At 46.0% G+C, this 72,089-nt stretch overlaps 1 long non-coding RNA gene across 1 annotated transcript; it reads right to left on the bottom strand.

Moving 5' to 3' along the window:
• Positions 1-16,096: 16,096 nt before the first annotated feature.
• Positions 16,097-44,390, bottom strand: LOC147749194 (uncharacterized). Its single transcript, XR_015299749.1, has 2 exons — positions 44,163-44,390; positions 16,097-16,476 (listed from the first exon to the last, which is right to left on the bottom strand). It is a non-coding gene; the product is annotated as an uncharacterized LOC147749194 (long non-coding RNA).
• Positions 44,391-72,089: the final 27,699 nt, after the last annotated feature.

The raw sequence follows: 72,089 nt of genomic DNA, 5'->3' as shown, positions 1-72,089 counted from the left end.
TTGAAAGTCGTCACGCAGATTGGTCTTTTGACTTCAGTGGATTCTTTTTGTCGGTCTTCTAAAAGAGCCTCTCCATTATTGCTCTTTGACCTTTTCATTGCTTTGTCAATGATTTTGATGGGGTACTGTCGTAGTTTCAACTTCTCTTTTAGATCTCCGGCTTGTGTTCTGAAATCTGATACATCAGTACAGTTTCGTCTGAGGCGCAAAAATTGGCCGTAGGGTAAATTTTCTCTAAGGTGACGAGGGTGAAAACTGTCAAACCGTAACAAGCAGTTCCTGGATGTCGGTTTAAAATGGGTGGTTGTTTTCAACCTTCCTCCCTCTGCGTGTATGTTTAGATCCAGAAAAACCAAAGTATGGTTAGAGACTGAGCTTGTGAATTTTAAAAAGGCATTTTGGTTGTTGAGCCATACCAGAAAGTCATTTACAGATTGTTGGTCACCTTCCCATATAACCAGAATGTCATCTATGTATCTTTTCCACGACTTGATGATCATAAGTGTTTCATAATGTTGTCATAATCAAACCGGCAGATAAGGGTGGTGCCATTGTTCTACAGACTGCAGAGGCATACGACATTGAGTGCATGAGATTGCTAGCAGACAGACGCAACTATACGATCCTGCAACAAGATCCAACAGAGAGCCTACGAATAAAAATTGATGGCATGATTGAAGAGGGATTGGCACATGATTGGCTCAGTAAAAAGGAAGGGGAATTTCTGGCACAACCAACACCCCGCATTCCCTACTTTTACTGCATCCCTAAAATCCATAAGAACGTAACGAACCCACCAGGGAGGCCGATAGTTTCAGGCATCGGATCCATATTAGAACCTCTGTCCAAATTCGCAGACGCGTTCCTGCGCCCCCTGGTACAGTCAACCAATACCTACTTGAAAGATACCAAGTCGGTTCTTCAACTTCTACAGGACATGACTTTTGATCCTGAGATGCAACTACTAATCAGCTTGGACGTGGAAAGCCTCTATATAAGCTTGCCTCACGATGAAACACTCATGATCATCGAAGAAGCCCTCTTTAGCACGCCGTGGAAATACCAAACACCGAGAGGCCTAGTATTGGAATGCATATCCCTGGCACTGCAAAAAAACTTTTTCCAACATAAAACCACCATCTACCAACAAAGCCATGGTACCAGCATGGGTAGTACATTTGCTCCTAGTCTGGCTCGACTTTATGTACACCACCTGGAGAGTAACAAAATACTCCACACCCAGAACCCTTACAGCGATAACATCAAGTCATGGAAAAGATACATAGATGACATTCTGGTTATATGGGAAGGTGACCAACAATCTGTAAATGACTTTCTGGTATGGCTCAACAACCAAAATGCCTTTTTTAAAATTCACAAGCTCAGTCTCTAACCATACTTTGGTTTTTCTGGATCTAAACATACACGCAGAGGGAGGAAGGTTGAAAACAACCACCCATTTTAAACCGACATCCAGGAACTGCTTGTTACGGTTTGACAGTTTTCACCCTCGTCACCTTAGAGAAAATTTACCCTACGGCCAATTTTTGCGCCTCAGACGAAACTGTACTGATGTATCAGATTTCAGAACACAAGCCGGAGATCTAAAAGAGAAGTTGAAACTACGACAGTACCCCATCAAAATCATTGACAAAGCAATGAAAAGAGGAAAGAACAATAATAGAGAGGCTCTTTTAGAAGACCGACAAAAAGAATCCACTGAAGTCAAAAGACCAATCTGCATGACGACTTTCAACACCATGTCAAATGAAGTCTCTAAGATTGTTAACAAGCACTGGAGCATACTGACATGCAGCAAACTTGATTTTGAAAAACCCATGTTCGCTCACCGAAGAGGACAGAACCTCAGGGATATGTTAGTACATACTAGACCCAAACCACCTTTGGTGATACAACCATCCATAGGAGTGCAAGGACATTTTCCCTGCGGGAACTGCAGCAGCTTCCACCTCACACAAAAAAGCACAAGACTTAATTTCCGGAACAGAACAACCTGGGAACAAAGGAGGATGACTAATTGTAACTCCAAAAATGTGATATACCTCATCACTTGCCCCTGTGGCTTGGAGTATGTGGGCATGACCACCAGGGCTGTAAAAATACGAATGAACGAGCACAAAAGCAATGTGCGCTGCAAAAAAAGTACAACAAAAATGGCCACGCATTACCTCACCGCAGAACACTGTGTGAATGACCTAAAGTGGACAGTCATCGAACAGTTACCTTCAGAGGCGGGCCTCTTTCAAAAGGAACAACGATGGGTATTCCGTCTTGGCACCCCATCACAGGCCTGAATGATGAGGTTCCGTGGGGACAACTCTCCCACTAGAAAACTGACTTATTGTTTCAGGAACAACAAGAAATTCCATAATAATTATCTAATGATGTCCCAAGATGATAAAACCACACTTCGGGATCCATACCAATCTATGTTATAACGGTCTAAGTTGTAAAAATCCGCTCGAACAGACTGCACATATGATAGACCAACGCCGGCACGCATGCGCGTAGGATCTTCGCGCATGCGCATAGATAAAGACATGTGAGTGTTAGCTGTTCAGCTACCAGCGCCCCATCAGGACATACGGAGACGTATGATCATGATCGGATATGCCATACAAGGGCATACAATTAACCTGACCACAACGGAACACCCTTATTTGGTCAAGTCGTTAGGGCATGTAATTAACCTGTCAATATCGGAATACCCATACTTGGTCATGTATGCATATCCGGCCGCTCAGACTAACAATCAGGAGCCGGGTATAAAATGTGATTACCGCTAGCTCTCCTCACACCAGCGGAGCAGCGTATAGGGTAGGACAGTGAATAGTATGTCCCGGACCTGTGAGTATGAAACAGAAAACTTTCATTTCTCCAAACCAACTAAGTAAGTAAGATTGTACTTTAATTCCTACACTATCTCTCACTTCAGATTGCATAAAAAGCAACACCCCAGACGTTCCTATTTGCTCATGAAGCAAGCAAGCAAGCTTCATAAGTAAGACCCAGACTTCCAGTTTATTCTAGTAATTTGTGTATTTTTTGTTGTATGTTTTGTAAGTATCTTCTTTTACAGGGCTTATTTAAGCGCATGGTACGGTTCCAGGTGACTGCACCTGCTTGAACTACCCGGTACATGGGTGACCATTTCTTTGTTTCTTTTTCCTACAGGTCATTGTACTTGTAGCATACAGCTGTAGGCACAGTATAGCCTCTTAGTATTTTCACTTTTGATATTTATCAATTTTATTACATTTTGATACATAATTTAAAAAAAAACGTGAGTAAGGTGGGGAAGTTGTGCCCCCGTCCTGAAGAAGGAGCTTTGCCTCCGAAACATGTCGACGCACACCAGAGGTTCTGTCCATTAACACGATATACGCAAAATGGAAGGGTGCTTCATCCAGAACCAGAGAGCCTCAGCCTAGCAGCCTGGCTCCTGAAGACTTGGAGGTCGCGCACCTGAAACTCTCAGAAAGCACACTGGGGGTGCTGCGGGAAGCAAGAAGGCCCACCACATGAAAGTGTTATGTAGCGAAATGGAAAAGGTTCACACAATGGTGCATCAGGGAAAAGCTCCAAAAGAAAACCCCCAGGGAATCAACATGGCTAAAATACTTAACACACTTGCTAAAGAGTAACCTCAGCTACACTTCGCTAAGAGTACATCTGGCAGCAATAGTAGACTATACTAGAGGAGAAACAGGGAAAACTTTCATTACATCCCAGGTGGTGAATAGATTTCTGGAAGGGACCAAACTTATCGCCCCTCCAAAAAAGGATGCCACTGCCGGCATGGAACCTCAATGTAGTTTTAACACAACTTATGAAGGCACCGTTCGAACCCATTCAGAAGGCTTCTCTACATATGCTCACCATAAAGACGGCTTTTCTGGTGGCAATCACCTCGCTACGAAGAGTGAGCGAGTTGCAAGCGCTAACAGTACAAGAAGCCTACATTCAAATTCACAATGACAGGGTGGTCCTGAGAACAGACCCACATTTCATGCCAAAGGTGGTGTCAAAGTTCCACATCAGCCAAACAATACAGATACCAAGTTTCTTCCATAGACCATCCACAAGCTCAGAAAGAGCACTGCACACGAGGCTGGAAAAGCAATGATGCATTACATTGAAAGGACCAAAGATTACAGGAAAACAAAACAATTCTTTGTGTCTTTCGCCAGCAGTTTCATGGGAAGACCAGTAACTAAGAACACCATTGTGCGATGGAACGCACAAACAATCCAATTCTGCAACAAGCAGGCAGGTCAAGAATTAAAAGGAGAAGCACAAGCTCACTCTACAAGACAGAAGGGAGCAACGATAGCGTTCCTCATAAACACGCCCATCCGAGACATCTGCATGGCAGCAACATGGGCTTCAGTGCACCCGTTCACTAAACCCTACTGCACAGATATACAGATGAACAGGGAGGCACAAGTAGGACAAAAAGTGCTTCAACATATATTCAACAACCAATGCTCATCTTCCACCCAGTGGCCGCAAAAATAGGAAACTGCTACAAAGTCTATGCACAGCATAGTAAATCCAGAAAGATTCACGCTGCAAAATTAATAGTTTCTTACCTGTCAGTGTAGTTTTGCAGCTTGAAGACTTTCTGGATTCACTAGGGAAAAGAACCACCTCTGCCAGAAAGATGAGGCAGGAGGGATGGATAAATGGAAAAAGGATAAATAATAATACAATCCAAACAAAAAGAAAGAAAAAAAAGATGGCGCCCAGAGGTGGGAACTTCCGGAAGAAGCGAGCCGACGTCACAGGAGGACACCAAATGGTGGAACGTCGACGCCCACCTGGGCCACGAAAAAAGAGAAAAAAGACTATGATTCTGGGCCCAACCACTGGACCTTTGAGTATTGCACAGCATAGTAAATCCAGAAAGTCTTCAAGCTGCAAAACTACACCGACAGCTAAGAAACTATTCAATACTTTCCAATAGCATAGTCCTGTGTGTACTTCACAAGAACCACCACCACTGAGGGGGATTGAGGGGAAATCAAAGGTGTTGCTGTAGTATTTTGAGTCAGTGGGGTGCAGGTGGTAAATGGAACTGTGATGACACTGACTGAAGGATATGCTCATGACAGAAATCAGTTGACCTGACTGTGCTCACCTGTTAATATATTTTTAATATAAACACTTTTATATTTATTCTACAGAATTTGTTTGGGTTCTTTGCAAAGAGCACCACTGGAAAGTTCCAAATAGTGACCAATGGATCTTTAACAAGTGCACTAATACAAGACGGAAATTTTCACCACATCAAACTTTAGAAGCTTTGTTGATTTTGATAGCAATTGCAGGTTCATATGCATGAGATGGACTGATAATATTTGTCACGTTTTTCTAAATCAATTCTAATAATTTGATAGACAATTCCTCCACTCAAATGTGTGATGCAGACACTTTTACTACTAATGTGCTTATAAACTTTCATTTAGATAGCAATATATCTAAAAGTGCAGATGCCAAGAGATGGACTGGTTATATTTGACATGTTTTTTAAAATCTGTTCTGATAATTTGATAGACTATAACAGCATTCAAACATCTGATGTAGACAAGTTTACTAATAATGTAGTCTACAATTGTTACATAAGTTCAACCATTCTGCAAGCTTCTTCTATCAATAAAATGTCATCTCACAGTCCACCTGCATCTCGTTAAGAACATTTCACAAGTTAATTCCACAAAAGTCTTGTACAATGTGTTTAGCAAATTGTTTTTCTAAATTCTAACATTCATAGTCTGGTGGAAAATCAACACAGGAGGACAGCTTTTATCTGGCGACTAATTCAATTTTGCACAATTGTTCCTTCTGGGTAATCTGAAAACAAACACATATCCAGGTACACATCATAAAATTTTTGCTGAATGCATCACTAATGAGTTTGTAACAGGCAGATTATAATCATTGACTCAGAAGCATATAAAAAATAAAATGTAGTCTGAAAGGCCCATAAGGCAACATTAAGAGAAGCCCTGTGCAAGCAATCAAATCAATCACTATAAATTAATCTGAGTGAATGTGACTAGTGTTCAATTAACATTCACTTTAAATTCTGCTAGTCTTACTTGAGTCTTCACAATCATTGCCTTAGTATTCAGATATTGCTCACTAAAAAGTTGTCACAATAAATGAGAAATTTTTCTTGAAATGGCACAGGAGCTGCAAATAAACCCTAACAGAATACCACTAAGCTTCAAATACTATTCTTCTAGAATACGACTAGTCTTCTTTTAGCAATCAATTGAAGTGTTCATTATGTATTTGAAGGGTAGTTGAATAGAACTAGTATTCCCTCATTTGCATATTTCGGCTTGTGGGCATACTACAGTCTTCATGCATACTAAATAAATACTATATTTTAATAGTAAATGAATACCGCTATAAACACTGGAATCGCATTAACTGAAGATCTTCTAAACTTGCCAAATATTCCACCCTATGATACACACTTTGCATTTTTCCACAAATAAATGTTTTGCTAGTTCAGAAGGATCAAAAATCACACATGGTGCTGCGCCGTGGCAAATGTTAACTACTCACCTGATTGTTTCACCCAAGTGTTATATTGGTACTAGAGAGGCAGAGCGTCTTGTGAGAACAGCATTAATGTGTGATGAAACAGCAAAATAGTATTGTCACAGAATGCACTACATTTGCTGCATCACTTTCACCGTGTTCCCTAATTTGGCCTTCCAAATGTCTCTCAATCAAGCAATCAATAAATCAGGTCCTGGATATGTCTTTGCGTCGAGGTGGGAGAAGGATTTCCCACCGGTGGTTGTTCTTCGGATGCGCGGGATGGTGGCGAGTGAGAGGTCGGTGGAGCATAGCTGGCGGTTGGGGATGTAATGTAGAAGGAGAGCCGTCTGTTGAGGTAGGCTGAGCCAGTCTTGTGGAGTGCTTTGTGTACGTGGGTGAGGAGCTTGAAGGATATCCTCTTGTTGACTGGGAGACAGTGCAGGTTTCTCAGGTGGGGGGGGGGGTGATGTGGTTGTGGCGTGGTACTTCGAGGATCAGTCGTGCCGAGGAGTTTTGGATGCGTTGTAGTCGTTTGATGAGCTTGGTCAGGGCTCCCACGTAGAGGACATTTCTGTAGTCGAGTCTGCTGCTGACGAGGGCCTGGGTGATGTCTTTCTTGTATCTGTCGGGATCCATCGGTATATCTTGCGGAGCATGCAGAGGGTGTTGAAGCAGGATGATGAGATGGCGTTTACTTGCTTGGTCATTGAGAGCGTTGAGTCGCGGATGATTCCCAGGTTGCGTGCGTGGTCGGTGGGTGTCGGGGCTTCCCCCAGTGCTGTCGGCCACCAGGAGTCGTCCCAGGCTGAAGGGTTGGAGCTGAGGATGAGGACGTCCGTCTTGTCCGAGTTCAGCTTCAGACGGCTGGTCTTCATCCAGTCGGTGACTGCCTTCATTCTTTCGTGGAGGTTGGCTTTGGGGGTGATGGGGTCCTTGGTGAGGGAGAGGATCAGCTGAGTGTCGTCGGAGTAGAAGATTATGTTGAGGTCATGCTGTCGGGCTACGTGTGCGAGCGGGGCCATGTAAATGTTGAACAGCGTCGGGCTGAGGGAGGATCCCTGGGGTACGCCGCAGATGATCTCGTAGGCTATGGAACGGACTGGGGGGAGGAGGACGCTCTGGGTTCTGCCAGAGAGGAAGGAGGTGGTCCAATCCAGAGCCTTGTCTCGGATCCCTGCGGCGTGGAGGCATGCACGTAGTATACGGTGGTAGACAGTGTCGAAGGCGGCAGAGAGTTCTAGGAGGATGAGTGCTGCGGTCCCGCCATTGTCCAGCAGGGTCCTGATGTCGGCGATGGCGGCGATGAGGGCAGGCTCAGTTCTGTGGTTGCTGAATATCAATATTGTGACGCACTAATATCATTGACAAAAAATCGAGAGACAAAATAGCAAAAGGTATGTGTATAGATTTTCTGTACCGAATTCCACATCTGTGTACCAAAAAAACATACACATATATCTTCATTTATGTGGAGTTAAGAATGGCAACTATATACGTCACTCTGTACATTTACCATTCAATATTTTGTCTACTGTTTTACTGTGCCACAATATTCTCCTTACCCTCTAGAACCCTCCTGAGAGAACATTTTGCCCCTCAGATTTTCTACCACAGGTTGTGCTATGTGATTTCTTTTGAGCTCTGCTCAAATTCTACTGTCTCTACTCAATCTGGATTGGATTTGAGAGTTTTCTTCTTCTCAATTAATAATTTGGATCACTATCTACTAATTCTACATCTTCTGAGAATGGATGACAAGGAAAAAAGGGGTTTATTTAGAGCCTGTGCCACCAGTTGGAAGAAAAGACTATATACAGATGATCCTCATAAGGATTGCATCTACTGCCTTTATCCAGACCATCAGGGAAAGGATTGTAAGGTAGGTCATACCTTTTCAAATAAAACTTTGAGGGATAGTGAGGGAAGTCTTTTACTATGGCTTTAAAAGCTAAAAGCCTGGAAAGGCATGTCTAGTGACAGTGATGTGAAAACTTCTACTTCTAGGAAATCTCAGAAAAAAAGCAGATCTCCTCAGGCTCATACCTCAAGGGAAAGACCTGAGAAGGCCCTTAAAAAGACAACCAAAGGTTCTTCTGGTCCCTCAAAATCTCCTCCAAGCAAGGAAAAGGAGAGCAAGGGTCATGCATCAGGGGTTAAAAATGCCAAGAGGACAAGCTCAGAGCCCTCAAAATCACCCCCTAAAGTCAAGCATTCAGCCAAGAAGCTGGCTTCTACAACTCCTGAGGGAATATTGGAAAAAACTAAATCGTCGACGAAGAAATTGTCGTCATCGGTGAAAAGTGAGGTAAAACTTGCTTATTCCCGTCAACGGTGGCACTGTCAGCGACAGTGTCGACGCCGAGATCAGGGACGACGACAATGACTATGGCTATGGCGATCTCGTCGACAAGAGAAAACCCCCAGAAAAAAGAGTATTTACCAGGAAAATGACAATTACCCCGGAACTTACCTCTCCAAGTAAGGTGACACCTCTGGTACCATCTCACCTTTTGGAGGAAGAGGAGTCAGGCGAGGAGGAGAATGGCGGTGGTCCTGTCGCAGTTGCATGGGAAGTGCCAGGGAGATTACTCGCAGGATGAATATGAGGACTATCAAGAACGTCCCCAGCAACATTATCGCCAGGAGTTTAAGAAGAGATGGTGAGCTTTCCATCTTCATTGCGAAAAGATTTGCAATTTATGCTGGAAGATTATAAGAAAAGACATCCTGTACCTCATACCTCTCAAGAGTTACAGGTGGATATGCCTCAACTACGACCTAGGCCAAGTACACCGGTGAGAAGGCGAGAGATTTTACCAGAGCCCTTGCCTAGATCTCCACTACCAAAGTCTCAACAAGAACCAGTGACCACGGATGATGATCAGGAGGAGGGACAGATACCAGACCCTAGCAGAGAGTGGGATGATTATCTCATTCCATCACCTTCTTCTCCTTCACTGAAGCCTGTCGACTCACCACCGGAAGACATCAGTGGGTTTCATAATTTAATGGAGAGAACTACAGATTTGCGCTCACCATATCATCTGACAAGGTAGAATCTTCTTGTACGACTTCAGTAAGCCATATCGTAAAGCAGTTTGGTCTCTCCCGATTGTCAATCATCTATGGGAGGAAGGCCTGAAGGTCATGGAGACACCGGCAACTGTGACTCCAGGACACGAAAGACTAGACAAAAAATATAAAGCGCATTCGGATGCTCCAGCTTGTCTTCTAAGACACCCCAAGCCGAATTCAGTTATAACCCAGGCGGCTCTGCAGAAGTCACAAAATCCATCAGCTCCTATTATGACACCTCCTGATAGAGAGGGTAGGCTTTTGGACAATGCGGGGAAGAGGTTTTCCTCCATGTCTGCCCTTCTGGTTAGAGCGGCGAATGCCCTGGCCATTCTGGGCAGGTACGATAGGCAGATGTGGTGTGACCTCTTGCCTTACAAAGACCGCATTCCAGAAGCTGATAGACAGGAGGCCAAGAAGATTCTCCAAGAAGGGGAAAGGACTTCGACTGGTCATTGATTGCATGATGGCCATCGTGACAACGGCCTTCAGATCGTTGGGTGGAGCAGCAGTCCTACGTCGACAAGGATAGCTAAGAGCAACAGCGTTTAGGCCTAAAGTCCAAAATAAAATCTTTGACCTTCCTTTCAAGGGAGAGGATTTATTCGGAAAACATGAAGACGAGGCACTGTAAAGTATCAAAAAGGATACTGAAACCGCAAAATCATTAGGAACACTGCAATATTGGAAAGTTTCTTTTTGAGGCTCTAAAGGTAGAGGCCAATCATCTTATAGAGGAAGGTACCAGCAAAGAAGATACTCTTCTTACTCGACCTCGTCTCAGCCCTACCGTCAGCAGTATACACAACGTCAGTCAGGAGGGTACACAAAATGTACTCATTAAGGTAGAAGAGGTTGTCAGGGGAAGGACAACACCCGACGACAATGACAACCTACAAGATCGTGCTACACTTATCCCTCTTATGTCACATGGTCCCCTGGGTAGAAAAATTGCTTAATATCTCGAAAATAGGCACCAAATAACAACAAACCAATAGATCCTCAACATTATACAATTCGGACACACTCTAGAACTTTTACAAACGCCCCCCTGTACACCGCCAAAGCATCAAGAGGTCAAGCACTTACATCAGACGCGTTCAGAAATTCGGACAATGCTCCAAAAGGGAGCAATAGAACCGGTACGAATTCCCAGAACGGAAGAGGATTTTATTACTGTTTTTTTCTAGTCAAGAAAAACATTCTCCAATGGTGTCCTATTCTAGACCTCAGATCCCTAAACACCTATCTCAAAAAACAATCGTTCAGGATGGTTTCCCTTCAAAACATTGTTCTGCTTTTAAACCCAGGAAATCATATGACCTCATTAGACCAACAGGATGCGTACTTTCACATCCCCATCCATCCTTCCCACAGGCACTACCTTCGGTTCGTGGTAGCCGGAGAACATTACCAATTCAAAGTACTGCCATTTGGCCTCAAATCAGCCCCAAGAATATTTACAAAATGCCTAGCTCCAATTCTGTTTACACAAGACTAAACCCTTTTGCAAGTCTTCTCAACTTTTTGTCACCTTCAGCGCACCAAGGAAGTCTTTCCCTTTGTGAAAACGTAGATTTGTAGATGGATTTCCAGTGCGATAGAATACTGTCAACAAGCAGCTGCAAAACCTTTGAATGCACGAGTTCGTGCCCATTCGACAAGAGCAGTGTCCACCTCCGCTGCTTTGTTTGTGGGAGTGCCGATGCAGGATATCTGCAGGGCAGCGACCTGGAGAAATACGTATACCTTCACCAGGCATTACTGCTTGGATACAGCCGCAGAGAGAGAGAGAGAGATGTGGCGGTGGGAGAAGCGGTGCTGAGAAACATTATTCAAAAACGGTGAGCCATCTTTTATATCCCTCCTTCCTTTTTTTATTGGTTACAAATGCACATTTTTTATTATTATGTTTGGTAAGAGTGGTTGCAATACTAATATGCAGAATTCTAAGTTCAATATGTATAAAAGATGATGTCTTAAGTAACTATACTGGATCTGCATAAAAAAAAAAAATTAAATGTGCTTTATACTACTGATCGCTATTGTGTTTGAGGCATGTGAATCTATGAAAGCTCCAATACTGGAGTAAGAAAAGAAGTTACTTACCTGTAACAGTAGTTCTCCAGTATTGGAAGCTTTCATAGATTCACATGCGAACCACCCTCCTCCCCTGAGAGGCTCACCTCTGATTTAGTACAGAAGGTATTTATTTATTTATTTATTTATTTATTCATGAAATTTGTAAAGTGCAACAAATGCCCTAGGGCGTCTCGGCGCTGTGAACGTGGCAGAAAAGGGGGGAAGGTTATTGATTGAACAGCAAGGTTTTGATTTTTCTCCTGAAAGCTAACAGAGTGGGGATGGACCTGATGTCCAGGTCGAGGGAGTTCCAGAGTTTGGCTGTGGAAACCGTAAAGCGACGATCCCCCCAGGAGGCCGTTTTAGTGCGTGGCACTGACATCAGGAGGGCGTTAGTTGATCGTAGAGATCGGTTGGGAACATAAAAAGCTAAGGAGTTAAGGAGGAATCGGGGTCCTTGCTTGCATGAGGCTCTGTAGACAATACAAAGCGCCTTGAATTTGATACGGTTTTTAACGGCTAGCCAATGGTAGCCTTTGATGACGTGGGCTATAGGTTTAAACTTGGGAGAACCTAATAGCATTGTTGCAGCCACGTTCTGCACGGACTGTAGTTTACGGATGACTTGTTGCTGGGCATTCATGAAGAGTCTGTTGCAGTAGTCCAAGGAGGACATTACAAATGCGGTGACCAGAGTTTTTCCTGAGTTGGAGGGGATGTAAGGGAGGATTTTTTTAATGGATTTTAATTTGTAAAAGGAGGATGAAACAATGGTGTTTGCCTGAGCGGCAAAGGTGAGTTTGTCGTCAAATAGTATACCTAGGTTTCTAACCTTGGTGACTGGGTTAGGCGGGAGACCTAGCTCAATGGGCCACCAGGAAGTGGACCAGGTCGGGCTGAGCTTGCCAAAGATCATAACTTCCGTCTTCTCGGAATTCAGTTTTAAACAGTTTATAGCCATCCAGTTGCTGATGGCGTTCATGCCTAGCTGGAAATTGGCCGCTACTTTCTGTCCATTGTTTTTTATGGCCAGGACCAACTGAGTATCGTCCGCATAGAATGTGAGGCTTTATGGCACAAGTATGTGAAAATCTGAGGGGCAAAAGGTTCTCTCAGGAGGGTTCTAGAGGGTGAGGAGCTCTGATTGGTTCAGGGAAAAGTTTGGTCTCTTTTACATAACAAAGGTTATGGGTTGCAAAAGGGAATAGGCCTAAGCCTCTTTTTAATTTCCTATACTACTAAGCATTGCTTTTTTATGTACCGGAGACTCCCGTCTTGATGACGGGGAATAATTCAGGCAAGTGAATCTATGACAGCTTCCAATACTGGTTACAGGTAAGTAACTTGTCTTCACTTTGTTTATATGAATTCATTATCTGCATCATGTGGGAATAGAGCCCCCAAGAGCTTGGCTGTCATCCCACTATGGATGCTTTGGGATTGCCACAGAAGAGCAAAATAGTTCTGCAAATCTAATTCATTTGCAAGGGGGGCCCAATGGGTAAGTGACATTATGTGTCCCCTAGAGTGTTAGACTGGTGTTTATCAGTTCGCGGTCATATAAATCTGTATGATTACAAAATACCTACTGACTGAGACTTCCAAGAGTGCTAGAATTCTGTGGAGTAGCTCCTGTGTGGAAGAGGTTGTGACACTGGAGAAGATACGTGGCAGCTACTGGAGTACAATATTGTATGGCAGCACATTTTTATGAACTGTCTTACCTCTTGTTGTATTTAAAGAGGCACAGTCTCTTCCCAGATAAATCCCCCTTTACCTTGGTTAAAGTTATTCACATTCTTTGCAAGCCAATATTTAAAACAAGGCAAAAGATACTTTATGAGCTCATGGTGCCTCCACGTTGCTTGCTTGACTGAGGATGGGCAATTACCTACTTGACCAATCTGACCTTGTACCTTTCAACCTTCAGGTTCCAGCCTAAATGCAATCTCTTTGGCTTTTGATTCTGACCACTGACTGATATCACTAACAACATTTATGGAGGATCCCTCACCATTTCCTTTCTGAGAAACATTCAGTGCTGAAACGCCATATCCCACCAGATGACATGCAGAGAACCATTAGAAATCATTTAATAGTAAAGCTTTACCAGCCATAGAGAAACATGAAGGTTCGACTTTTGTGATTTGGCGAAGAATGAGGACAGCAACTCAGGAGTACGGCTTACCAGGGGTGGCGGCCCGGCAAGCCTTCCTGGGCGGCCCGCGGACATTGCAGACACCTGTGTTTAAAATTAAATAGTTTTCGCAAATACAGCCGCAGCAGCGCGGACTCAGACTGTGCTCTGTGGGGGCCCAGGTGATTCCAGTGATTGTCAGAGGGGAGCTGCAGGGGCCTAAGAGGTAAAATTAAACAAAGCCTAATTAACATGTAAATGGTCTTTTAAAGACCTATGAAGTACTTGGTGTGGCTGTATGCGCGCGGCCGGGGAAGCTGTCTCAGCCCGGGCTGAGGGCTGACACACACACACACCAGTGAGAGGACAGAGAGGGAGGGAGGGAGACACAGAGGGAGGGAGAAGGGAGACACAGAGAGAGGGCAGGAGGGAGGGAAACAGAGAGTGGGAGACAGGGAGGGAGACACAGAGGGAGAAAGGGAAACAGAGTTTCCCAGCACGCCTTAGCAGTTAAACGTCCTATCACAAGCGGAAGCGTCCATCATCTGAAACTTCGTCACAGCTTCTCAAAAGGACGAGCTTGGAATGACACATGAGTCTCTACAATGCAGGTAAGATTCCACGCGCTGAATGTAGCGCGCGCCTCAGATTTTGAATGTACCAAACAGCGGTTATAAAAAAAAAGGTTGAACGGTGCAGAAAAGCTCACCTCAAAAGCGCTGTAATCGTACAATAGAGCAATTTCCTCAGTAATGTGCTGCATAACCAATAGAAAATAAAAATGAAATAAACTAATGACAGATTCAGTACTCAAACACCACTTCGGCTATAAAATGCCAAAAGTAGTGCAGCGTCGTGTGTAGACTCCAGGATCACCAAAAGAGTGCACCAACTGCGAAACGCTGGCAATCCTACACATGCAGACATTATGCAAGAAACGATCCGTGTGGTTCTCTGCTCCAATGCAGATGGGAACCAACATGCAGACACACCAAAGTGCCAAGAGACACCAATCAGGCACTTCGCCTCTAGAATAGAAATCCATAGATTGAAAAACCAGTACAGGTCTCATGTTTCTTAAAACGCTTTTCTTTAAACAGGCTGCTGTACACTAGCACATACAATTAAATTGATGTACTGACTTAGGTAGAAATACTTGACACTCGCCTGGTTAGAATTCCTGTCAGGAATCAAACATTGTCCTTCAATGCAACTACTGCACGGATATTGTTGTGACAATACTTATTCAATAAAAGTCACTATGGTCTTGGAAGTACTTTGAATCTCAGCTACTGTGAAAAATCACTTTAAAATTCCCAATCTATGCAGCCACTGCACACTTTATGTACTAACACCTTTATGACTGCAAATCCCAAATTGTGCCTTTATATTTTATTTTGTCACTTTTTTTTTTAAAGACACTCTAGTCTTAAACCATTGAAAGAATTGTGAAACAAGGCCATGAAGGACACCTAGACATTGTTATAACAAAACAGGTGGTGAAGAATTTCACTTTGTGTCTTAGTTCAGACGCTGTTTTGAAAAAGTAGTGAGGGGGCAGTGGTGCTGGAACAATTTTCAGAGTAGGGTTGCTGCCATCAATGTTACATCATTGAATTCATAGGAATTGTGAAAAATGTAAGTGTCACACACAAGAATAAGTATAGCAATGCATCATGCACATTCAGCAGGAGAGTGGTAAGGGTGTGGTATGTAGCCGGTGCTGAAGTTTACTGTCGCAAATCTATCACTTTAACCGAAAAACATTTTCCATTGAAATGGCCAAAATATTCGTAATAACATGCAGTTTCACTGATAAAATCACAGTGTACAAACGAGAAATGTCTCAAAATTGGGTTTCAGAAAATATTTATCATTTGTACATCACTAAGGGCCTGATTACGATGTTAGTCGAAAAACCTGTAGGTTTAAAGTAAGACCGCTGTATTATGATGACGGCAGTCAGAGTTTAAACTGGCTGGGGAATCTGACTCAAGGAGCCTGTTGGAAAGCCCTCATAATCTCTTAAGGATGGCGTTTCCGCCCTCGGGATTATGATGTTGGTTTCGGACAGCCAAGCGTTAATGAAAAGAGCCCCCTTCTACTAATAGGGAGTTCCTCTAGGCAGGGAAATAATACACAGTGTAAATTCCTAGGGCAACTCAGGATAAAAACAACACTTAATTATAACATTTCTATTATATGGAGAGACACAGGCAAAAAAAATATTTGAAAAATACAAAAATAGTTCTTTATTGAAAATGTTATATTTAATATATATTCAAAAAATGCAATCTTAAAACAGACCACAAGCACACCACATCCATGTCATCATTCATACGAAGCAGTCATAATGCATACATCACTGGCACTATAAACACCTGAAATGGTTGTGATTCAAAACATTATGTACATAGCCAGAAGTTGAACATTGCCATTATGATATTGATTTCAACACTTTTACTCGGTGAGCCTGAGATGCAGGCTTTTAGTTCCTAAATTCATATCTGTTTCACTGAGTGGCTGTAGCTCCAGATAATTTCCTACAAGCGTTTCGGCATGAAAATGCCTTCGTCAGGAAAAGTCACAGCAGATTCAGGCAATATCTGTAAATACAAAGAACATAAGTATGCTGTCCTTCCTGAAATCACATTGTACATGAAATATCTACACATATAATTATTGCTTTGTATTTGGTAGACCATCACCTCAGAGAAAAGCAAAAGGAAGAGCATATCACTTAAATAAATAGCCCCATGGTGCAGTGGTAAAGGAGCATGCAGAATTGAATGTGAAAATCACAGAGGTGTGATTGCATGCTACAAATACGAAAAGTGCCAAGAGAAGACCCACACAAATGGTTAAAATATCCCTATATATGTGCCCTTGCGTCATGCGATGTTCATTAAAAACATCATTACCATATACTGTGGAAACTGTCCGCCAGTACACTTAAAGAATATGCAATGTCCTACTTGAAAGGGAAATATGCCCTGGTCTTCTATGTGAAACAAAAGAAAGAATGACATTAAGATGCCTGATATTGTAATGTTTCCATGCTGTAGGCATATTTGATGTATAGTAGTATGTTTATGATTAAAGTGGACAGGGTCCACTCAAAGGCTGTCTTTGTGGTATTTTTTTAAAGCAAATTCGGTAGCCAGTTTCTTGAAACCTTCCTACATGGAACAAGAAAACATACATCTGAGTCCTGGTATATATGTAGCCTAATGACCTAAACAGGCTTCCACAAAGAGATTCCAAAAGAACAGCACAAAGACTTTTTTTTTTTTACTTTTCTTTATTTTAATATTTTTTGCAACATGTACCTCCCACCCATGAGCCACCCCCCCCCGATACGGTCATCTGTTTACTTGTCACAGATTTACAGAAAGTAAGAACAGAAAAAAAGTGAAAGAAAATGAAGAAGGAGAAAAAAGAAAAGAATGATGATGAATAACTCAAATCAAGAGAACAGAGAAACATCAAATTCAGACATATTCGGGAGTCATTGACATAAAAAAAAACATTAGATTATAATGGCATTAACTTTATATAATAAGTATAATATTCTGTTTTATAGTTCTTGATGTCGTATCCACTGTGTTAGGTGATCCCATATTTCTAGACCCTTTTTTTTCCTTTGAACTCCCTTCCTCCGATATATCGCAATCTCTAGAGTGTATGTGGCTAAGAGTCTTGCCCGCCACTGTGAAAAAGTCGGGGGATTTAGATCTAACCAACTGGATGCTAAGCATATTCTATAGACAGCCAGGGAGACATATGAACCCCTGCATTATTTTTGGCCTGATATCCCCGTCCCTTCCTAGCATAATTTTGACTACTGTGATTTCTATGTTTGTGTTCAAGATTTCGGATAAGAATGCTGATATTTCGCATGTAAGGGGTCTGTCTTTATCACATGTGGCAAATAAGTGGACTATATCGGGCGCTGGTGTCGAGCATCTAGGGCATTGGGTACCTTTGCTTGTGCTCCATTTGGCTATCTTGTAGGGTGTGTGATATAATTGGAAGAAGGTTTCATAGTATTGGACTTGTAGTTTGGGTGACATTAAGAGTGATTGATAGAGTTGGAATGCCTTCTGAACTGACTCCTCATTCATATCTAGCTTATTTTGCCATTTATTTATATGTTTATACATGTCATCTGGTAACAAGGAGACTAGGTTGAGATATATTTCTCCTATTTTTGCGGTGATGTTTCTATTGAGGATTTCTGTTATTTGAATCCTGTGGAACTCCGCGCTTCCACCACCTTTCTTTATTAAAAAATCTCTTATTAGAAGGAATTTAAAGAAATCTCAGTTTTAAGCCGAACTCATTCTTTAATTCTTCGAATGATTTGAAGTCTGTTGATGTATAGAAACATCCACATCGTGTGATCCCCATATTCACCCATCTTTTCATATAGTTATCAAAGAAGATATCAGGTAGATTATAGTTCTGATGAAGGCTCGTACAATAAAAGTTTCAACCGACCCCGAGAAGCTTGCGTATATCTCTCCATGCGTTATATATACACCGGCTAATGTTTTGAAATGGACCTTTTTGTAGTGACAGTCAAAGGTAAGTCGCCATAGATGTTCACCCGTTTCTATACCAAGGATGAGTTCTTGTGGGGTCGGAACTTCTCCTTCTTGCGTAGGATTCAGATTTGGGGTCAATAAGATCTTGATATATTTCAGGAGTGTGGCCCACCAGTAGACCTTGGGGTTAGGGACAGCGAGTCCATCTCTTTCTTGCGGGAGCGATATATATCGGTAACCTCTGTGTGATTTTGTATGGCCCCATATAAATCGAGAAAATGTGTTGTGGAGGAGGAGCTACGCTGGCAAACAAAATGGCTGCTAAGGCTCCCGGCTCCGCCGACCTCCGTATCCCGCCACAAGATCCTGTACATTATCCTGATTTTACGCCTAGCCTCTGTGTGAATGAACTGTTCCGCACTCCGATGGTGAAATCCGGAAACTTTTATCGGCTGCTTTGACGAAGTTGCTTCGAGTTGAAGATTGTGGCCTACTCCAGCGGGGAAGCCGGGGCCTCGAGTACTTTCACAGCCGGGCTGCAGTGCAAAAACATCGGCCGGGAGACCCAGGCAGGGTCCGGTCAATCGGAGTGGAGGGTTCTTTTATGCCCGAATTTCATCGGCAATCGTTTCTATTGCTCAGCATTGATGGAGTAGTGACTTCGCTTGCTATTGACTGTGGGTGGGGGTCCCTGTCCCGCAGACCCGGTATTGGTCCCCGCCGGAGTTCGGTGGGTCGGGGTCCCTGGCCTGTGGCGTTAACCGGGTTGACCGCGGGCGCAGACAAGGACTGGTCACCCTCCGCATCTGCCCGTTCGTGATCCTGTTTGTCCCCCTCGGGGATGCCAGATTCACCGGGGGAGGTGATTGTGACTGGTGTCGGGCGTGAGACTATGGATCGAACGGTGCTTGAGCCATCACTGAGGTCAATATTGGCAGAGATTTGGGCGTTTCATTCACATGTGGTTGTCTTATTGAACAAATTGGATACACGCCTATCTGAGATGCTCCTTGTGGAATCGGACCCTGCCTCACTGTTGGACCAAAATGATTCAGAAAAGGGGGTGGTGATGAACAGAGTGTCTGAATTAAGCAGACCACTCTTACCCAGTCCAAAGATCAGGGCTTGATCCATCACCGTTTTTTAGCTCACTGCACCATCCCAGCTCAGAACTTGGCTATATGCAAATTAGTCTGACCCTGGCCCAGTGCATCATGGGAACAGGGCAGACCAAACTACCAAGCCAATTCTTCACCAGAAAGGAAACAAGCTACCGGGGACCGGTTTCTGGCATTTCAGCCGTCTTCGGCCCGGCTTGCTTGAATCCTGATGGTGCAATGAGCTAGGGACTCACATCTGAGTATACCCTTCCACGCTTATGGTGGACAAAAATGATTCAGAAAAGGGGGTGGTGATGAACAGAGTCTCTGAATTAAGCAGACCACTCTTACCCAGTCCAAAGATCAGGGCTTGATCCATCACCGTTTTTTAGCTCACTGCACCATCCCAGCTCAGAACTTGGCTATATGCAAATTAGTCTGACCCTGGCCCAGTGCATCATGGGAACAGGGCAGACCAAACTACCAAGCCAATTCTTATACTGGGAAGGAAACAAGCTACCGGGGACCGGTTTCTGGCATTTCAGCCGTCTTCGGCCCGGCTTGCTTGAATAATGATGGTGCAATGAGCTAGGGACTCACATCTGAGTATACCCTTCCACGCTTATGGTGGACAAAAATGATTCAGAAAAGGGGGTGGTGATGAACAGAGTGTCTGAATTAAGCAGGCCACTCTTACCCAGTCCAAAGATCAGGGCTTGATCCATCACCGTTTTTTAGCTCACTGCACCATCCCAGCTCAGAACTTGGCTATATGCAAATTAGTCTGACCCTGGCCCAGTGCATCATGGGAACAGGGCAGACCAAACTACCAAGCCAATTCTTATACTGGGAAGGAAACAAGCTACCGGGGACCGGTTTCTGGCATTTCAGCCGTCTTCGGCCCGGCTTGCTCGAATCCTGATGGTGCAATGAGCTAGGGACTCACATCTGAGAATACCCTTCCACGCTTATGGTGTACAAAAATGATTCAGAAAAGGGGGTGGTGATGAACAGAGTGTCTGAATTAAGCAGACCACTCTTACCCAGTCCGAAGATCAGGGCTTGATCCATCACCCTTTTTTTTAGCTCACTGCACCACCCCAGCTCAGAACTTGGCTATATGCAAATTAGTCTGACCCTGGCCCAGTGCATCATGGGAACAGGGCAGACCAAACTACCAAGCCAATTCTTATACTGGGAAGGAAACAAGCTACCGGGGACCAGTTTCTGGCATTTCAGCCGTCTTCGGCCCGGCTTGCTTGAATCCTGATGGTGCAATGAGCTAGGGACTCACATCTGAGTATACCCTTCCACGCTTATGGTGGACAAAAATGATTCAGAAAAGGGGGTGGTGATGAACAGAGTGTCTGAATTAAGCAGGCCACTCTTACCCAGTCCAAAGATCAGGGCTTGATCCATCACCATTTTTAAGCTCACTGCACCATCCCAGCTCAGAACTTGGCTATATGCAAATTAGTCTGACCCTGGCCCAGTGCATCATGGGAACAGGGCAGACCAAACTACCAAGCCAATTCTTATACTGGGAAGGAAACAAGCTACCGGGGACCGGTTTCTGGCATTTCAGCCGTCTTCGGCCTGGCTTGCTTGAATCCTGATGGTGCAATGAGCTAGGGACTCACATCTGAGTATACCCTTCCACGCTTATGGTGGACAAAAATGATTCAGAAAAGGGGGTGGTGATGAACAGAGTGTCTGAATTAAGCAGACCACTCGTACCCAGTCCAAAGATCAGGGCTTGATCCATCACCGTTTTTTAGCTCACTGCACCATCCCAGCTCATAACTTGGCTATATGCAAATTAGTCTGACCCTGGCCCAGTGCATCATGGGAACAGGGCAGACCAAACTACCAAGCCAATTTTTATACTGGGAAGGAAACAAGCTACCGGGGACCGGTTTCTGGCATTTCAGCCGTCTTCGGCCCGGCTTGCTTGAATCCTGATGGTGCAATGAGATAGGGACTCACATCTGAGTATACCCTTCCACGCTTATGGTGGACAAAAATGATTCAGAAAAGGGGGTGGTGATGAACAGAGTGTCTGAATTAAGCAGACCACTCTTACCCAGTCCAAAGATCAGGGCTTGATCCATCACCGTTTTTTAGCTCACTGCACCATCCCAGCTCAGAACTTGGCTATATGCAAATTAGTCTGACCCTGGCCCAGTGCATCATGGGAACAGGGCAGACCAAACTACCAAGCCAATTCTTATACTGGGAAGGAAACAAGCTATCGGGGACCGGTTTCTGGCATTTCAGCCGTCTTCGGCCCGGCTTGCTTGAATCCTGATGGTGCAATGAGCTAGGGACTCACATCTGAGTATACCCTTCCACGCTACTGTTGGACCAGCAATCTGCAGCCATTCAAGCCGCGGCCATTTTGACTCCGTGAGAGGACCCCGTGAGGAAGCAAGTATTGAAACCATTGGATGGTGCCCTGGAGGACGGTGTTCCCGAGGTCGTGATTGTACCGCCGAACCTTCCATCACTATCGACTTTGGGGGTATCGAAAGGCGTTCCCCTCCCGGAGACTTTTGTTGTGGACTTTTCTTTAATCTTGTGTTCGTCTTCTCCTTTCTAGGTGACTTTACGACTCCGGGGTAAGATACATTGGGACTGTCCACCTAGGAGAGAGAGTTTTTCTGCGTCTGAAGTTCTTGTGGACTCACTGTCTACGAGTTGCCACGGATTGATTCTTGATGACTTCCTTCTCCTCTATGACTCCTTTGTGTGCCTTTCGGTCTTGCTAGGGGGGGTTTGTGTGCTCGTTCGGAAGGGTCAAGGTTAATATCAATTAGATTGAGACGGTTTGGAGTGGCTTTTACGGGTGTTCGACCTGCAACTGTTTGATTTACGAGGCTGGGCGGTGTATCACGGTGCCCCCAAATTTCTCCTATAAGGGTTGTCATACATTGGTCTTTTTGCGATGGGGGGTGGCTGTTTCTGGCGGGGGGACTAAGGGGGCTGGGAGCCCATACGGATAAGCCCTCCTCCATTCTTTTTCTTACTTTTAGGGTTTTAGTTATTTGGGGCGACAGGCCCGCTGCTAGTGGGGTTAGGCTGCAGCCATCCACAGGGGTGCAGGGTAGGGGTTGGTGGGGGGGTTTATTTTGCCTTTTTTTATTTCTATGGGCTTTTTCTTCCTTCCCTTTTTCTTCCTTACAGGATCAGTATAGATTGCGAATCATTCGGATTTTTATCGTGTACTTGTATTTAGTGCTCATGCTTCTTATGTTATCCTGATTCCCGGGTGGGCAGGCCCTGAGAACTGGCTCTTAACATAGAATGTATATTGTATTGTTGTTTACACCGATCCATATGCTTTGGCGCCAAAGTTCCATTATAGCTGTTTCTACGTGCATATCATGTCTCTTGACCTGTCCCCCGTATTCTTCGGTTTGATTGTATGGCACCTGATCCGTTTCTTTAGATAATATAAAATAAAACCTCTGTCTCATCCTGTGACTTAGTTGTTCGTTCTAATACAAGTTCTATCCTGGATTGCTGCCGGACCTCAGGGTTGTCAGCTGATGAGCTGTGTCGTACCGTGATATAGTGGGTCTTAATTTTGTTTAGCGGCCGGCCCCTGCGGTTGTAGGCCCATGCTTGTATTTTTATTGAATGCTACAATAAAGGTTTTCCAAAAAAAAAGAAAGAAAAAAATGTGTTGTTTATTGCCTTGAATATGTGTTGATCAAAGTTTAGGCAGATAGTGCGGAAAAAATACAAAAATTTCGGGAGATAAATCATTTTGATCACATTGCATCTGCCTATTAGGGTTAGATGGAGGTTGTCTAATTTGCTAAGATTTCGTGTTGTTTCTTTCAAGAGTGGGTCTATATTGATCTTGACTAATTCGTCTAGATTCAATGTGATTTTTACGCCTAGATATACAGCGTTCCTGAAGATCCTTTCATTTCTGTAATTAATTTTTTTATTGATAATTATCTGCGTTTTACCCTGATTTAGTTTATATCCTGAGATTGCGCCAAAGAGGGAAGCCTCTTTTTCCATCATTTTGATGGCCACATGAGGATCACTGGTAACGATCGCGATATCATCCGCGTATGCTAGAGTCTTTGTTAATCCATTTGATGTCTTAATAGGCAATATATCCTGATTAGTCTCCAGTTTGCGGATGAACGGATCGATAAATATCGCGAACAATAACGGGGATAGTCACATCTATCTTATTTGACAGTCCGCCATTTATCATAACGACTGCTTCTGGGTTATGGTACAATCTACGTGCAGCGTTAATGAATCGATCTCCGATCCCACTCTTTGACATGGCCGTCCATAGATATTGCCAGGAGACCCTATCGAACGCCTTCTCTGCGTCCAAGAGTATAAGCGCATTAGGGTCTCCTGCGACTTCCTCTATGTCAAAGAGTGTGATGACCCTTTGTACGTGATCCGTCGTGGATCTGCCGGGGATGAATCCATGTTGTCGGGCTGATATGATCTTGTGAATAATCGGAGCAAGTCGACAGGCTAACAATTTGGCGTAAATTTTTGAGTCACAATTGATTAGGGTGATTGGGTGATAGGATCCCAGTTTAGTTGGATCTTTGTTTTTTTTTGAAACACTACAATTTTAGCCCGTGCCCATGATTTTGGTGGTTCCCCCCTTGGAATACTTCGGTCATTAAGTCAGTTAGCACATTCTTTAGTGACTTATAAAATCTGATATAGAATTCGGCGGGTATTCCATCCAGTCCAGCTGCCTTCCCTGTTGATGGACAGCAGAATTTCCAACCACTGCGGTGTGGTCGCTAAATTAGCTTGGTTGGTGTATGACAATTGAGGTGCCGTTACCTGCTCTCAATCAATCAATCAAAGCATGTGTATAGCGCGCTACTCACCCGTAGGGTCTCAAGGCGCTGGGGGAAGGGGGTCCGCTACCGCTCGAACAGCCAGGTCTTGAGTTGCTTCCTGAAGGAGAGGTGGGCTTGGGTCAGGCGGAGGTGGATGGGGAGGGAGTTCCACGTCTTGGCAGCCAGGTAGGAGAAGGATCTTCCTCCCGTTGTGACTCTTCAGATGCGGGGGACGGCGGCGAGGGCGTGGATGGTCGATCGTAGTTGGCGGGTGGGAGTGTAGAAGGTCCGGCGGTTGTTGAGGTATCTTGGGCCTTGGTTGTGGAGAGCTTTGTGTGCGTGGGTGAGGAGTCGGAACGTGATTCTCTTGTTGACGGGGAGCCAGTGCAGGTTTCTCAGGTGTTCGGAGATGTGGCTGTGTCGGGGGATGTCCAGGATGAGGCGTGCAAAGGCATTCTGGATGCGTTGGAGTCTCTTCTGAAGTTTGGCTGTGGTTCCGGCATAGAGGGCGTTGCCATAGTCCAGGCGGCTGGTGACGAGGGCCTGGGTGACCGTCTTCTTGGTTTCTGTGGGGATCCACCGGAAGATCTTACGTAGCATGCGGAGGATGTTGAAGCATGACGAGGAGACGGCGTTGACTTGTCTGGTCATGGAGAGGGAGGAGTCCAGAATGAAGCCCAGGTTGCGTGCGTGGTCTGTCGGTTTGGGTGCGTTGCCTAGGGCAGGGGGCCACCAGGAGTCGTCCCAGGCGGAGGGCGAAGATCCCAGGATGAGGACTTCCGTCTTGTCTGAGTTCAGTTTCAGGCGGCTGTTCATCATCCACTCAGCTACGTCTTTCATCCCTTGTTGTAGGTTGGTTCTGGCAGTGGTGGGGTCGTTGGTGAGGGAGAGGATCAGCTGGGTGTCGTCGGCGTAGGAGATGATGTTGAGGTTGTGTTGGCGTGCGATGGCCGCAAGGGAGCTCATGTAGATGTTGAACAGCGTGGGGCTGAGTGAGGATCCTTGGGGTACGCCGCAGATGACCTCCGTGGCCTCGGATCTGAACGGGGGGAGGCGGACGCTCTGGGTTCTTCCGGCGAGGAAGGAGATGATCCACTCGAGTGCCTTCTCTTGGATCCCGATGTTGCTGAGGCGTTGTACTATGGTGCAGTGGCAGACCCCGTTGTGCCTCTAAATATATGTCAATAAGTTCTTGGTCTTTATTGGTTTCTTTATATAGAGCTTGGTAATATTTTTGAAATTCTGATCTGATCTCCTACGGGTCTTGCTTGAGAACGTTGTTACAGTCTTTAATCTCTTTAATTATGTTAGCCATGTTTTCTTGTCTCATGCGAGTGGCGAGGTGGTACCCTATTTGCTCGCTTAGTTCGTATACTTTTTCTTTTTGGATCGTGGCTTTACAAATTGCTTTTTCTGCAAATATCTCCGTTAATCTATTTTTTTGCGATGGCAATCTTTTGTGATGCCGTTTCTATGTTTATACCCCCTTCAGTAGCTCTTACAAGATCCCCCTCGGCCTCTGTCAGTTTCCCCTGTAATTCGGCTATCTTTTGTTTGGCAGCTTTGTTATTCCTTATTGAGAAGCGCAGCGTTTCACCCCTGATACCAGCTTTTAATGTGTCCCACACTACGTCTAGGGGTGCGCTCCCCAGGTTATTTGCCAAAAATTCAGGTATCCATTTCTCAATAAGATGTCAATATTTCTCGTTTAACAGTAGCGCCCAAAGACTTTTAAAGGCTAACAGCCAAAGGCAGTTCAAACTGTGATAGGCACCATCATTTAGATAGAAAAAACGGACTCTTTAAGGTAAAGGAGATTAGAGCTAATGTGAGGTGACAACTGAACAATTAACGCAAAAATACCATTAAGTCGAAGAGAAACACGGGTTAAAGCTACTGAATTACAACAGCTAGAAATGACAAACAAAATCACGATGCATAAAATGGAATTCAGCGTGGCAATGAGATGGAATACTATGCGGTGCGATAAAGGCTATGTATGAGTATAAACCAGGACTTACCATTGTGTCTATCCTGATAATTAAGGTCTCTGACTCAGGCTCCTACAATGAGGTAATCGATACGCCTCGAGTCAACCACGTCGAATGTTGGTAGATGCAACATGCATGGTATAGGAAGACGGATAATTTGATGCAACCGCAACGCTTGGAAATGGTTTAGAAATAGTCAGATGGCAGTCATGTGACAAATCACATGTTTGATTCCAAAGCTGGTTGGTTTACGTGGCGGCCATGATGTAAGTGTAGGTTTACCAAGGTAAAACCAGCAGTGGGTGACATAAAACCAAATAAAGACCAATAAAGACCAAATGTACAGATGTATGTATGCAGATAATTGTGGTATAGACCTAGAGCAAAGTTGTTGATGTTCTACTTCCTATTCAGGACCAGCAAAGCAACGATTGCGCAGTCTTGTCTAAATAGTCTGAACCCGTCATGTTACTTCTAGAGATATAATAAAACTACATGGCTACTGTAACGGTGTATGAAGACTCTAAATGAATCACAGGTATAAAGCCAAAAAAAAAAGGAACTGTGCAAGAACTTTTGGGCCTTATGATGAAATACAGAAAATGAATGGTCGAAATGAATAATAGGTATAAAGCCAAAAGAGAACAGCGCAGGAACTTTTATGCCAATCCATGCCAGCCTTTCCAACATGGATCGGCTGTCGGAAACTGACTTTGGGGGCTAGCAGGGCCCCCTTCCCCCTGTCAGAAACTGACTTTGAGGGTTAGCAGGGCCCCCTTCCCCCTGGTCCTCTGCATTTGGCCACATGGTGCCGAGATGTTTTAAAACTTCCATTTTTGATGGGGGCTTGTGCTGAGTGCGGTTTCATCCAGCTGCACAAGTAGCCATCGAAAAATGGAAGTTTGCGACTACACATGCCTAATTGCGCTGTCGGATCTGTCGACCTATGTTCGGGTGGTTCCTTCCACAAAACAGTGTCAGTCGGAAGCAACTCCGACCAAAATCGTAATGAGGGCCTAAGTGTCTTGATGGTTTTAGTCCAATTCCCATCTTTTTTTCATTACACTTCAGAGTTTAAAAAAACTACAGAATAATGTCTGGCTTCCTACCCGCTGATATATTTTGAAGTATTTGTACAGTTCATTTACAAGTATTTATATATATATATATATATATAAGCCTTTTGCGCCCTATTCCGGGAAGGAAGCCGTTCTTCGCGTGGTGCGGTACGAAGAAGGAGGATGCGGGGAATCTAAAACTTTATCAAGAGTCATCCCTGATGGAACAATTATTTTTCTGCCCATCCTCCTCTGAACACTAATCTATATTATAACCAAAGAGGACTATTCATAGAAATCTTGCGAAATTCTTGAAGACGATTCACATTCTAACTACTTGTTTGCATGCACATACGATTTTGTGGCTTCCTAATACTACCAATTAAGAGATCATTTGGAAACGCTCATCCACAAAGAAATTTCCCACCGATTACAATGACTATATATACTCAAAAGAATTTGCCCTGAAGAAGTCCCTTGAGGACGAAACGCATCGGCTGCGAATACCCGTGTTTTGATTGTACACCCTTTTTTTGGAATAAAGAAAATCACAACTAAGAAAACCTACGTTTGGGATCATTGACACTATATTTCTGGAATTGTGTGGTGCACCTTTGCGTTTATTTATTAATTTACTGAGTTCTTGGATGAACTATCACTGTGACAGTGGATGTTAACCTGTGTGCACACACTTCGCCCATACAAACTACCCAGGGCGCTTTACAATTCTGGGGGTGATTTGGGTTAGGTGCTATAATTAAGAAGTTTCCACTGTCTCCTTTGTCTTTTGAAAGTATTTAAATGCTGCGTGTTAAAAATAAATTACATTCTACAGCCTTTCCTTTCACTCTGAAACCCAGCAATATTTTCAAAGATGGTTTACCTTACAAAATGCCCTAACTTTACAGCTAGAAAAAGAAAAAATAAACACCAGTCTCCATAGTAAAAGAATAAGTAGCAATTTTTCAGACGACAAAGCCAGACTTTTGACCTCTGTCTTTGAATTGCACTACAAATGCATAAAGATAAAAACAAAATTAAAGCCATCTTTATTGTTCAGTCACCTTCCGAACTCTAGAATTGTTATTTTGGGGGTGCTAAAGCACCTCCAACACCCCTACTTCCAGCACCTATGTGAGAGAGTGTACATAGTGTTTGATGGCTGATAAACTTGGAAAGCCTTGAAACTGCTCATGTATGAAAATATTTATCTCAATAATCCTTGAGTATGCATTGCAGAAGACAAGGGACCTGTTGCCGTTACTCAAAGGTAGGTTTTTCCTTTGACTAATACTTCTCAAATTACCCAGTTATTCAGATTGTAGCTAGAGCAACATTGATTAAGTGTTGAGGTTTTGGGAGAGTGTGTACATGGAATAAGGTATGCCTGCTGTGTGATAATGGTATTTTATTTTCTTTGCACAAACTATGTAATATTTGGAAAATACATGAATTAAGCATAGGACCAAATCTTTACATAATCCTTGTGGCAATGGGATGCTTGAAAGATTTAATCATCTCAAATTGAAAGGTGCTGTCCAGGTGGTCATTAAGTGTACTTTTAATTGGAAGGCAAAGGTTGCAAAGACCATGTGGATCCATAGAATAACTGTTAACTAGGGCACAGGGTTAACACCATTTGAGATTATAAAATGACGTAATCCTAGGACAAAATGTAATCCAAAGTGAAAATATAAATCATAAATCAATTACTAGCCTACTGAAGACAATAGGAATAGAATTAAGAAAGCTTGTGAGGGTTACACAAGATATGATGAAAGGAACAATACCAAGGCATGTAGAATTAAAATTGGTCAGAGAAAAAAAAACGGGGAAAGTGTTTAAGGAAGAGACTAATTTTTCTTTTAAACCATAAGAGGTTGTTAAAGTCATGCATAATTATGCGTTGTTAAGTGATGGTAATGTGTGGCATCTTAATTGCATAGCTGTTGGCTTTAGAGAGGGCTGGAAAGGTATGACGTCTAATAGTAATATGAGATAGAATATCTGAGTAACGTAGTCCTCGAAAGAGGAAGTTATTCCTATTTATTATGATCTTATTGGTATAGACACCAATTGTGATTTCAATGGTGAGCCGCAGAAATTAAATCTGAAGTAAAAGGCCAGGAGGTTCTAGTAACCGGCTGGTCACGATCTAGTGTTTCTACAATATGTATTTCCACCAGCCACTCCTTGAGGGCTAGCTTCCACACTCACCGCACATCCATCTATCACAGGTGTCCCTGGTCAGGTGACCCTGCTAATAAAAGGGGCCGGGAGCACGTGCCATGGGCCATGGGCCAGTTCCAGACCATATGACTATGTGTCTGCGTCATTATTGTAGCTGCATGAGGGCCTAGGGCTCTAACCATTACAATTGCGATGAGCCCCTTGTGAGCTGTCACCAGTTTGGTACTAAATCATGAGGGGAAGTGCAGCCGATGCCCACGGCACCCCTGCACCGGTTGCCAGCACAACGGCCACACTATGAGTGAAGAGGACAGCATCCAGCCTCCATGTAATGCAGTTGCCTGCCTGCCATGACCCCTAAAAGGCAACATAGGACCACTGGGAAGAAGGTGAGCTGACTGAGCTCAGAAGTTGGCAGTGGGCAGCAATGAGTGGAGGGGATGTGTAAAAGGAGCGCATAAAGCGAAACCCCCACAGCGCCGGCAGAACCCCGTAACCAAGGGAGGAGCTTCAATCCACAGAGCTGCCTCAAAAGTGAAAAGAGCACGACACAGCCCACAATATCGTGGAGGACACTGCGCTGCATGTCAGCAGTAGGTCAGGGACTGTGGTACCCGCCTGTGAGGGTGTAGGCCTCGTTCCGTGCCAAGGTGAAATGTCTCCATACTGCAGCTTCTCCAGGCACTAGCATGCCTGATTCAGTGCCTGTAAAACATTGGTGGAATGAGAATGAGGCATGAGGGAATCGCTCATCCGCCTGGTGACGTTGGCAAGCAGGGAAGAAGGGTTCGCAAGATAACACGTGCATGCGAAGGCTGGTGCTGATCCGTTGTGTCCAGTAAGTGTCGTGACCAGAGAACATGGGCTCTAGGACCCACAGGGACACAGACTTGGGGGGACAGACACCGGACACCACATCCGGTCAGGGGGACAAAGGACAGACCACAGGAAGCAAGAGGCAGGGAAGGAAGCACCAATACAAGCTCATGTGAGATACGAAATAAAGATACCTGAAATCGCCTGCACCGTGTCCTGTCATCTGTGGGGGGACCCTGCACGATACCACAACTGGCGACGAAGGAAGAAATAAAGAAACCACGCGTTCCGGATCGACCACGTCGTGAACAAGCCAGGAGCCCACCCTGGACTGGTGCCGAGAAGAAGAACATAGTGGCCAAAGAACGAAATTAAGGACAGCAGCGACGCGGGAGCCCACCCCGGCCGCTGCGACGACGAAATCGCCTGCATTGGGTAAGCGCCAGAGAAAGAAGCGCGAAGGAATACAAATCGGCGCAAGCTCTCGCGAGAGTCTCGGCGGCCATTTGCAAGTCAGGCGAGAGAGCCAATAGGAGCACAGGAATTGCTGGCGGCCATTTTGAAATCAGGCGAAGCACTGATTGGCTGCGAAGTCTCACGAGACCATCGGCGGCCATCTTGAAGTCAGGCGAGGGAGCCAATAGGAGCACAGGAAACGTCAGCGGCCATTTTAAAGTCAGGCGAAGGGAAAAAAGGTCGAAAAGAGCCAGAAAGAACCACAAAAAGATCAGGAAAGGTGGCAAAAGAAGCTGAATAACAAAATAAAGAGCAAAGAGAGGCTCAAATAAGAAAATAAATAAAAGAAAAGACCAGAAAGAGCCATTACAAAGTAATAACAAAAGAACTGTAAGAAAAAGATGGAAGAACCACGGCCAAGCGCCCAATATCGCAGACCACTACCGTTCAATCTATCAGAACCACAAGAAGGAATAAGATGGGAGCGATGGATCGCTAGGTTCGAGGGATACATGGAGGCCACTGACGTACTAGAAGAAAAGAAGCTAGGACTGTTCCTAAACCTCGTGGGTGACGACGTGGATGAACTGCTAGTGACACTACCGGCAGGAGAGACATCAACATACAAAAAGCTCATCAAGTGCCTAACAAGCAAATTCGACCCTCAAAGGAACATAGACGTTGAAAGATACACGTTCACCACAGCTTTCCAACATGACGATGAATCATTGGATGACTTTGCGACACGACTGAGAAAATTGGTAACGCACTGCGAATTTGACAAGTATGACAACGAGCAAGCAATTCGCCTGCTGATAATTGAAGGATGTCGCAACACTGAATTCCGCACCAGAATATTGAAAGAACCAACATTGCTGGAAAACATCCTGTCGCTAGCAAGGGCAAAAGCAAGAGCAAAGATACAATCAAAGCAGATGGAACGGAGGATCGAACAAGCACACCACATGACAGATAACAGTCGCACCAGCACCTGGAAAAAGGGACAACGCGACAACACAACGAAGAAACAACAAGGGCCACAATGCTACCGATGTGGTTTAGAATTTCCTCACAAGGGCGCCTGCCCAGTATTTGGACAGATGTGTAAAAAAATGTAACAGAAGCAATCATTTTGCCAGTGTGTGTCAAGGGACATAATTCAGAAATGACAGAGGAAGACCAAACAGGCAGTGGATGACGACAAGCAGGCACGTCAGACACATCAAAACAGCAAACAGGGGCTCGTCAATAGAATCAGGAGGAGAGGAAGAAGAAGAAAAAGTGGAGCGACTGTACCTCATGTCCACTCAAGAAGACACAGGAGAAGAAAGCATTCGTCTGGTAGACAAGAAAGCAATCAAAAAAATGGAATCAGTGACAATAGAAGTCGGACCAAATAAAGCACAGTTCGTGCTTGACAGCGGCGCCACATGCAACATCATGTGTGCGTCAGAATATGAGAGAATGGAAATAAAACCGGTGCTGAGACCATCAAGGGTTGAAGTGTTCACTTGGGGCTCAAGGAAACCAGTAACAATTTTGGGGAAATTCACTGAAGATATAACATATAAACACTCAGAGAAGAGATTCATGTACTGAAAGGAGATATTCCAGCACCCTGCCTACTGAGCAATGTAACAGCACAAATAATGGGCCTGATAGCAATGACATATAACATGTCAGAAAAAGGAAACATCTTGAAAGAATATCCAAAGCTACCGAAAGGCCTGTGGAAGCTAAAAGGGCGACAAATAACGTTGCACATCGACGAAACAAAGAAACCAGTAGCTCAGCATCACCGGCGAGTACCAATACACCTGCAACCTCAAGTAGAGGAAGAAATAAATGCGCTGTTGAAACAAGACATCATCGAGCCGGCAGAAGGACCAACGCCGTGGGTATCGCCGATAGTAGCCGTGCCAAAGAAAAACACATCGAAAATAAGAATCTGTGTCGACATGAGGATACCAAACATGGCGATCGAAAGAGAAAGACACCCTGGACCACACCTCGACGACATGATCAGTTGCCTGACAGGAGCAAGACGATTCTCAAAGTTGGACTTGTGTAAGGGATATCACCAGCTGGAGCTGGATCCACAGTCGAGATATATCACAACCTTCTCGACACATCTAGGTCTATTCCGATACAAGCGCCTAAGCTTTGGGATATCGTCAGCAGCAGAAATATTTCAGGAAACGATCAGACAGGTGATAAGGCCAGTGAAAATTAGTCTCAATTACAGCGATGACATCCTAGTGTTTGGCAAGACAGACGAAGAACACGACAAGGCGTTGCGAGAGGTGTGTGCCCAACTAGAACAGGCTGGCCTCACATTAAATGAAGACAAATGTGAGCTAGGGCGACACTCTGAAAGAAGCGAAACCACCAAGTGATGTAGCAGAAGTACGGTCATTTCTTGGACTTGCCAGTTACTGTGCAAGATATATCAAAGACTTTGCAACAGTGAGCGCACCACTGTGGGAGCTGACGAAACAGGGACAAACTTTTGCATGGACAAAAGAGTGCAGCACGGCATTCGAAGAAATAAGAGAGGCAGTAACAGCGGTAGATCATCTAGCATACTTTGACCCACTACTGTGTACAGAACTAACGGTGGACGCCAGCCCAGTAGGACTGAGGGCAATACTGGAGCAACACAAACCAGGAAAAGACTCGCCGAGATGCATAGTTGCTTACGGAAGTAAGAGCTTGTCCGACGTTGAGAGAGCTTACTCTCAACCGGAGAAGGAAAGTCTGGCCGTTGTGTGCGCGTGTGAACACTACCACATGTTCATCTACGGGAAGCCTTTCACAATTGTAACAGATCACCAAGCTCTAGTAACAATTTACGGAAACCCAAACGCAAAGATACCACCAAGAATAGAGAGGTGGGGAATACGGCTGATGGATTACAACTTCAAAATAATACACAAGCCTGGAAAGGAACATAACCCAGCTGACTATATGTCCAGACATCCATTGCCACGCAACACAGAAACAACAACAATGGCGAAAGAATACTTGAATTTCATCCTGAAGCACAACACACCAGCATTCATAACAAACGCAGAATTGGAACAAGAAACAAGGAGAGATCAAACAATGGAAGAAATCAAAAAGGTGACCAGGCAGGAGGCCCAAACTGAAATCATAGCGCCTCCCCTTCTTGCTGGAGTGCCCGTCAGCTGCACCGCCTGCCACTGTCTGTCTCAGTGAGGAGGGGAGGGAGTGGAGCGCCTTACTGATGTGGCACGACAATGCTGAACTGCACCCGGAGGTAAAATCACCCAACCCGCTACCTTCTGCGGTAGAGGCCGTTTACCTGCCTTCCTTGGCAGTGATGTGACTGCAGGTTGGACGAGAGGCCACAGCGAGGGAAGGTGGTCCCAGAGTGGCTATTTGTTGCCTACTAAGGGACGACCAGGCATCAAGGGGAGAAAGACTGTCCACACAATGAGAAAACAGCTCGCAGAGGGAGAGAAAACTATGATCACCAGCACGGCCAGTTGGTAGCGGTTGGATGGAGATGGCAAGGCTGCTTCCTACCCTAAATGGACACCATAGAGGCGCTGCCTGCAATGAGGAGTGGTTGTGGCGCCACCTAGTGGTAGCTGTTGTGTTATCAAATAATGACACACGAGAAGATTATATGAAATTGGTATTTATTTACCAGAAGAAAGAGCTTGTGAGAGGAAAGATGACCATGCAGCGTCGCCGGGTCTTTCTCATCGAGCTGGGTAGTGACGTCACTTAAATACACCTTAACATTCCAGGGGTAGCACGTGCACATAAACCAATAGGAAGAGGGACAGATAAAACTCATAAAAGCATACAGCATAAAAACAGATGTATTAGTTAGGGTGCCGCTGCGTGAAGCTTTCTTGCCGGCGCTTTTCCTTTCCTGTCCTGCCTGCAATAAGGAACCTGTGCTGCCCGTGGACTGAGGGCGTACTTCTGGGGGTCGAAAACGGGAAGAAAAGCCAACCTGTTCCCCGCCACCCTCCGTGTACCTGGAAGAACACGGACTACCACTCCCAGCAGCCCAGCGCTAATCGGTGAGCCAGGAGCACCTGTGGCCAGTTAGCCTCGCAGTACATCACAACTTGCCGCACCCGCTGGCGCGGGTGCCGCTGCGTGAAGCTTTCTTGCCGGCGCTTTTCCTTTCCTGTCCTGCCTGCAATAAGGAACCTGTGCTGCCCGTGGACTGAGGGCGTACTTCTGGGGGTCGAAAACGGGAAGAAAAGCCAACCTGTTCCCCGCCACCCTCCGTGTACCTGGAAGAACACGGACTACCACTCCCAGCAGCCCAGCGCTAATCGGTGAGCCAGGAGCACCTGTGGCCAGTTAGCCTCGCAGTACATCACAACTTGCCGCACCCGCTGGCGCGGGTGCCGCTGCGTGAAGCTTTCTTGCCGGCGCTTTTCCTTTCCTGTCCTGCCTGCAATAAGGAACCTGTGCTGCCCGTGGACTGAGGGCGTACTTCTGGGGGTCGAAAACGGGAAGAAAAGCCAACCTGTTCCCCGCCACCCTCCGTGTACCTGGAAGAACACGGACTACCACTCCCAGCAGCCCAGCGCTAATCGGTGAGCCAGGAGCACCTGTGGCCAGTTAGCCCCTCCTCCTCCTAATAATAAACTCCCAACACTGTGCGCGACGCGGGACGCGCGCGGGCAGCGCCGGGAGAAGCCCGGGACAAGGGCGGGCCCTCTGAGGCCCTCAGAGGTCAACAGTGGTCGGGCGGGCCACCCCACCAACATTCCTCAATAAGGTTAGTTCACCAATAGGTTGTCTACAATGGCTGATTGTACCGCACTAAGTAACAATGCTGACTTCCATACTCAAGACGCAGAGTCCCCTGTAACACTGCTAACGTCGTTTGAGGCATTGATAGACACTGCATTCAACGAGATTGTTGAGACAGAAAGGAGGTTTTCAATGGGTCCAATGAGTATTAACCAACTACATGCCACAAACAGTCTCAATGGCAATTGCAACACCCATATAAATCCTGAAATAATCGTTGTAAAACCCTCACATCCCGCTGTTGAAGTACCAATTGTCTTAGACGATGATGACACTGTCACGTACATAGCACCAGAAGTGACTCTTGGCAATGCCCCAGTAATAACATCTACAGAGGCTGCTAACAAGGTATCTGACAAAGTGGCAGCCAAGAGAAAGAGGGGCCCTGCTAAAATAACCCATAATAAACGGAAGCAGCCGTTAAGGACTGTTAACCAACCAACCCCACAAAGTATGTGGAATAAGGGGAAGAGACAAAAGTTGGTCCAGCATATAGTACCCACACAAGATCAACCACATCTGGGTGATGTAGTCGTTATAAATAACGAGGGGTCAAATTATATATCTATCTCCACCCAGACTGAGTCCCCCCACGGAACTGACAAACCCAGTCATTATTCCAAGTCAGAGGGGAACCTTATTGAGACTATCGCCGATACAATTTTTAAAAATTTGGAAGGTCAAATGATCAAACAATTTAATAATATTTTTAAAAGACTTGATAAATTGGAGAATATAATTAAAAACGAAGATGCAAAGAGAAAAGGTATAGCGAACTTGGACAAAATGAGAGTAGAACGTCTGCTAAAAGATCTCGAATCCACCGCCCGTGTCCCTACTACAGTTGACCATGGCAATGCCAGGACAGTGGAACAACAAGCCATTACTAACCCAGTACAGTCTGTCACACCTAAGGTGTCTAAAAGTAAGGGCACAACAGGCAGCAATTCGTTTGCTTGTCAAACCAACACTCCCTTACCTACATGTAACCCTACGCATGGACATGTCACTTCGTCCAAATCCTCTGTCTCCGCTAATGATGCAAGTGGATCATCAATTAATCCCATTAAAAACAGTAATGCAGCGAAGCAGACCACCTTAGCACAGAAGGGTCCTGTCAACTCCAGCCAGCACGATAAAAAGATCACGCATGAGGACAATAGGCCTATCAAACATCAAGGCCCGGCCCTACATCTTCCACCTGAGGCTTGTCCGTATGTTTTAGTTCTGGCTGGCATCCCACCGCTCAAGGAAGGTCAAGGAGAATCATGGGTTCAACTTCACAATAAGTGTATAGACTGGTTAACAAAGCACAAGGGAGTGGGTTATGATATTGGAAAAGAAATCATAACCACACGGCGAGTAACCTGGGTTGGTCCCCTTTACAAAAACATCAATGGGGACTGTATTGTAATTAACTTTAGAAACCCGGGCACTGCAAAATACCTCTTGAACTACAATCCTGGTCGTCATGGCCCGTCTACTGTGGTGACCCCACTACCACTAAAATATTTTTATCGTCCTCCCCACAAGATGATGCAACCCCCCCCAGTTTTTCCCTTGCAGAATAGGTTTGGAATATTCCAGGACCTGGACACTTTGGACTGACTGCCCTCTGTAAGCACCGTACCACTTTCCGTGTGCTCTGAGGCAGCACAGTTAGAGGAATCACCCTCAGAGGCGGCCCTGTCAACACTGGATATTCCTCCACCCAGTCCACTAAGCGTTCAACAAGGCCATGTTACACCAAAATCTGCCCCAAGTACTAACCAGGGTCCTTGTTCAAGGAGTAATAAAAACAATAACCTAACAATCTTCAGTTGGAACATTGCGGGCCTGAAGTCCAAGATGGGAATTCCTTCATGGAGGGACTGCGTCAATTGTTATGACATATTGATGTTCCAAGAAACTTGGTGTGTTGAGGACCTATTGTTTGAGGGGTACAGTTGCCACAACAGGACTGCCTCGGTCCCTTTGGCAGGCCGTCCAAGTGGTGGATTGTCCATTTGGATAAAAATTTCTGCTGAAGCTAAAATTGACGAACTACAAACAAATTGTCCTAGTTTCATGGCACTCTCGTATACCCAGAGGATAAAACTGTGTTTAATCAATTTCTATAACAATGATTTTTTGTCCCAACCTAACCCAAATTTTATTCTTTTATTTGATTTTATTAATGTAATTATGGATGGACAGGTACACGGTAAATTTGATGGCATATGTTTAGGGGGAGATTTTAATGCACACGTACATCCAAGAAATCCCCCATGCAAAAGAGGTATAGAATTGTTAGATTTTCTTGCTACTAGCGAACTTGTTAATTGCATGGAACATGTAGGCATGGAAAACCATGCATCCCCATTCCCCACCTTTATTGGTCATGGGGGTGGTACAACGATTGATTATGTTTTTGTTTCACACGCCGTCGCAAAGGCATTAACAAGGGCAGAAGTAGTGTGTGAAATTCACAGTGATCATTACCCAATCGCCATCCATTTATCATTACCGAAGGGCAAGCGTCCAAGATGCGAAATAGGCGCAAGGGGTCTGGAAGTCTCGACAGATAAGTTAAGGGTAATCTGGAAGGGGGCAGACAATAAGGGAATCCTGGCAGGAGTATGTAAAAAACATCCAACTTTGATCAAAGATTGTCTCACTACAGAGGATCATGGGATCAACGTGGTTAAATCGTTCTCTGAACTCTGTACCATAATTAAAGGCGAAATTTCCAGACCAGCCTCTAGTAAGGCTGAGGAAACGCCCAGATGGTTTGATGCCCCATGCTCAAAAGCAAACAGGATGCTTAGAGCTGCCTTAAAAGCTGAGCCAAGGGACATACTGCGGGTAAGGCTGCTCAGAGCAGAGTACAAGCGTGCTTTACGCACCAGATCAAATGATTTACTGAAAACCCACTGGGATTCCCTGGCATGATCTGCTGACCTAAAAGATACCACTGGGTTTTGGAAGGAGGTAAAGGAAATAAGATCCATCGGTTCTAACTTGACCGAAATTAACTGTAACATTACTGGTCCTACCTGGGTTGCACACTTTGGTAAAATCTACGCAACACCAGATAATCCTCCTTTGTTGTTACCCCCTCCACACCCAATGTCTATTTCTACATCTGAGGTATTTGATGCGATTTTAGAAAGTGCCGGGAATAAAGCGCCCGGATCCGATGGGCTCTCTATAGACCAATTAAAATGTGAGCCAGATTTTTGGGCCCCATTATTATGCAATGTTTTTAATAATTTAACCGAAGGAGAGATTCCGGAAACATGGTCACGTAGCATTATTGTTCCCATCTTTAAAAAGGGAGACAGGCTGGATCCTGGGTGTTACCGCCCAATCTCCTTAATAGACAATACCTTAAAAGTTTTGGGACGGATCTTATTCAAAAGGATAAGAACTTGGACTGATGAGAATAACATCCTACATCCTAGCCAGTTTGGGTTCCGCAGCAATGTCGGAACGGTGGAACAATGCTTGAATTTGAACTTGATCATGGGAAAATATAATATTGCAAAGAAATCCCCTTTATACTTTGGTTTTATGGATTTGAGCTCGGCTTTTGATTTTGTTAACCGCTCCCGGCTTTGGTCTACCCTTCTTGAATATGGTTTAGATGACCATTTGGTACATTTTTTAGCTTTTTTACACCGCGATCTTAAAGCTTGTGTACGTGTGAATCAAATGGGTGAAGTTTCTGATGATATTAGCGTTGGTAGGGGGGTCAGGCAAGGGTGTGTGCTGGCCCCTCTCCTGTTTATTTTGTACATCAATAAGCTAAGCGGTACTTTGAGCACCCTAACTAGTGATGTGCCTTATATTAATGGAGCCCCTATACCCACCCTTCTCTACGCAGACGATGCGGTCCTGATGGGCCGCACTCCGAAGGCACTGCGTATTTTAATCTCAGGGTTTGTCCTTTTTATGGCCGATTTAGGCCTAACAACCAATTTTAAAAAATCATTGATTATGAGCTGTGGCCCAAAAAATCACAAAATTCCCCAGATTACTTCAGGGCCAAATGTTTTAAAAAGCACCAGCACTTTTCCCTATTTAGGGCTCCTATTTTCAAATAGTGGTACGTGGCATGCACATGTTTCTTATGCCAGGAATAAGTTGGGCAAGGCCATTAATTGTGTAACCTCCTTGAGACAACCCAACCAAGCTGATGTGATAACTCCCCTGGTTAAGATATATCAAACCCAATGCATGCCAACCGGCACTTACGGCGCCGAGGTTTGGGGCTATACCAACTGCTCCCCTATTCAAATAGAAGAAAATAGATTTTGTCGTAAGGCATTGGGGGGGGTTATTTGTTCTCCAAGCCATGTTTGTCATAATGAACTAAATATTCCCTACATAGAGGATTTTGTGAGATCAAGACCAGCACTGTTCTGGATAAAAATATGGAACAACCCGGCTGCTACATTGACCCGTGAAATCATTTTGGATTGTCTAAAGTGTGATAGGGGACATCATATACCATGGCTGAAATCAGTAAAAGAGTGCCTTGCAAGTGTGGGTTTGGCTTCCTTGTTCACATCACCAAACCTAATAAATCGCTCCCATAAGACCATCATTTTAAGGGCATTGTATGATTTATATTGTGAAGAGCGGGACAGAAAGAACCAGACTAAATGCACGGTTGTAAAATATTTGGCCTACTCTGAACCACATATTAAAAAACCTGGCCCACCGTACAGATATTTGCGTTTGCATCTTGGTAGATGGGTAAGGGGTTTACTGTTTCGTTTCCGAGATGGGAGTATAGTTAATCTACTGAACTTCCCGCTGGGATACAATAAATACCTCGAAACCTTAAACTGCCCTTGTAACCCTGACATGAAGCAAAGTCTTATGCATTTCTTGTTCTTTTGTGGTTTTTATAAAAAATTCACTGTACATTATCTTATGCCCTATTGTAAGAAAAACGGATTGACAAATTTTAAATTGGCACTTCGGTCTTTCCAGGTATTGGGATCAGATGAAGTTATTTTCAGGATGAGCTGTTTTCTCAAAGCTGCTGTCAGATCGAGAGTCACCCTTAATATTGATGTATAACCATTGCACACTGCACTTTCTATTTTGCACTTTCTTGATAGAATTTTGAAGTCCACCTCTTTTTATCTTTTTGTAATATAAAAAATTATGTGTAAATAGATAAAATTATAATCAATGTGATGTCCATCCTCTTTTAACAATGGTTTTAAAATTGTGTTTTTAAACAGTGTTTTAAATGATACTGTAAGATATTTCTTTCTTTTAAAAAAAAAAAAAAAAAAAACTAAAAAATCTATCATTAGGGAGGGACAGATTTGGTATAGTTGTGAAATTGTAAATGGATTTTGATTTTGATTGATTGTGCCCGTTTGCCCACGGACTATTCTCCAATTGTAACTATTGAATTGAATGTTTTTAAAATGTTTCTGTTTGTACTTTTATGGATGTTTTTTATTCCGAATAAAGATCTTTTGACTTGACTTGAGATGTATTAGTTACTAAAACTATTTACAAATCACAAAATTCATCATATATATTAATACAATTAAAAACCATTAAGAGAAAACATACTGACTGCAGTTTAAAAAACAAGTTAAAATAGACAATCGTTATGTTAGATGCCCCCGAGAACACAGTTTAAACATTTTATGCTTTTACTATAGAGACAGACAAATTAAGGAAAACAGATCAATCACTTCGAGGGGGTCAAGCCCACCACAAGTTTTCTTCTAATGGCCCATGCCCACCCAAAGTATTTGGCGACCGCAACTGTAATAACCGGCAAGGTGTTAGTGGAAATTATTCTTAAGGCCACCTTGCTGTCCCTTGTGCCTAGCAATTTGCACATCGCCTTTAGCCAAACACGTCGGGGGGTTAAGTAGGCCCTAAAAACAAAAAGAAGGTGGGCAATGGTCTCGCTTTCACTTTTACACGCCGGGCATAATTCAGAATTACCTATACCCCATCTACCGGTTAGTGATCTTATAGGGAGTGACCCTGCTCTAAGCTGGAAGTAGAGCTTCCTATCCTCCGGCTTTGTGATGTTGTCCCAATAGGGCTCTAAGCTAGGAGAAACTTTTGTTTCCAAAAAGCGACAATCCATAGTAGAGGGATCAACATCATTCCACTTCCCGTAGGCGACCATTTCCCAGTACCTTTCTTTTATGGCGCCTTTGGTTGGGAACTGGGCTGTCTCAGGGTTCTCCCACAACTCCTGCATACCCATTATTCCCAATACTTTATGAAGTTCTTTGAGCCAAGTTATCTTGTGGAATATATCAGTTTTAATCACATACAGAAATCCCAGAGCGTAATGCATAAGTAGAGTGGTGTGGCTCACTGGTTAGAGGCGGCAGACCTGGAAGCAGAGGTCGACCCGGGACCAGGGTTTGATTCCCGACGCGGCAGGGTCTTGGGCCATGGTCAGCGGACTCGATAATTCTCGCCTCGGTGCCTACTCCAACCATGGGTCTCACTCAGCAACTCTGGGCAATAGCTTGCTTAATCTCTACTAACGGCCCCATCAGCGCCAGGGATGCTTGTCTTCACCTTGGAGATGCCCAGGAGGGACAATCTCACAGGGAAAGCCAGGATGGGTTCCCCAGCAGTATACAGCGCCGGGACGCCCCTTTGCTGGGGCAGCTGTGCGCTTTACAAGTATACGACATTTAACATTTATAAGTTCCGGAGTAACCCTCCAAAATAGAATAGGTCGTAATCTAGCCATATCTGAGAGGGCTTCCCTGCCTAGATCATAGCGCTGCAGTTGGATTGGGGTACTTTTAGGGAGGCCAACAAGATTACGGCAAAAAAAAAATTCCACAAGCGTTAGTGACGTTAACTTATCATAAGCCCATATTTCAGCACCATAAAGGGCCGAACTTAGGGCTTGCGCCTCATATACTTGCAGTGCTGGTTGTACCGGCTTGGTCAAGGACTTCCTGTGCTCCGGGCTTATAGCTCCCGTGTTTTGGCGGAGTTTTAATGCCGCCATTTCTATATGCTTCCCCCATTTTACTCCGTTTGACACGTGGATACCTAAGTAACCAAAGTCCGATACCATTTCCACTTTTTGTCCATCCATAAGAGAATTTCCCTCTAAAGCTGTGGTGGGGGTTAAATACCATAAGCTTTGTCTTTGTAACATTAACTTCCAACCCCCGGTTGACACAAAAAACCTCAAAGATCTTCAGGGCTCGCTGTAACCCGCTAAGGGTTTTAGATAAAATTAGCGTGTCATCAGCGAATAGTAGAATTGGAGTTTTCACTCCAGCCAGGCTAGGAGCATCTACTTTTCCCAGCAACATACGTTCAACTACCCCATCAATGCTCAATGAGAAGAGCGTGGGGGCCAAAGCGCAGCCTTGGCGCACCCCACGCTCTACCGGGAATTCAGAGGTTACTTGGCCGTGACACCCCCCCCCCCCCCCACTGTATTTTTGCATAATTTGACTCATGCAACCTCATCACAAGTGTTAGGATCTCTAGCGGCATACCCATCTTGCTTAGCACTTTCCACATCTGGGATCTAGGGACTAAATCAAAGGCAGCACGTAAATCTATAAACGCTGCATAGATGCTGCCTTTTCCTAGTACTACCGTCTTCCAGTATAGTAGTGTAAATCTGAATATCTGGTCTGTGGTACTAGTTAATTTACGAAATCCAGCCACTAAGGGGGTCAGAATATTTTTCTCTTCTACCCAGGCCAATATTTTCTCTAGGGTCATTTTTCCAATCACCTTTTGTACCGTGTCTAACAGGCTAATAGGCCTGTAGTTCCCAAGCTGTGTTTTGTCGCCTTTCTTATACACCGGGATTGTAACGGCCCCTAGCCAAGACTTTGGTACTGGTGCCCCTAGTGCCACAGCATTGGCCAGCTTTGTTATATAAAGACCCCAGTGCTTTTTATTGTAGTGTAGTTCCTATATCCCTTATAGGTTCTGCGCATTGGAATAACATACACGATAGGCTTGGCATAGGACTGAGGTCTGTATGCCCCTAATATGTATATTAAGCTTAATTACTATGTACCAGCTAGCTCAGAGGCCACTAGAAACTTCTTGAAGACAAGAAGGGAATAGCTTCTGGCAACCACATAACATAAAACCCACATCCCTCAGGATCATGGAAACAAAATACTACTTTTCATTCAGTCACTCATCTCAGAGAAGTACATAGAAGAAACAGTCGGTGTGTTTACAATAACATTTATTGCACAGTTGTTATTCTAGTACTGGTTATATGTGCTCCGACAACTGTTGGACAGTAGCAGAGAATTATGGCCAGCAGTGCAGTTAAATGAAAAGGCTTTGTATAGTTCTACCATTTTGCAACAGTAATGAACACATACATGAAATACAGAATGCATTAAGATAAAGCCTATACCCCTATGATGCCTAACTAGATGTACCTAAGTGTACCTAGCATGTGTGTAGATCTTAGAGAGCCAAGAATCCCCCTAGGAGTTAGTCTAACCCCTTTACCTTATTGGGACTTCATCCTGATCTTGAGCTGGACACCCACAGATGGGTGTTTGACCTCTGCCAGCTGGAGCTGTGGCATGACGCAGGTTGCAGCGCCTCAGGCAGAGTGTCCGCCTGGAAGTCTCTGTCTCCTCTGGTTTGCTTGGGCAAAGGGAGGTATACTTATACTGGATAGGTGTCTTGGATTGACGTAATGTTGGTCAGAGGAAGATGTGTTCTTGGTCTGTTTCCAAGAATTGGTTGGGACGTAGGTTAGTCACTGTTGGACATGGAGATTACGTATTTAGGATGGACCGTCTTCTGTGCACAGAGCACACAGTGATCAGATAAGGGGACAGCCTCTCTGTTGCTCGTTATTGTGAAATGAGGGCTAATCTAGGTCAAAGGGCCTGCCTGTCTCTGTGAAAGGGCCTGCTTGTCTCTGTGACACAAAGAATTTGTGCCTCTGAGACAGTACCTATGTTAAGGCCTCAATTTCCTTCATAACACCCACTCCAATCTATGGACAAGAGTTAATAACCCATTAAAAGCAAACTACGTGACTAAAATAGGCATTTGCATATAATTGGCAGGTAGTTGCATGAGAGTTTTATGAGCTGAAAAAAATAGCAGCTGTTAAAATATATAAAATTACTGTAGACTCTGTGGAGACAGGAAAAATCTATAGTGTCATTAAAAAATATATATATACTCTTTAGAGTAAGTAGTTACTTATAAAAGTTTCTGTTTATAAAATTGAAAACTCTTTCATGCTTTTTTCAGAAGACCACGCTTTCTTTAAAATAGTCAATTTAGAGGGAAAGCTCCAAGCACTCTGTGAAAGTTGAAACAATAACAGAAAAAATGTGTTTCAGGACATGTTTTGAAGAACTAGAGATAAAAGGTGCTGGTAGTCACAACATTTCTCGTAGCCATTTGCTGCAGTAAACAGACCTTTTTAATACCTCGCACAGTCGTTGTGGAAGCACAGAAAGACAGTGCTGCTAGATGCTTGTTCTGAGGCAGCCGGTGCTAAAGATTGTACCTGTGTGCCTGGATTTACTCGTACCTCACCTTCAGCCATATTCGCCGATGAGGTTTCAATCCATACCTTGGTGTTGCTAAATGAAGTACAAGGCACCCATTGGATTTGCAAGGAATGCTTTGGTTTGATGTGAATACGCTTGGGACACAGCCAAGCATAGGACTTCAGCAGACCCTGCATGGTGGTGATTGCCACTGGCATTTTCCTTTGGAAGAGGTATGTTGCAGTCTTTTCAGACTGTTCTTTTAAATATTAGAAACCATGAGAAGCATAGTTCCTGTTCGAGCTATTCCCAAGGTGTACCACACTGCTTGTATGTGAAAGACCAAATTTATCAAAAAGGAAAAAAGGGGCAGCCTGTATTTAAGAGTACTATTATGCAAAAAAGAAAAAAATATTTCTTTAGCTGATGTAAAATGAAAAAATAAAAGCTGCTGCACAAGCATGGTTTTCAGATTGCTTTAAGCATTATTGAATTTTATGAAGGAAACTTTTGTTTTTACTACTGTCAGTTTTGGGGCTTATTTTTTTTTAAATGGCACAGCTTCCCTACACTGTAGGATTTCACTACCTCTGGATGTTATCTGTACATAACGTAGGTCTGGCCTATGTATACTGAGTAGGCATGTGCGAATTTTGCGAATTCGCAATTCGCGAATTTGCAAATTTTGCGAATTCGCAATCCGCAAAATCAGCGAATTTGCAGATTAGCGAATTTTGCGGATTGTGTGGGGAATGGCCGGGTGGGAAAATGGTGCACATCGCTAGTGTGAGGGGCAGGGCCAAACGGGCGAGGCTTATATGCGAGTTCACATGACTCTTGTGTGCATAAAAGGACAGGCACGGATCAGAGAAGCTCGTGGTCACAGGAACTGCACAGGGATTGAGCTCGTGAAAGTCAATAATGCAAAGGCCTCCATCAAGCATCATAGTTATTTTTCGACGATAGATATGGGGAGAACGCACACCAGCCCAGCCTCGAGAAAACTCACATTTTTACGGGGGCTGATTAACTTTGCCATCACTCCAAAGAGCGCCGGGTTCCCTCGAGCGAGCTGTCCATCGAGTGGGTAAAGGGCGCGAAGACGGTGCACACACCACTAGTGTGTAGGGAGGGGCCAAACGGACGGGGCTTATATGCGAGTTCACATGCCTCTTGTGTGTATAAAAGGACAGGCACGGATCAGAGAAGCTTGTGGTCACAGGAACTGCACAGGGATTGAGCTCGTGAAAGTCAATTATGCAAAGGCCTCCATCAAGCATCATAGCTAATTTTCGACGATAGATATGGGGAGAGCGCACACCTACCCAGCCTCGACAAAACACACATTTTTTGGGGGGGGCTGATTAACTTTGCCATCACACCAAAGAGCGCCGGGGTCCCTCGAGTGAGCTGTCCATCAAGTGGGTAAAGGGCGCGAAGACGGTGCACACACCACTAGTGTGTGGGGAGGGGCCAAACGGACGGGGCTTATATGCGAGTTCACATGCCTCTTGTGTGTATAAAAGGACAGGCACGGATCAGAGAAGCTCGTGGTCACAGGAACTGCACAGGGATTGAGCTCGTGAAAGTTAATTATGCAAATGCCTCCATCAAGCATCATAGCTAATTTTCGACGATAGATATGGGGAGAGCGCACACCTACCCAGCCTCGACAAAACACACATTTTTGGGGGGGCTGATTAACTTTGCCATCACACCAAAGGGCGCCGGGGTCCCTCGAGTGAGCTGTCCATCAAGTGGGTAAAGGGAGCGAAGACGGTGCACACACCACTAGTGTGTGGGGAGGGGCCAAACGGACGGGGCTTATATGCGAGTTCACATGCCTCTTGTGTGTATAAAATGACAGGCACGGATCAGAGAAGCTCGTGGTCACAAGAACTGCACAGGGATTGAGCTAGTGAAAGTCAATTATGCAAAGGCCTCCATCAAGCATCATAGCTAATTTTCGACTATAGATATGGGGAGAACCCACACCTACCCAGCCTCGACAAAACACACATCATCCTAACTAACTATTTTAGGATGGCGCCGGCAAGCTGCCAGCGCCATCCTAAAATAGTTACTAAATTAGCTTAATCAGGAAGCACTAATAGATCAAATAAAGCAGGTGCTCGAGCACCTGCTTTATTTTATCTATTAGTGCTTCCTTTTTTCGAACTAACTTAGTAACTATTTTAGGATGGCGCTGGCAGCTTGCCGGCGCCATCCTAAAATAGTTAAAAGTTCAACAGGCTTGAACTTTTGCCCCCGAAATCCGCCGCACGCGGATCTCGCGGATTTTCAGTAAATTAGCGGGAGTTCGCGGATCGCGGATTTACCGAAAATCCGCAAAATCCGCGAGCGGAATGGATTTCCGCTCATGATTAATACTGAGTCCCTTGGTGACGTTCAGGAATCATTTCTGTGACAGGTATTTGTGTCAAAAGGCCAAACCACCCATACTTTCCTAACTGGGTCTGTCCTGTTGTGTTGTAAATAGCATCTAATTTTGCCTCTGCTGATGTATGTATGGTGGTGTTTGGCAACGTTCCTACTGGTGTTTAAACAACCATATTTCTAGATGCATTTCAATTCTGTAGGAGTTGATAACCTTAATAAAGGTAACAGGTATGTAGCGTTGCAATATGATTAAATCTCTAACATTTGATGATCTGAAAATGTAGCAATTATTCCTAAAACAGACAGCATATTATACACTGTATCAGTAGCCCAATTTTCAGAAAAATTTACTGAAGGTAATGACATCACTGAATGCATGATAAAAATAAATGAAAATAAATGAAAGTTCAAAATACATTAATCAAAATTAAAAAACTGGATGATTAAGTACATCATTTAGAATATAAAGGTTTGTTCAGGTCGAATACATTTATAAGTCTTGTTAGACCTGTCTGGCCTTTTGCGTAGCCCCTCCTATTAATTAATTATTTCATCCCCTTTTTCACCCCTCATACCCTTTTTATCTTTTTGTGTCCACTGGACTTTTATGGTGTTGTCCTGGGGGATAGGTGCTCTTTCGCCCTCATAGTTTTTTTCCTGAGACCTAGGTACCCTTTTCTGACTAGAAAGGTTGGGCCATGTAAAATGGTGGCTAGTAACTGCCACAACTGCCAACTCAGGGACTGGGCCCATAGGATAGAATAGGAAGCATCCAGAACCTTCAGGCTAGTTCTGGACCTTGGGAGCTAAGGGTATAAATAGAACACCTGTAGGGCGACCATTTTGTCTTGTCAGTGAGGAGCAGCTGGAGTATAGGCGAAGGGTCTGGAAGGGGTAGGGCCTTCATAGGGTGGACTACTTTTCAAGGGTTGCCCCCTTACAGGGATCACCACCCCCATTCCTGTAAACCTGACCCAGTTAGTCCCGACCTGCTGACCCTGGACAGGGAGACACCTTAAATTGGGTGTAGGGATTGACCCCCAGCTAGCGGTGAAGCTTAGAGAATCCCAGCTGAGGAGGGCGAGAAGTGAGAAGCACCCCCCCTCTTCCCTTTGTCCAGTATGAAGAGCTAGATTGATCCTTGCAGGAGATAGAGGACTGGGGCCCAAAAGCGTGAGACTTTACCTCTGACCCACCCCTCCTCTGTGACGGTGGTGCCATTGGCTGCCTATGTAAAATCGGGACCTCTCACCTGCATCAGGAAGTGCAGCAGGAGTTTACCCCCCAACCTGTGGAGCCCGAAGTAAGGAGAGTCGGGGCTTCGGTGGGTGGTCCAATAGTCCTGAATCCATTGAGGACGGGCCAGGCGGGGAATCACTGGTGCTGCCGTGAAGGTGAAGTGGAGCGGAGCATAGGGCTGATCGAGCCTGGAGCAGCGCGCTTCTGCGCATACTCTCGGCGGTGACCACTTTCCTGTCAGGAGGGGCCTAGGACCGAGCAGGCCCAGAGGTGAGCCACTCCCAGTGCCGTCGAGTGGAGCCGCCTCCGTTTCAGGGCCGCTACTTTCCCGCGCCTGCGCCGTAGCGCCGCGGTGAGAGGATCGTCAGAGGCGGCCGGAGGCGGGATCGGGGCCAAGCGCTGGGGACAGACCTAGCCCGACCTCTCTTCAGGGCTGACGCGTGTGCAGACTTTCACCAGGCCCCGAGGTAAGCGCTGTTGGGGACCGGAGGAGGCCCCCGAAGAGAGCAGAACCCTGGGGCTGGAGCTGTGAACTGAGAAAGGCTCTAACAGCCGTCCCAAGTAAGGAGGGAAGTGGGAACTGTTGGGTGCCTAGGTTTTCCTTCAATTCGCCTAGCCACTGACTAGAAACACCGATGAAAGGTGCAGGAGATCGTTTCTGGCACCTAGAGGAGTTCTGTGCAGGACTTTAATGAGGCAGAGATAGGGTGTGGCTCTTCAGTCTAACTGGGATACTGACACCTGGATGTGGGTTACCTGTGACAGAAATTCCAATCGGGGTTGCGTGTCAGAGAAACTCTCTGTAAGAAGTTGAAGTGCTCGGAGGCTACAGAACTGAAGGGATCAACTGAGGAAAATTTCTGTTAACACTGTGCAACTGCCTGTTTAGAATGCCTAGGATATCTTAGGGAATGGAATAGCTTAACTTGCTTAATCTACTGCTCACTCAGTATTTGCTATGTATTACTGCTAATATTCTGGTGGGTAAAGAAGTGTGGAGTTCATATGTAAGTTGATGGAGGAAGTAAAAACATGTCTTTGCAATGTGATTCCAACTGTGTAAAATAAGAGGAGGATAAGGAGAAATGATAGTGTGAGAAAGACAAAAGTGAATCTAATATATTTTTATAAACCAGTCCATATTTTTCCAAAACATTGGTGTAGTGTCGTTTTTGTGTGGAAGTGCATTAAGTTATTACAGGGTGGTGCGCAACCTTTACACTTGTGCTTCTAGGAACTGACTGTCTTACCCTAGGCCAGGCTACCCTATGTGATCTGGTAACAAAAGGTCCAACATATTGGTGTCTAGCGGTGGGATCAGAACTGTGGTTGCGACTACTCTGCAGTAACTAAGTGTAATCCACTGACCTACACCAGGAGTTTTCTCCTGGCGGACTTCCTAATTTCTACTTTTGCTTTTCCCAAATTCATTCCTGGTGGTGGGTGGAGGTAGCTTCAGATTGCCCCTTGTGAATCTATTCTTTTTGTGTGCTTGTCCCTACATAGCTCTTTAGCAAAATGGAATTTTCTCTGGAAGAACTGGACACTTATTCTGTAGCCCAGCTTAAGGACTTTTGTCAACAGATGGGAGTGTTCTTTAAGCGTGGGGCGAAGAAGGGGGAACTCCAGACCAGTTTGAGGGCTTGGGTGGAAGCACATGGAGAAGGGAAGGAGGAGGAAGAGGGGACGGACCGGGACACAGTCATAGGAGTAGAGGGAATGTTCCATCCCGGGATGGGAAACCTACTTCCAGGACCAATGACCTACTCAAAGAGGGGCAGTAGTGTCCCCGGAGGAAGCTTGACCGAAGCGGAACTCACAGACAAGATGGAGAAAAGGCAACTGAAGTGGGAGTTAGCCAGGTTAGAACAGGAGAGGGAAGAACGGAGGATGGCTCATGAGTTTAAATTGAAAGAGCTAGAACTCCAGGCCCTGCAATTAGGACCCTCCCCTACTCCAAATGGTGGCAACGAAACCAGAGAACCAACTAGGGAGTCCAGACCCTACCTGCCTAAAGACATAGTTGCCAGCTATAGTCAGGGGGACGATATAGCCAAATGGTTGGCTGCCTATGAGGTCTCCTTAAGAGCCCATGCGATCCAGGAGAAACACTGGGGGGGGTGGGTTGTACAAATATATGCCTCCTACTGGTCGGGACACCTTGTTAGCCTTAGAACAGGAGGAGCAGACCAACTACCCCACCATGAAGTTAGCATTAATCAAAAAGTTGGGGCTAACCCCGGAAAAGTATCGCCAAAAGTTCAGGGGGAGCCACAAGTTAAGCACCCAGAACTGGGCGGATTTCCTGGACTATGCGAGGAAGGCATTGGAGGGCTGTGTTCAGGGCAGCGAGGTGAAGGACTATGAGGGGTTATATGACCTTTTTCTTAAAGAGTATCTACTCGACAAATGTTTTCCCGAGCTGCGCCAACACCTGGTGGACAGCAAGCTGACCAACCCCCGGAAGCTTGCAGAGGAGGCGGACATCTGGGCAAGTACCCGGGTGTCCTCAAAGGGGAATGGAGGGGATTCCCAAAGGGCTGGACAGGGCGCCCGTCAGAAGAAGGAGGGGGGAGATAAAAAGCGGGAGTTCTCTAAAGGTCCCCAAAACAGTTTTCAGGGAAAAGGAACAGGTTTCACCCCTAAGGCTAACCCGCCCAGAAACCCTCATCCTGGCCAAAGCCAGCAGCCAAGGGTTGTCCACTGCTTTGAGTGTGGTGGTGTTGGACATTATAAGGGAGATGTCAAATGCCCAAAGAGACCACCCCCTCCCACCGGAGGAAAAGCCCCGGGAGTAGCTAGTGTAGCGCTCGGGGAGGAGTTGCCCTTAGATAAGGGGGGGTGAGTGGGCGGGTGTCACCTTAGTGTCCCTGGGAGATCGGGAGATGGTTCCTAAGATCCAGGTGCCCCCAAATACTATCAAGTATGGGCAGTGGATCACCATCAATGGCCAGAGAGGGGAGGCTCTGAGAGATACAGGAGCCAGTATGACTATGGTGAGGAGTCAACTGGTGTCTCCAGAGCAGGTGATTCCCAATGTACTCCACCCCGCCGCGATGGCTGACGGCAGAATGGGCCACTACCCTGTGGCCGAGGTTCCCTTTGAGTGGGAAGGGGTTGCAGGTTCACTTCGAGTTGCCGTAAGCCCTGCCGTGCCAGTCGATTGCCTGCTGGGGAATGACATGGAGCACAATGCTTGGAGAGAGGAGGAATACCGGACGCATTCAGAGATGCTGGGTACACAAGGTCTACGACTACCCGGAGAGGGAGTTTGCCTGGGTTGGAGCCTGGAACAATGGCCCAACCCGCTGCCAAAAAGGGACAGACCCGAAGACAGGAGAAGCCTGCTTCGGCTTCCACACCCCATGTGACAGATCGGCCACCTGCGGTGGTGGACCAGGAGTCCGTGGAGGGGGAAGTAGTCTCCCTGGAGAACCTACCCATCCCTGCTGAGTGGCATGTGGAGGGAGGGCCTACCAGGGAGGAGTTCTGTAAGGGCCAGAAGGAGTGCCCTACCCTTGAGGGACTGAGGCGACAGGCCGAAGCCCAGGCAGCAGGGAACGTTGCGGGACACTACCACATTTACTGGGAGGACGGACTCCTCTACAGTGAACCCAAGGTACCCTTACCTGGTTCATCAAGGGCCTTGGTAGTCCCGCAACGGTACAGAGCCTTTCTGTTGGAATTGGCTCATGAAATACCCTTGGCAGGACACTTAGGTCAGGACAAGACCTTTGCTCGGCTTGTCCCCCACTTTTACTGGCCTCAGATGAAAGTGGCTACTGATACCTACTGTCGGACGTGTGTATCCTGCCAAGCCGGTGGGAAAACAGGGGTGAAGCTGAAAGCTCCCCTGGAACCACTTCCTGTCGTTAGCACCCCCTTTGAAAGGGTGGGCATCGACATTGTAGGGCCATTGGACCCACCAACAACGGCTGTTCACAGGTTTATCCTGGTACTGATGGATCACACCACACGGTACCCAGAGGCCATTCCTCTGAGGACTGTTACTGCACCTGTAGTGGCTTGGGCCCTGATGGGGATCTTCACCCGGGTGGGTTTCCCCAAAGAAGTTGTGTCCGACAGGGGGACCAACTTCATGTCAGCATAAATGCGGGCAATGTGGAAGGAGTGTGGAGTGACCTACCGGTTCACCACTCCTTATCACCCCCAGTCAAATGCACTGGTAGAAAGGTTCAACAAGACCTTGAAGGGCATGATCAGAAGTCTGCCTGAAAGCCTGCGGAGGAAATGGGACGTCCTCCTACCCTGTTTGCTATTCTCCTACAGGGAAGTGCCACAGAAGGGAGTGGGCTTCAGCCCCTTTGAGCTTCTGTATGGGCACCCTGTACGCGGTCCTCTCAGCCTGGTGAAGGATGGATGGGAAAAGTCTCCCAGGAAACCTCCCCAGGATGTGGTGAGCTACATGCTGGCCTTCAGGAGCCAAATGGCGAAGTTGTGGAAGCAAGCTTCTGACAACTTGGAGGCCAGCCAGGCAGTAATGAAGGAGTGGTATGACCACAACGCTCACCCGGTGGAGTTGGAGCCTGGCCAGAAAGTGTGGGTGATGGAGCCTGAAGAGCTAAGTGCCCTCCAGGATCCCTGGACAGGCCCCTTTGAGGTGTTAGAGAAGAAGGGTAAGGCTACATACCTGGTGGACCTTAAGACCCCTCGACAGCCCCTACGGGTGCTACATGCTAACCGCCTCAAACCCCACCATGAGAGGCCCGAGGTCATCTTGATGATGGTGACTGATGGAGGAGAGGAAGCGGAAAGCGAACCTCTCCCAGACTTGTTTTCGTCTCAGGAAAAGGATGGGTCGGTGGAGGGAGTGATTCTCTCCCCATCCCTAACTCTTGAACAGCGAGAGGACTGCCGCCAGATCCTGGAGCAGTACTCTGCGTTGTTCTCCCTTGTCCCGGGTAGGACCCAGCTGTGTACCCATGATGTGGACACAGGAGACAGCCCACCAGTGAAGTCAAAGACCTACCGGCTGTCAGACAAGGTGAAGGCTAGCATCCATGGTGAGGTTACCAAGATGCTGGAGCTAGGAGTTATAGAACCTTCCAGTAGCCCCTGGTCCAGTCCGGTGGTTCTAGTGCCAAAAGCAGCTCCACCAGGCACCACTCCAGAACTGAGGTTCTGTGTGGATTACCGGGGACTGAACTCAGTTACCAAAACTGATGCTCATCCAATCCCTGGGGCGGATGAATTAATTGACTGGCTGGGAGCTGCCCAATACTTGAGTACCTTTGACCTCACTTCAGGGTACTGGCAGATCTCCCTGACAGATGGAGCAAAGGAAAGGTCAACCTTCTCCACGCCTGAAGGACACTTCCAATTCTGTGTGATGCCCTTTGGGCTCAAGAATGCCCCTGCCACTTTTCAGCGGCTGGTGAATCAGGTCCTCTCCGGAATGGAGGGTTTCTCCGCCGCTTACCTAGATGACATTGCTGTCTTCAGCAGCAGTTGGGAGGACCATTTGCAACATTTGCAAGCAGTTCTCCAGGCCCTGAAACAAGCTGGCTTGACAATCAAGGCCAGCAAATGTCAGATTGGGCAGGGGTCGGTTGTGTACATAGGCCACTTGGTGGGTAGGGGAACAGTGCAGCCCCTCCAGGCAAAGATTGAGGCAATCATGGCCTGGGAACCCCCCAAGACCCAGACTGAGGTCCGAGCCTTCCTGGGCCTCACAGGTTACTACAGTCGCTTTGTGAAGAGGTATGGCACTATTGTAGCGCCCCTCACAGAGCTCACATCCAAGAAACAACCTCAACGGGTAGTTTGGACAGAGGCTTGTCAGCAAGCCTTTGAAAAATTGAAGCAGGCAAGGCGTGCGGCACCGGTCCTGAGGGCCCCAGACTTCTCTAAGGAGTTTATTGTCCAGACAGACGCATCAGAACATGGCATTGGGGCAGTGTTATCGCAACTCAATAAAGAGGGTCTGGATCAGCCTGTAGTCTTCCTGTCCAGGAGACTGCTTCCCCGGGAACAGAAGTGGAGTGCAATTGAGAGGGAAACTTTTGCGGTGGTGTGGGCTCTGAAGAAGTTGCGGCCATAACTGTTTGGCTCGCACTTCCTGGTTCAGACTGACCAACCCCTTCGTTGGCTAATGCAAATGAAGGGGGAAAATCCCAAGTTGTTGAGATGGTCCATCTCCCTACAGGGAATGGACTTCCGCGTGGAACATCGGCCTGGAGTGGACCACGCCAATGAAGACGGTCTCTCTAGGTATTTCCGCCTTAGTCATGAGGACTCCCAAGGGGTTGGGTAGCTCTCCCCACTTTCAGCTGGGGGGGACGCGTGTTAGACCTGTCTGGCCTTTTGCGTAGCCCCTCCTATTAATTATTATTTTGTCCCCTTTTTCGCCCCTCATACCCTTTTTATCTTTTTGTGTCCACTGGACTTTTATGGTGTTGTCCTGGGGGATAGGTGCTCTTTCGCCCTCATAGTTTTTTTTCCTGAGGCCTAGGTACCCTTTTCTGACTAGAAAGGTTGGGCCATGTAAAATGGTGGCTAGTAACTGCCACAACTGCCAACTCAGGGACTGGGCCCATAGGATAGAATAGGAAGCATCCAGAACCTTCTGGCTAGTTCTGGACCTTGGGAGCTAAGGGTATAAATAGAACACCTGTAGGGCGACCTTTTTGTCTTGTCAGTGAGGAGCAGCTGGAGTATAGGCTAAGGGTCTGGAAGGGGTAGGGCCTTCATAGGGTGGACTACTTTTCAAGGGTTGCCCCCTTACAGGGATCACCACCCCCACTCCTGTAGACCTGACCCAGTTAGTCCCGACCTGCTGACCCTGGACAGGGAGACACCTCAAATTGGGTTTAGGGATTGACCCCCAGCTAGCGGTGAAGCTTAGGGGATCCCAGCTGAGGAGGGCAAGAAGTGAGAAGCACCCCCCCTCTTCCCTTTGTCCAGTATGAAGAGCTAGATTGATCCTTGCAGGAGATAGAGGACTGGGGCCAAAAGCGTGAGACTTTACCTCTGACCCACCCCTCCTCTGTGACGGTGGTGCCATTGGCTGCCTATGTAAAATCGGGACCTCTCACCTGCATCAGGAAGTGCAGCAGGAGTTTACCCCCCCACCTGTGGAGCCCGAAGTAAGGAGAGTCGGGGCTTCGGTGGGTGGTCCAATAGTCCTGAATCCATTGAGGACGGGCCAGGTGGAGAATCACTGGCACTGCCGTGAAGGTGAAGTGGAGAGGAGCATAGGGCTGATCGAGCCTGGGGCAGCGTGCTTTTGCGCATACTCTCGGCGGTGACCACTTTCCTGTCAGGAGGGGCCTAGGACCGAGCAGGCCCAGAGGTGAGCCACTACCAGTGCCGTCGAGTGGAGCCGCCTCCGTTTCAGGGCCGCTACTCTCCCGCGCCTGCGCCGTAGCGCCGCGGTGAGAGGATCGTCAGAGGCGTCCGGAGGCGGGATCGGAGCCAAGCGCTGGGGACAGACCTAGCGCGACCTCTCTGCAGGGCTGACGCGTGTGCAGACTTTCACCAGGCCCCGAGGTAAGCGCTGTTGGGGACCGGAGGAGGCCCCCGAAGAGAGCTGAACCCTGGGGCTGGAGCTGTGAACTGAGAAAGGCTCTAACAGCCATCCCAAGTAAGGAGGGAAGTGGGAACTGTTGGGTGCCTAGGTTTTCCTTCAATTCGCCTAGCTACTGACTAGAAACACCGATAAAAGGTGCAGGAGATCGTTTCTGGCACCTAGAGGAGTTCTGTTGCAGGACTTTAATGAGGCAGAGATAGGGTGTGGCTCTTCAGTCTAACTGGGATACTGACACCTGGATGTGGGTTACCTGTGACAGAAATTCCAATCGGGGTTGCGTGTCAGAGAAACTCTCTGTAAGAAGTTGAAGTGCTAGGAGGCTACAGAACTGAAGGGATCAACTGAGGAAAATTTCTGTTAACACTGTGCAACTGCCTGATTAGAATGCCTAGGATTTCTTAGGGAATGGAATAGCTTAACTTGCTTAATCTACTGCTCACTCAGTATTTGCTATGTATTACTGCTAATATTCCGGTGGGTAAAGAAGTGTGGGGTTCATATGTAAGTTGATGAAGGAAGTAAAAACATGTCTTTGTAATGTGATTCCAACTGTGTAAAATATGAGGAGGATAAGGAGAACTGATAGTGTGAGAAAGACAAAAGTGAATCTAATATATTTTGATAAACCAGTCCATATTTTTCCAAAACATTGGTGTAGTGTCGTTTTTGTGTGGAAGTGCATTAAGTTATTACAGGGTGGTGCGCAACCTTTACACTTGTGCTTCTAGGAACTGACTGTCTTACCCTAGGCCAGGCTACCCTATGTGATCTGGTAACAAAAGGTCCAACATATTGGTGTCTAGCGGTGGGATCAGAACTGTGGTTGCGACTACTCTGCAGTAACTAAGTGTAATCCACTGACCTACACCAGGAGTTTTCTCCTGGCGGACTTCCTAATTTCTACTTTTGCTTTTTCCAAATTCATTCCTGGTGGTGGGTGGAGGTAGCTTCAGATTGCCCCTTGTGAATCTATTCTTTTTGTGTGCTTGTCCCTGCATAGCTCTTTAGAAAAATGGAATTTGCTCTGGAAGAACTGGACACTTATTCTGTAGCCCAGCTTAAGGACTTTTGTCAACAGATGGGAGTGTTCTTTAAGCGTGGGGCCAAGAAGGGGGAACTCCAGACCAGTTTGAGGGCTTGGGTGGAAGCACATGGAGAAGGGAAGGAGGAGAAAGAGGGGACGGACCGGGACACAGTCATAGGAGTAGAGGGAATGTTCCATCCCGGGATGGGAAACCTACTTCCAGGACCAATGACCTACTCAAAGAGGGGCAGTAGTGTCCCCGGAGGAAGCTTGACCGAAGCGGAACTCACAGACAAGAGGGAGAAAAGGCAACTGAAGTGGGAGTTAGCCAGGTTAGAACAGGAGAGGGAAGAACGGAGGATGGCTCATGAGTTTAAATTAAAAGAGCTAGAACTCCAGGCCCTGCAATTAGGACCCTCCCCTACTCCAAATGGTGGCAACGAAACCAGAAAACCAACTAGGGAGTCCAGACCCTACCTGCCTAAAGACATAGTTGCCAGCTATAGTCAGGGGGACGATATAGCCAAATGGTTGCCTGCCTATGAGGTCTTCTTAAGAGCCCATGGGATCCAGGAGAAACACTGGGGGGGTGGGTTGTACAAATATATGCCTCCTACTGGCCGGGACACCTTGTTAGCCTTGGAACAGGAGGAGCAGACCAACTACCCCACCATGAAGTTAGCATTAATCAAAAAGTTTGGGCTAACCCCGGAAAAGTATCGCCAAAAGTTCAGGAGGAGCCACAAGTTAAGCACCCAGAACTGGGTGGATTTTCTGGACTATGCGAGGAAGGCATTGGAGGGCTGGGTTCAGGGCAGCGAGGTGAAGGACTATGAGGGGTTATATGACCTTTTTCTTAAAGAGTATCTACTCGAGAAATGTTTTCCGGAGCTGCGCCAACACCTGGTGGACAGCAAGCTGACCAACCCCCCGAAGCTTGCAGAGGAGGCGGACATCTGGGCAAGTACCCGGGTGTCCTCAAAGGGGACTGGAGGGGATTCCCAAAGGGCCGGACAGGGCGCCCGTCAGAAGAAGGAGGGGGGAGATAAAAAGCGGGAGTTCTCTAAAGGTCCCCAAAACAGTTTCCAGGGAAAAGGAACAGGTTTCACCCCTAAGGCTAACCCGCCCAGAAACCCTCATCCTGGACAAAGCCAGCAGCCAAGGGTTGTCCACTGCTTTGAGTGTGGTGGTGTTGGACATTATAAGGGAGATGTCAAATGCCCAAAGAGACCACCCCCTCCCACCGGAGGAAAAGCCCCGGGAGTAGCTAGTGTAGCGCTCGGGTAGGAGTTGCCCTTAGATAAGGGGGGTGAGTGGGCGGGTGTCACCTTAGTGTCCCTGGGAGATCGGGAGATGGTTCCTAAGATCCAGGTGCCCCCAAAAACTACCAAGTATGGGCAGTGGATCACCATCAATGGCCAGAGAGGGGAGGCTCTGAGAGATACAGGAGCCAGTATGACTATGGTGAGGAGTCAACTGGTGTCTCCAGAGCAGGTGATTCCCAATGTACTCCACCCCGCCGCGATGGCTGACGGCAGAATGGGCCACTACCCTGTGGCCGAGGTTCCCTTTGAGTGGGGAGGGGTTGCAGGTTCACTTTGAGTTGCCGTAAGCCCTGCCGTGCCAGTCGATTGCCTGCTGGGGAATGACATGGAGCACAATGCTTGGAGAGAGGAGGAATACCGGACGCATTCAGAGATGCTGGGTCACAAGGTCTGCGACTGCCCGGAGAGGGAGTTTGCCTGGGTTGGAGCCTGGAACAATGGCCCAACCCGCTGCCAAAAAGGGACAGACCCGAAGACAGGAGAAGCCTGCTTCAGCTTCCACACCCCATGTGACAGATCGGCCACCTGCGGTGGTGGACCAGGAGTCCGTGGAGGGGGAAGTAGTCTCCCTGGAGGACCTACCCATCCCTGCTGAGTGGCATGTGGAGGGAGGGCCTACCAGGGAGGAGTTCTGTAAGGGCCAGAAGGAGTGCCCTACCCTTGAGGGACTGAGGCGACAGGCCGAAGCCCAGGCAGCAGGGAACGTTGCGGGACACTACCACATTTACTAGGAGGACGGACTCCTCTACAGTGAACCCAAGGTACCCTTACCTGGTTCATCAAGGGCCTTGGTAGTCCCGCAATGGTACAGAGCCTTTCTGTTGGAATTGGCTCATGAAATACCCTTGGCAGGACACTTAGGTCAGGACAAGACCTTTGCTCGGCTTGTCCCCCACTTTTACTGGCCTCAGATGAAAGTGGCGTCTGATACCTACTGTCGGACGTGTGTATCCTGCCAAGCCAGTGGGAAAACAGGGGTGAAGCTGAAAGCTCCCCTGGAACCACTTCCTGTCGTTAGCACCCCCTTTTAAAGGGTGGGCATCGACATTGTGGGGCCATTGGATCCACCAACAACGGCTGTTCACAGGTTTATCCTGGTACTGGTGGATCACGCCACACTGTACCCAGAGGCCATTCCTCTGAGGACTGTTACTGCACCTGTAGTGGCTAGGGCCCTGATGGGGATCTTCACCCGGGTGGGTTTCCCCAAAGAAGTTGTGTACGACAGGGGGACCAACTTCATGTCAGCATACATGCGGGCAATGTGGAAGGAGTGTGGAGTGACCTACCGGTTCACCACTCCTTATCACCTCCAGTCAAATGGACTGGTAGAAAGGTTCAACAAGACCTTGAAGGGCAGGATCAGAAGTCTGCCTGAAAGCCTGCGGAGGAAATGGGACGTCCTCCTACCCTGTTTGCTATTCTCCTACAGGGAAGTGCCACAGAAGGGAGTGGGCTTCAGCCCCTTTGAGCTTCTGTATGGACACCCTGTACGCGGTCCTCTCAGCCTGGTGAAGGATGGATGGGAAAAGTCTCCCAGGAAGCCTCCCCAGGAGCCAAATGGCGAAGTTGTGGAAGCAAGCTTCTGACAACTTGGAGGCCAGCCAGGCAGTAATGAAGGAGTGGTATGACCACAACGCTCACCCGGTGGAGTTGGAGCCTGGCCAGAAAGTGTGGGTGATGGAGCCTGGAGAGCTAAGTGCCCTCCAGGATCGCTGGACAGGCCCCTTTGAGGTGTTAGAGAAGAAGGGTAAGGCTACATACCTGGTGGACCTTAAGACCCCTCGACAGCCCCTACGGGTGCTACATGCTAACCGCCTTAAACCCCACCATGAGAGCCCGAGGTCATCTTGATGATGGTGACTGATGGAGGAGAGGAAGCGGAAAGCGAACCTCTCCCAGACTTGTTTTCGTCTCAGGAAAAGGATGGGTCGGTGGAGGGAGTGATTCTCTCCCCATCCCTAACTCCTGAACAGCGAGAGGACTGCCGCCAGATCCTGGAGCAGTACTCTGCGTTGTTCTCCCTTGTCCCGGGAAGGACCCACCTGTGTACCCATGATGTGGATACAGGAGACAGCCCACCAGTGAAGTCAAAGACCTACCGGCTGTCAGACAAGGTGAAGGCTAGCTTCCATGGTGAGGTTACCAAGATGCTGGAGCTAGGAGTTATAGAACCTTCCAGTAGCCCCTGGTCCAGTCCGGTGGTTCTAGTGCCAAAAGCAGCTCCACCAGGCACCACTCTAGAACTGAGGTTCTGTGTGGATTACCGGGGACTGAACTCAGTTACCAAAACTGATGCTCATCCGATCCCTAGGGCGGATGAATTAATTGACCGGCTGGGAGCTGCCCAATACTTGAGTACCTTTGACCTCACTTCAGGGTGCTGGCAGATCTCCCTGACAGATGGAGCAAAGGAAAGGTCAGCCTTCTCCATGCCTGAAGGACACTTCCAATTCTGTGTGATGCCCTTTGGGCTCAAGAATGCCCCTGCCACTTTTCAGCGGCTGGTGAATCAGGTCCTCTCCGGAATGGAGGGTTTCTCCGCTGCTTACCTAGATGACATTGCTGTCTTCAGCAGCAGTTGGGAGGACCATTTGCAACATTTGCAAGCAGTTCTCCAGGCCCTGAAACAAGCTGGCTTGACAATCAAGGCCAGCAAATGTCAGATTGGGCAGGGGTCGGTTGTGTACATAGGCCACTTGGTGGGTAGGGGAACAGTGCAGCCCCTCCAGGCAAAGATTGAGGCAATCATGGCCTGGGAACCCCTCAAGACCCAGACTGAGGTCCGAGCCTTCCTGGGCCTCACAGGTTACTACAGTCGCTTTGTGAAGGGGTATGGCACTATTGTAGCGCCCCTCACAGAGCTCACATCCAAGAAACAACCTCAACGGGTAGTTTGGACAGAGGCTTGTCAGCAAGCCTTTGAAAAATTGAAGCAGGCAATGTGTGCGGCACCGGTCCTGAGGGCCCCAGACTTCTCTAAGGAGTTCATTGTCCAGACAGACGCATCAGAACATGGCATTGGGGCAGTGTTATCGCAACTCAATGAAGAGGGTCTGGATCAGCCTTTAGTCTTCCTGTCCAGGAGACTGCTTCCCCAGGAACAGAAGTGGAGTGCAATTGAGAGGGAAGCTTTTGCGGTGGTGTGGGCTCTGAAGAAGTTGCGGCCATACCTGTTTGGCTCGCACTTCCTGGTTCAGACTGACCACCGACCCCTTCGTTGGCTAATGCAAATGAAGGGGGAAAATCCCAAATTGTTGAGATGGTCCATCTCCCTACAGGGAATGGACTTCCGGGTGGAACATCGGCCTGGAGTGGACCACGCCAATAAAGACGGTCTCTCTAGGTATTTCCGCCTTAGTGATGAGGACTCCCAAGGGGTTGGGTAGCTCTCCCCACTTTCAGCTGGGGGGGACGCGTGTTAGACCTGTCTGGCCTTTTGCGTAGCCCCTCCTATTAATTATTATTTTGTCCCCTTTTTCGCCCCTCATACCCTTTTTATCTTTTTGTGTCCACTGGACTTTTATGGTGTTGTCCTGGGGGATAGGTGCTCTTTCGCCCTCATAGTTTTTTTTCCTGAGGCCTAGGTACCCTTTTCTGACTAGAAAGGTTGGGCCATGTAAAATGGTGGCTAGTAACTGCCACAACTGCCAACTCAGGGACTGTGCCCATAGGATAGAATAGGAAGCATCCAGAACCTTCTGGCTAGTTCTGGACCTTGGGAGCTAAGGGTATAAATAGAACACCTGTGGGACGACCATTTTGTCTTGTCAGTGAGGAGCAGCTCGAGTATAGGCTAAGGGTCTGGAAGGGGTAGGGCCTTCATAGGGTGGACTACTTTTCAAGGGTTGCCCCCTTACAGGGATCACCACCCCCATTCCTGTAGACCTGACCCAGTTAGTCCCGACCTGCTGACCCTGGACAGGGAGACACCTCAAATTGGGTGTAGGGATTGACCCCCAGCTAGCGGTGAAACTTAGGGGATCCCAGCTGAGGAGGGCGAGAAGTGAGAAGCACCCCCCCCCCCTCTTCCCTTTGTCCAGTATGAAGAGCTAGATTGATCCTTGCAGGAGATATAGCACTGGGGCCCAAAAGCGTGAGACTTTACCTCTGACCCACCCCTCCTCTGTGACGGTGGTGCCATTGGCTGCCTATGTAAAATCGGGAACTCTCACCTGCATCAGGAAGTGCAGCAGGAGTTTACCCCCCACCTGTGGAGCCCGAAGTAAGGAGAGTCGGGGCTTCGGTGGGTGGTCCAATAGTCCTGAATCCATTGAGGACGGGCCAGGCGGGGAATCACTGGCACTGCCGTGAAGGTAAAGTGGAGAGGAGCATAGGGCTGATCGAGCCTGGGGCAGCGCGATTCTGCGCATACTCTCGGCGGTGACCACTTTCCTGTCAGGAGGGGCCTAGGACCGAGCAGGCCCAGAGGTGAGCCACTCCCAGTGCCGTCGAGTGGAGCCGCCTCCATTTCAGGGCCGCTACTCTCCCGCACCTGCGCTGTAGCGCCGCGGTGAGAGGATCGTCAGAGGCCGCCGGAGGCGGGATCGGAGCCAAGCGCTGGGGACAGACCTAGCGCGACCTCTCCTCAGGGCTGACGCGTGTGCAGACTTTCACCAGGCCCCGAGGTAAGCGCTGTTGGGGACCGGAGGAGGCCCCCGAAGAGAGCTGAACCCTGGGGCTGGAGCTGTGAACTGAGAAAGGCTCTAACAGCCGTCCCAAGTAAGGAGGGAAGTGGGAACTGTTGGGTGCCTAGGTTTTCCTTCAATTCGCCTAGGCACTAACTAGAAACACTGATAAAAGGTGCAGGAGATCGTTTCTGGCACCTAGAGGAGTTCTGTTGCAGGACTATAATGAGGCAGAGATAGGGTGTGGCTCTTCAGTCTAACTGGGATACTGACACCTGGATGTGGGTTACCTGTGACAGAAATTCCAATCGGGTTTGCGTGTCAGAGAAACTCTCTGTAAGAAGTTGAAGTGCTAGGAGGCTACAGAACTGAAGGGATCAACTGAGGAAAATTTCTGTTAACACTGTGCAACTGCCTGTTTAGAATGCCTAGGATTTCTTAGGGAATGGAATAGCTTAACTTGCTTAATCTACTGCTCACTCAGTATTTGCTATGTATTACTGCTAATATTCCGGTGGGTAAAGAAGTGTGGAGTTCATATGTAAGTTGATGGAGGAAGTAAAAACATGTCTTTGTAATGTGATTCCAACTGTGTAAAATAAGAGGAGGATAAGGAGAAATGATAGTGTGAGAAAGACAAAAGTGAATCTAATATATTTTTATAAACCAGTCCATATTTTTCCAAAACATTGGTGTAGTGTCGTTTTTGTGTGGAAGTGCATTAAGTTATTAAAGGGTGGTGCGCAACCTTTACACTTGTGCTTCTAGGAACTGACTGTCTTACCCTAGGCCAGGCTACCCTATGTGATCTGGTAACAAAAGGTTTTTTGCATTTGAATTGAAAATGGACGTGGCTTCAGTTTTATGTTGATCCTGTGTTGTAGAAAGTGTCTACTAATAGTCATACTAAAAGCTAGCTCTAAGCAAAGCCAGAAGAGAAAAATATGAACCCAGAGATACCCCATAGTTCTACTCATGGTGAAGCCAGGTCTGTATCTTTTGGAAAGGAAAAGGTTCAAAAGTTTGTACTTGCATGTTTGTTGTTTGTTTTTGGGCTGGCTGTCGCTTCCTGTTCACTTGGAGCCATGGAAAACGTATCACAGTTAATGAAATAGCCAGTAGCTGTAAGTTCAGTTGTTGAAATTGCATCGTATTTAGTTGAAGTTATTTCTGCTGTTTTTGTTGAAAACCTTGAAATGTTGAAGTTAATAGTTGGTGTCTTTGCTGAAAAAACGTTCAGATGTTGAAGTTATTATTTGATGTTTTTGTTGAAAAACTTGGAAGCTTTTATTATTTGATGCTTTTGTTGAAAAACTTTGAAGCTTTTATTATTTGATGCTGTTGTTGAAAAACGTTAAAACATTTATTATTTGATGTTTTTGTTGAAAAACATTGAAGCATTTATGTATTTTTGTAGAAAAACGTTGAAGCTTTTATTAATTGATGCTTCTGTTGAAAAATATTGAAGCCTTTTTTATTTGATGTTTTTGTTGAGAAAACGTAGAAGCTTTTATTAATAGATGCTTTTGTTGAAAAAACGTTGGTGTACACATTTGTTTTTGGCCAAATTGCACCTTGAGTGTAGTCTTGATTTTTATTTTTAATTTGAAAGGTTGGTTCAAGGAGAACTGGTTCCATTGCATTGTTGCATAGTTCCCCACTCCATGGATTTGATGGCTCAAACCTGATGAGCCTTTCAGTTTGAATTTCTGGAATAGTATTGAGAGGGACGTCTACTATTGTGGAATTCACGAGGCCTACTGCTCAGTATTGGCAACATCGATTTTGGTTGATTCTTTGAAATGAATCTGGTTTTTTATCACAGCAGTATGCGGCAAAAGTCCAGTTCTTGTTCCTTTCACTTTAAGGAGTGGCACACGTATTTCTGTATGAGGGCTCAAATTCCTTTGTGTCTGCAATCTTTTTCTCTCTCTGCCCAGATCCATGACTTTTGGATTCAGCCAGGACTTGCCGTGATTACCTCGACTTCCCAGTGGCGGCCTGTTTCACTTTGACAGAATCTTTGTTTGTTTCTTTGTTTCCTTTAGTTCCTGTAAAACAGCCAAATGATCATAGATACAGAATGGTTTTCATCCGCCACTGTGCCTTCACATGTACGATCAGGTTCCCATAATTGTAAATGGGGTGACACCTCCTAGAGAGCTTCTTGGCTGAGTGTGTATTTCCCCCTGAATCCATATAAGTGTTTGACCCCACTAATACCCCGCCTAATACCCTCGCTGGTAATGATTGCTCTATGCCCCAGTCCTTCCTCTCCTCTACCCTAATTCCCCCAGGATGGCGTTGGAGAGGAGTACCGCAATACTTCGTCCATCCCTTCCATGGCCTCTCAGTAGGCTCGAGAGCCAAATGTGGGGCCACAGTCAGGGTGTAACGTTGATTGCGTATCTCCTGTTGTGGACTCGCAAATCTTTCTATAACAGTTTTGAGCGTCAGCCAAGTATTAAGGCCATACTTATGGGAAACTTGAGCAAGGACCCACTGCCACTAAGATATATTTTAAAGCCACCTCAAAATGTGAGGTGCCGCAGTGGTCCTTTACACGACACGATCAAGTGGACAGTCTGAGGCTGTCTAGCAATGGGACCTGCGCGGGTCTTGTGATGGTGTAGCCTGGCATTCGTTTGCTGATGTTGCAGTTCAAGACAAAGCCAATAGTCTGACTTCTGATCCCAGGCCACCAATAGCACTGTTGTAATGAAGAAATAGTAGCTATTACCCCTCTATGCGAGGAGCCCATGCCATTGTGTGCTTTAAATGATTAATTCCTGCCTACTATCCACATTTGGAAAATACTCTGTCCCCCACTCAAGGAATCTGAGCATATGGAATGTTGTTTGCATCTAACTTGTAGGAGTATTTGAGTGGAAATTTCTTAGGCACTGCTGTGCTGCTTTTGCGTGAAGCAATTACAGCCACCATATTCTAACCGTCTATTCTCGTTGTTGGGCGAGTGTGCGCAGCTATGAAAGCAGTGTGAGCAGCCCCCCTTTGTGGCTTCAACAGCCACTAAATTCCCTTCAACGTGCACGCCATCACGTTGATGACTCAGCGTATTAATCGCGTGAGTTTTTGGTAGGTCGTTTCTCAACTCCACCACCTGTTCCCATAATTTTGTACTTTAATTGTGCCACCTTGTTTCATCTTTAAACCCATTTTGTTCCCAATGGTGTAAATATTTATTATATCATTGCACACAGTAAAAGGAATCACACACAATGAGTGTGGGGAATTCTCGATCCGTGTTTAAAGGTGCAAGTATCAGGGCTTTAAAAGCTGCCAACCAAGCCGTGCTATTACCTAGAGGTAGTTTTTTTGGTGCAATGAGGACGGAACTTGCCATCCAGCATCTGATCTTTAACAAAGGCGGCCGTTGGGGCAGACCCATCAGTGTAGATTTTTTAAAATTCATACTGATGTTGGAAGAAAAAGATGCAAATTTGAAATGGATACCTTGTGTGGACAAAATGTTAAAGAGGTCTAAGCGCAACCTACCCCAAATAGCCCAAAATAAAGGCTTAGCATGGGGGGGAGGGGGTGAAGCCTAGCAGTGAAAAGGTTAAAGTATACAGAAAAGTGATGGATGTAATGCGTGAATTAATCTCAACCTGATCCATCGTTATTTTCCATACCATGCCACCTCAGTTTGGGCCCAGTCAAAATCAAATCAGTCTTAACCCAAGACTGGTTTCACACTAGTAGGGCTCATCAGACAGGTATAGCTCGTGACACACTGTATGTCCAGACGTGAGTTCTGTGACACTGTGCCACAGAAATAAAGCTAAAGTAGATTGGAAAGCTTGTGGGCATTCCCTTCTTAAAGAACTGTGGCATTTTATGCATTTTCTTTAATGGAAATCCTGCTTCAGTTGTTTGTTGGAATTTCCCTCACACCAGGATTCTCAACTCATCTTCCACCCTCTGCAGATTCTGTTTCTGTGACATCATCAGCATTGCCAGGTAGCAAAAATGGAAACATAACAAGCAGATGGTTGCTGATAGTGTCATAATGGCTCCATTAGTGCTGCCTAGGACACCGAGGCTGAGAGTTCTAGATCTCAGGCGCAGTGGTCACTTTCCTTGGAGACTTGGAAGGAGGAGGTTGAAGTTGTGTTAGCTCAGGAGAAGTGTAATTTCTTTAAACATTGACATTTATTAGTGAGCTTGACTACTGGTAAGTTAATTTATGTATTAGATTGCTTGTCTGAGGGTCTTTTTTCAGTATGATGGATGGGATACTCAATCAAAATGTGACATATACTACTTCTGCCATATTACAAGTGCCTTAGACTATAAATACACTTGGAATAAGATGGATGTGATATCTCTTATGTTTTGGATCAAAACCATTATGTTAATATTTAACTTAAATAGAATTTAGGCATTGTTCTACCACTGAAGGCCTATGTATTTTCCAAATCCATGCACACTTATGTGGTAAGGAGACAGACTAGTGCTATCTCTTCCCAAAACAAAATTGTTTAAAAAACGATTTTCCCTTTCTGTGATTACTGTCTTTGCATGTGGTTGTTACAGTTTAAAATTGCAGTTTTTACCTGCCTGTGATGGCATATTTTATCACCTGTTTTGTGTTTTAAACTTGTGGTTTTCCCTACCCATGATTGCTTGCATTTAACATGTTGAATTGTTGGATGTGCAGTCCAACCTCTGTAGTTTGTCCCTCTCATTCCTTGGTGACAAATCTGTTTTCCCTCTAAATTTCTCCTTGTTCTGTGCTAAGACCTGTGTGTTAAAACAGCCTCCATTTTGTGTTCACAAGCCAGTGAGGCCAGACCCCTTGCCCCCCCCCCCAGCAACAGGGATATTCTACATCAGAGGGTGCTTCTGTGAGCTGTTTAAACTGTATTTACTGGGGCCTTGGCACTTAGTTCTTTGGCCAGAAGGGGGAGTAAAGTTTTATGTCCTCATTGGTTGGGTATTTGAGGGTTCTGATTGGTTTCTGGGTCTGTGATTCAATCATTGTAGGGTTGGGACTAGTGCTAGGGTTAGGATTTCTATTGGAAGTAGGAACTAGGGCTACCTGTACCATTGGCTGCTTGGACTTGGGTTGGGACTACTGGTAGGGCTAAGGCCTTTATTGGACATAGAGATCAGGGTTTTTGAACTGATTGGGTGCTTGGACTAGGGCTAAGAGTGGCAGTAAGGTCCTGGTCTCCCATTGGTTCTAGATTTTAGGGCTAGTGTTGTGATTGGATAGTGTTAGGGCTGGAGGTTCCCATTGGCAGAAGGGGTCACCTGATTACAAGGGCTATACAAGGCCAGGGTTAGTGCGTCTCAGCCCGGGCATCGAGGCTAAGGGCGGAGAAGACAAGCGTAGTTGCCTGTTTGAGCCTGTTCGAGACTGGTCGGGACTAGGGCCAGAAATGCTGCCCTTTTTCTCATTTCTCTTCCTACTGCAAACACGTAAAAACAAATTAAAAGTCTTTCACTCTTTAATCCCTCCACTATCCTTTTCAATCAAAATTAACAGACTAACAAGTTCACTTCTCAAATTCCATATTCAACTATACTAATATACTGCCCAAATAACAGAATAACATATCTACTACTCAAATTACTTCATATTTATACTATACTAATTTTAAACACAAATACTTTATGGGTTCAGGAGTGGCTGACGTGCCAGAAAAGCGCTTCAACCCCCATCAGGGGTAACAAGTGCTATATGAATGCTAATCTTTATTCCCCTTTTATTCCCCCGCTATCCTTCTCACTCATAGTAACAGACTAATATCCACCACTGAAATTACCTCATATTTCACCATATTAATTCACCACTAATCCTTTATAGGCTTCCGGAATAGCGTGCGTCAACAAGCGATGAATTAATAGAAACTTTTGTCCTCCTCTATCCTTCTGCTACCATTCCATATCCAAATACCTGACTAACCTATCCACCACTTAAAATGTACTTGCATGTTTCACTATACTAATTCAACACTAATCCTCCATGGGTCCCGGAGAAGCGTGCTACCCACCGAAAAAGCTCTTTGACGCCTCGTCAGGGGTAGTAAGCGTTATATAAATGCAATTACAATACAATACAATACATACTGAGGACAAATGATGAGGCTTTACTGCTATGCTATGCTAATGAGTGTCTTGGGAATTTTGAGCACATCTGTATGAAAAATATGCAGCTTCACTTTTCACTGTAACATTGCACTCAATCTATTTCAATGGAACACACATGACTTTCCTGGAAATTTAGTTGAAAGTGTAGCAAAATAACTGGATCTATTTCTCAGTAAACAGTGTGAGTTATCAAGGTAAGAAAATAAATAATCACACACACACACACATTTGAGTATGTTATTTTATTGATATCTATAATGTTTTCTATGGCAAACATGTTCTTGGCTTTCAATTAAGTACCCAAAGATATTTGTACACCATGTACCTGCTTAGATGATTTCTTGCTTAGTAAAAAGGTTATGTTTTATGTTTACATTTTAAATTTTCTTTGGTGATTGATTTATGTTTAAAACATCTAGAAATGTGGTAATTGAGTGTGAAGTGGTGTAGATGTTAGGAGCTCTAGTCTGTAAATGTTACGCCTTACCTAATTTGTGATTATCTAAAATATATTTGGCGGTATTGTATTGTCCTCAAAGATCTATAGGCATCTCTATTTTTGTTTGCTATTCTGCACATTTAGGTTTTCTAGTAACTTTTGTTTTTTGCTGCTCATTTGGGCTAGAGATTTTGCTATTAAACACTGCTGTTCCTTCCTTCTTTTAATGTGGGTCTTGTGTTTGAGGGCTGTCAGGTTGCACATCCGTGTTATGAACTTGGATAGTGGTACAGTACAAGAGGAAAACATACAGGCTGTGGTAAAAAGGAAGAAGGATTACTTGTCTTCTGTTCAAACACTATTCACCACCTAGAGATAGCTACAATTTGTTTACATTCGGGCTAGGCTTGTCGACCTATCAAATAGTATTAAAGAATAAATGCTTATGAAATATATTTGCATCTAATCAATGTCAGTGGTGATAGTTTTAAATCTGTTGATCAGCCTTACAACCTAACAAAATATTACTAGTTAGTGAGCTGGTAATATGAGTCCTAGATGTTTTAAACAGGAACGGAATGAGGTGGTGTTCAACCTGGCCCTTTATGCAAGGTCATCCACCATTTCTTTCTTCATTCGCTGAACTCGTTTTTGATGGCTTTTAGGGCTGCTAAATAGTGGTAAACTAATTATGGTCTCCCTTGCAAACAGGGTAAAGATGGCGTTTGTCTGATTGGTTACATTTACTTTACTTGTAAGACCCTATTATATGGTACTAAATATACCCAGGGCCTGGAAATTAAATGCTACTAGTGCCTTGCAGCACTTATTGTGCCCTCCTCCCCCACTAAAGTAGCACTGCAAAACATGTCTCAGGCCTACCACTAAAATCTGTAGTTATGTGTTAAACTGCCATTTCAACCAGTCATTACAAACCTTTTGCTAGTCCTAAACCGTCCTATTTAATACTTATAATTCACCCATAATATATAGGGCAGAGTGCATTGTATTTAAAATTCAGGACAAGTTTATTTCAGTTTTACATGTCCTGACAGTGAAAAACTCCTAGAAGAAGTTTTTAGGGTTGTAAAACGAACTCCCATGGATAAACAATGGGCTACCTTGTTACGCTTAAGAAGTCAGGACTTCAATTTGGGACCATATCAAGAGACACTGTTTCCATTAAAATAAATTGTAATTTGAAATCCTCTTTAATGATAAACCCGGATTTTAAGTTGTTATTCTGGAAAATCCAATTTTAGAAAGTGTGCATTTTTCTGCATAAAGAAAGTTTGCATTTCTGCCAAGGTCCAGGATCACATGACTGTGAATGTGTGTGCTGTTGTGTTTTGTATATTACTTCCAGATATGGGGACGAACAGGTCTTGGGGTGGGGTGGGGTGTTCACCTCCTAACAAGGATGTACTTGATGTACTTAGCCTTCCTGAACATCATAGCAAAGCCTCAGGGCTTGCCCCCCCCCCCAACTTCTAAGGGTTGCCTGTTGTGTCACTGACAAATGCAGCTCACAAATAGGCCTGTCTACCCTTTGTTACCCTACACATTTTGGAGCCAAATAAAAATAAGAGGCAAGTGTATACAGAGGGGACATCCCTCACCTGCAGGCTGGCACTGAGGATAAAAGTAGCACCTTCAAAACCTCTCATCAGAACACTGCTGGTCCTGTGGAAGATTCAAGAAAAGGACTATCCTACTATCTGAAGAAAGAAGATTGGACCTGCTTGACTTGAGCTCAGACTCCACATAAGCTATTCAAAGTGTCAGTTGATTCTCCTGTTAGAGCTACAGGGAAAAATAAGCTTCCGGATGTCTTCCTGCAACTGTCAAGCCGAACAGAACTAACTGGTCCTGCATGGACCGGCCTGAGCCCTGGTGCTGGCCTCTGCTGGATTGAGTGCTGATCCCTAAGAGGTGCATATCCAGGTTGTGACCCTCAACTGCCATCAGAGTGTTCTCTTCTTGCCTGAAAACCACAAGTCCTGAGTTCCTGGTGAAGATAAGGTTTTTGTCAGTGTGCAACTACGAATGTACTCCTCATGTCGCCTGGCAACCATCTGCGATGCCCGCTGACGTGAATCTCCTGTGACAACCTGCTCTTTGCCTCCCCTTCAAGAACCAGCATCAGCAGCAGTAGCCTGTGATGACTGCCAACATGAAACTCCAGTGACGTAGAAAGAT

Source organism: Lissotriton vulgaris, chromosome 1_1 (assembly GCF_964263255.1).
Source record: "Lissotriton vulgaris chromosome 1_1, aLisVul1.2, whole genome shotgun sequence".
Classification (NCBI taxonomy): Eukaryota; Metazoa; Chordata; class Amphibia; order Caudata; family Salamandridae; genus Lissotriton; species Lissotriton vulgaris.
Note: the sequence above shows the minus strand (reverse complement) of the source record. Positions and strands in the feature narration are given on the sequence as shown.